This window comes from Volvox carteri (assembly GCF_000143455.1).
Source record: "Volvox carteri f. nagariensis unplaced genomic scaffold VOLCAscaffold_91, whole genome shotgun sequence".
In the NCBI taxonomy this organism is placed as follows: domain Eukaryota; kingdom Viridiplantae; phylum Chlorophyta; class Chlorophyceae; order Chlamydomonadales; family Volvocaceae; genus Volvox; species Volvox carteri.
The window spans coordinates 83,083-139,442 of NW_003307634.1; the positions used below are offsets into that span (position 1 = coordinate 83,083).

Genomic DNA, 56,360 nt, shown 5'->3' on the forward strand with positions numbered 1-56,360 from the left:
CGCAGCCCCCCCCAGCGACTATACAAAAAGGAATTGTAACCGCAAGAAACACCCAGTTTATTACTCTAGGGTATGAGGCCCAAAACGAAAAAAAAAACACTGCAGGCTGCACTTGCAGAGAGAGAGAGCAGGAGCATTGCCAACATGCTCAGCGCTGCAAAGCTTGTCCATGTGCGTTTGGTGATACTGACGCTTTTTGTCGTACAGCCGTAGCTCGTTTCCACTTGCCGCTTCACCGGAGTGGTGGCAAGGGCTCCTGGTGCGTTACGACCACGGGAGTGGCCGCAGTTGCTACGGCTCCAATCGTAGCTGCTACGGTACTGGTAGCTGCTGATGTAAAGCTGGTAACCTTAGCGATGATTGCTGATGCTGCCCGCGCCAGGGCTGACCTGGGTGCGCTGGCAGACTGAGGTGCTGCATGTGTTGTGCTGTGCTGACCTGCATCCATTCCCAACAGGTGCTCTGACACCTGGGTCAAGGCAGCCATAGGGGTGCTGGAGTGATTGCAGGGACTCGCAGATGAGCACTGTACAGTTGCGCTGGATGATTGCACGGGTTGCTGACCATTGTTGCTGATGCATTCCCCCCCCCCAGCTCTGTTGACATATCGCTGGGCAGAGAGCTGGACCTGGTATATAAAGCTGTTGAACGCAGGCTAGCTGTGACCCCTCGTGCGGTCGGCCACGGAGCAGGTATCATGGGGATGCTGATTACATAGTCTGGACTGTCGATGACGTTGGGAAACAGGTGGAGCTGAGCTGTCAGATATTGGGTGATGGCGTCCGCAACAGGTAGCATTTGCTCATTGCCCACCAAGAAGTCGCACAGGGGCGTGTTGTCAACCACCAATGTCTGAATGAGGTTGAGCTTAAATGTGTGTATTGTGCCGGGAAGCATTTTCAGTTGAGCTCCACTAGTGTCAATTTCCCCCAGAAGCTTGGCATCCACACTGGCGGACGTGTCTAGATGTGTGCGTGTGGGCACAACTGCCAAACCCAGCCGCTGCATGGTGCGCTGCGTTATGAGGTTTACGTCCGCACAGTGGTCATGGAGGCTCCGGAACTCGGGGTATTCATGACCACTGAGCTGTAGTGCACTTTGTGGGAAATAAAACATGAGCTGCTTGTGTGCAAAGTAGTCGGCTGCTGGACGGTTGCTGAGAAGCAGTTGCTGCAGCTCGATGCTGTTTATCTGCTGTATGCTTCTGGGTGGTGCTCCAGTGACCCCTGAGACGCAGTATGGCGCTCCAGGAGGCATTTCACGCAGCATGGGCTGAGAGGCGCAGCCAGCAGTGCTCAGCAGCCCGGAGACCTGCATGCTGAGTGCTGCTGTTTGAATAGGGCTGGACCATGGGCTGCCGCTGGATGTCGCTGCTGAGAGGCTGGTGCTGGCTGAGGCACCCCAGGCAAGCCCTCCATAGAGGGAGATGTATTCTCACAGGTCGCTTCCTCGACCTCACTGATTGCCGCGACGACCCTCTTCAGCACAGGCCCTTCCACATTCGAACGGAGCACCAACTCACTGGGTTGGTATGCTGCTGTCACTGTTGACCCTTGGAGTGTTGCGGCAGCAGGGTGTGGTTTTGAAGACAGCTTGGGTGGTGGTAGATATTGTTGCTGAGTTTCATGGGCTGGAAGGAGACGGGCGTAGCTTGATGAGTAAGAGTGGCATGCACGGATGCTGCCACCTCACTGATGGTCTCAGGGGCTGCACCAGGAAGTTGGGTGCAGTGGTTGAAGGATGTGTTTGCATTGCACCGGTGTGGCACATACACCTCTGTAAGACGGGATCAGGGTGCAGAGGATGGGGTCCACCGCAGAGCCCCACAACCACGGAGGAGGCAGCGGAAAACCAGGGTATGACTGGTCGGGCTGGGAAGGTTCTACGAAATCGCCCACCCCAGCTTCCCGATGTCGTGACCTCTCTGGGCGGTCTGCCACAAGAGCAGCACACACAGCAGGTCCCGCAAGAGGACCAGAAGGGGCAACGAACCACCAGCAACCGCCACCTGTGACCACAGGTACCGCACGAGGGCCCGATACTTGCTGTACGTCAAGGGCATGGCCGAAACCTCGGTGTAACCCGTGGCGACCTGAGACCGCTGGTCTAGGTCTTGGGTCCGGAGCGGCGGTAAGTACTTAGGTTTAAGCTAGGAATTTATTGGTTTCGCTTATGTTCTTCTTCCGTTCTCCAATGTGCTCGCATGAAGTGCACCTGATCCGTCCACCTTCCTGCCTCTGCACTGATCGCCTTATCTTAGATTTAGTTCTTAGTAACCGATTGCTCTAGTTCCTGATTGGCCTGAATGGCGACCCTTCCGTCTCGCCTCCGTACTTGTCGTATATAGATCCGTGGTTTGGCTTTTCCTGGCATCAATGTGGCTAGCTCGGTGCCTTCTTCCGTTGTTCTTGAGCAGGGCTTGCTCAGCAAGGTGAGGTGTCGCCTTCCAATTCTGGTGTACCGTCCACACTTCCGTGACACGGGCCCGGCTATCCACAGGTCTCTCCTCCTACTGGTGTTCTCGGCTTTCCTGGGGGTCTGCTTCCTCTGGCCGGCATTCCGGTTCAAACTTTCGGGTCTCTTCCCTTGGCGCCTTCTGTGAGTTGCTCTGCTGGCTGCTGCCTGTCCCGTGTGATGTCATATTGGCTGGCTTCTTAATCTCGGGATGCTTCCCGTAGGGTTCCTCCCCTGGCTCTGGGGTTGCCGCAAGCACTGCTACCATCTTCACTGGGCCCCCTGTCGGCGGTTTTCTTCCCTTGGGCTATCCTGTCCAGGTTGGTCGGGTTGCCCATTAGCTGTTGACTCGTTCTAGCGTTCTCTTCAGCAGTTCCCCGGGTTGCAGGTACCCGCTCCCTTGGGGGTAGCCTGCAGTCGTCTCAATCATGTGTTCGCCCAGCTTCACCCTTCTCCTAGCATTCCAGCCATGGACCAGGAAGTTGCTTATCAGCGGGGTCTGGCCGAGGCCAACCAGTGGCTCCTGGGACCCTTAGCTTCTTCTACGGTGTCTCGCCAGGACGGTGCTGCTGCTGAGTTTCTGGGTTGGCTTTTGAGGAGTCATGGCCGTGGGTGAAGCTGGTGGAGTTGTACGACAGACGACATGCTCGTCTACATGACGGTTTGGTGGCTGCCCCGGCATCAGGGCCGGGGTGGTGGTCCCATTGGGCCTGCCGCTGTGAAGTCCCATCTGTCCACCTTGAGTGGTTTCTTCAGTAGTGCAGGCCGGTGTGGTCGTTTCAACATCTCTACTGGTCGAGGCAACCCTTGCAACTGGGTCTGGGTTGAGGACTTCCACACCTCTTACCAGCGGTCTCAGGTCGCCACGGGTTACACCAAGGTTTTGGCTGTGCCCTTGACGTACAGCAAGTATCAGGCCCTCGTGCTGTACCTGTGGTCACAGGTGGCGGTTGCTGGCGGTTTGTTGCCCCTTCTGGTCCTCTTGCGGGACCCGCTGTGTGTGCTGCTCTTGTGGCAGACCGCCCAGAGAGGTCACAACATCGGGAAGCTGGGGGTGGGCGATTTCGTAGAATCTTCCCAGCCCAACCAGCTGTACTCTGGTTTTCCGCTGCCCCCTCATCAGCACAGCACCAACAGCCACTGCATGGTGCTGGCGTGGTGCAGCGGCACGCTCACCATTCTGCTGCACCTGCTCTTTGTAAGCCTGGAACAGCACCTGGAGCACCTTAAGAGGCGGCTCCCAGTCGGGTGGCACCAAATGTGGGTGGAGCACCCAGCAATTTGGCTCATCATGGCCATACCGCCCACAATATGTGCAGGGTGGTCCATCATACATGCACGGACGCCTATTGGAAGCACCTTCGTTGTTGTTTTTACTGCCACCACGGTTCTGCCGCCATTGCTGATCGGCAGCATACTTGGTGAGGGGGGCCTGCTGCTCGGACATGGAGACCATGGCAGCATGACTTGCGCCTAATGTGGTCTGTACTGCTGCGGCGATCATTGCTGCCAGTTCATCAGGTTGATAGGAGCCCGAAGCTGTGGCGCTCTGACCACTTCCCCCTGTGTGGCCATTTAGAATCTGGCAGTCCTTGCTGTCATGGGAGTTGTTGGTGCTGTGTTGCTTGCAGTAGAACTTAGACTGGCCGGAGCCACTGTCACTGTTTTTGCTTGGCTGCTTGTTCAGCCATTTCTCCTTCTCAATAGATTGCTTAGACCCAGAGGCATGATCGCTGCTGGCATGCCGCTCCCGCTCTGCCTGGGCTTGCTGCAGGTTGATCCAGATTGTTTTGGCATCCACCACAATGCTGTTCAGTTTCGAGCATACCACCCTTCACATGGAGTGAGCTCGTACTTGGTTCTGATATGCTCCCGCACTGCTGGATCCAGGCCTTCAACATAGCGCTCAGCAACAACTGCACAGGAATATGAGTCTCGAATGTACGGCTCAAGCTCCCATACCTGCTGCAGGTACAGCTGTGGCGAGCCGGTGTCCTGCCTGGTCTGTAAGTACTCAAGAATCTTAGCTGTCTTACACTGATGAGCAAAAGGTTCATCTAATTTTCCGAGATAATACTTGAGAAGGCTCTCACCGTCCAATGCTGGCTTGACAGCAGTACTGCTGTCACACTAGTGTGCACTGCTGCCGCTACATCCTCTAATAAAGCCAATCTTGCGGAGGGCATGTTCGAAGCCTGTTTGAAGGATAGTGCAGTCCAGCTGCAGATTTTATTCATGAGGCAGGTAGTGGGGACGGCATGGCCATCCCACAGGCTGTTGTACGCGGAGCTGGCTGAACTCCCCTTACGATATTACATGGTGAAGCAGATTCTCCGTTTCTGGAACCGCCTTCAAAAGCAAGTGGGATCCATTGCTCATGCCGTTTTACGGCAGGAGATAACCGATGCCCTGACCAACCCGGAATGGGAGGGTTGGGGAATCTCAATGTTACGACTGTTTTCCTTCTTGGAGTGCAACATTTGGAGCGGAATACTGCAAGAAGTCGTGGGGGTAAAGGAGCGTGTTGACTGGTTGTTGAGTAGACCTCTACCAGAAGGAGCGATAATAACGGCACTAAGAGAGCGTTTGGTGAGTGGCTGGGACCATACGCGTCTGACTGTCTTGCCAGAGGAGTACCCATCAGATGGGAAGCAACCGGGAGTGCAAATGGCAAAGTATAAGCACTGGATGGGGCTGCCCTTTTCGGGAGCTGCAGCTGTCATGTGGCCAACACATGCTAAGGTTTTCATTCCTCGTTTAGCACATCGTAAGCTAATGCAGTTTCGTTTATGTTGCTGGGCTTTGGAGGCAAACAGAGCACGAAGAAGTACCATGTCCTCAGGGGGCAGCGGTTTTGCCACTGTTGTGGTACTAATAGCCGAATTGAGGATGAAAAACACGTGTTATTGGAATGCCCAGCCTATAATGATATTCGTGCTGAAGAGGGATTCGATCATCAACAGAGTATGTTGGAGGCCATGCAATGGGAACCTGCACGTCTGGCGAGGATGTTGGAACGTATTTGGGCTCACCGAAACTCAATTACCCCCTTTGGACGCTAATCTGGGCTGATGTGCGGTGTTTCTCCTTTTCTCCGTGGCTTTTAGGCGTTGTAGTATTGCCCTTGGGCCCTCGGCTCGTATGGGTAGTCTTACAGGTATGGGGTCACGCACCCCCCAACCATGTAACACACACACACACACACACATCCTCTCCCTCTGCACAGGCTGCCTGGGCAGCTGCAGTGTAGCGGAAGATGAACCATGCACGAGCATCCTTAACTAATGTGCATAGTTGCTGCTTATGCCAGATGTCATACATAGTACCTGGTGTGGGAAAGGTGTTGTCAAGCCGAGAGCTTCATCAACAGGCACCTGTCCTTTGTTGAGTCAGAAGTGTGCATGCAGGGCTTGCATTACATGCAACACCCCCGTCTTAAAGGCAGGGAACTCCTAGCGACGGAAACGGAACATGGTGGGTCCGGACCATGAAGAGTCTGTGTTCTCCATTTTGGTAACGCTGTACCAAGGGCTGATAGAGGGTGAGGACTGCACGGACTCTCCTGAGAGTTTGCTTAGGAGTGGAAACTGCTGAGGTACCGAAGTGACTGCTGAAGAAGCTCGGCTGTGTAGCCGAAATGTCGGACCCAGCTGTGAATCAGGCGAGTAGCTGGCAGCATGTTCACTCTCTGCTACTTCAGCTGCATCCACGTGCTCCAGATCACCGCTGCTGCCTGCATTTTCGATGCGTGCTTCTGATATAAGAATGTTGCATGACTCTGATGCAGTACCGGAGTACTCTGGGTTGTCACGCCACTGCACCTCCTCCTCCAGCTCATGCTGTTCAGTGACAGGTTCGAGACCTGGGTGAGGCTGCTCCTGCTGAGCAGGGAGGGACGGCCCCTCCTGCACTCCTTCTTGCTGCCTCGTGTGACCTTTCCTAGGGCGCGCTGGCGCAGTCGAATGCTCGATGGACCCAATGGGCCAAGCTGAGCGATGGGGATTGATGTGACGTAGAGAATCTGCCAGCACTCACAAGATAATGAGACTCTTACAGGGCTCTAGTGAGAGCACGGTAGTCGGCAATGTCCGGGGACACTGTTTCACTGCTGAGTCTGTATGGCCGGAGCCTGTGTGCACGTACAATGGTCCTGGGACACACACCAATGCTCGGAACGATTTGGTGGCTGAGTACGGCAAAGTGAAGTAGTCCTTCAACAGGTGGGGCCCGGCACATGGATGCGCCAACAGAGCCACCGCCAGCTAGTTCAACAGTTGCAAAAGAAACAAAAGGACGCTCAATGGACAGTGAAGCGTATTCGATGTGCCTCGGAAGGCTGGCGAGCGGTGTCAGCTTAGTGCGCGGACGCGAAAGCCTAGCTCAACAGATGGGCAACACCACCTGGATAAGATACAGCGACGGATCGCTTTCAATAATAGCTACACAACAAACTCAGGTAACTGGCGTCAGATCCCTTACAGTAAGAAGTAACTTCTTACGGCCGCCTGCTTCTGGACGACTCGTCGACCTTCTTGGTAGTTTGGCTGTGGGAAATACTACGAAATAAGAGCTTTCCTTAAAAGCTTTCGCCAGGCTTAACCGGCGAAATCCGGCTGAGTTCACCTCAGAGAGCGCGATCGTGGCAGGCGAGGACGGGCTGGGGACTAATCCCTGTCAACCGCGACGGTAACAGCACTAAGAGCGGACCTTGAGAAAAGCCGTATAGATCCTCTGATAATTCTGCTCTGATGGCGAATGTGCGTCACGAGGTAGAGTGGGCTCGCAGGCTTGTTACATAAATCGGGCTTAGCTGCCCACCTGTGATGCTATTATTCTTAATATTTTTGCTCAATACGATCACGAAGAGTTGCTTCGAGAGCCAAACGACAAAAGGTTGGCCTCTTCGCACTCACACTTATGGCGAGGGATCGACTGATCCGCGCCGGGCCTTATCGCACGAGGCCCTATCCTGGATGCGTAGCGTTCATCCGACTAACGACAGATGAATAGCAAATGAACATCCTCAAACCACAACGGAAAGCGCCTTATGCGCTAGTCAAGCAGTTCCCTAAGCCTCAACTGAATTAAGACGCGACTCGTCCAACTACCTTCGGTTGGCTTCACCACCTGCGGATAGCGACTAACTCGGTCGTGGCACATAATTTGTACGCTTCAGGTGTTTGGGCGTGACAGGGGTGCTTCGGGGATATAGGGAGGAGAAGGGGCGCCGGGGGAATGGGGGGCTCTCTCTCTCTCTCCCTCTCTTTCAAGGAGCGGCCGCGCGGCTTGGGCGGCGTGGAATGCTGCTGGCGCGCGGCCGGCGTGCGGCTTGGCTGTGTTCTTCTATAGTGTAAGGCCTCTTGGAAGCGGGTCCCCTTTGTCGCTCTTTCACAGCACGTTCATCCTGGTCAGCTTCGGCAGAGCCATGAGATCCAGGTTAAGGGGGACAGGAGCACGGAAATGCAATTCACCGCTGATGAACCAAAAGCATTAACCAGCTTATACAGGCTTCCTACAGCACGATGCTTTTGAGCAACGTGCAGGGTGATTTAAGCGGCTGTTTAAGCAGGCCTTACAAACCTGCCCATGCCCTCAGTACTGCATATCAAATCATTTAGTAACTTACTACCTTGCGCATGCTACGCATCACGCCCCAAATGAGGCATAATTTGGTCTAAATACGGGCGTGCACACATGTCGCGCTTATACTTGACAGAAGTGGCTAACGAATTAATGAATAAATAAATGCGGGTATTGCGGCACCAGCTAGTGCTGGCTGCCTATGCAACTTAATGGCGCGGTGGGCGCCAGCCTCTGCGAGCCTCAAAAGCTAATAGGGGGCGGCCTCGTTGGAAGGAATAAATATCTTGAGGATGTGAGGATATCCAGGCAAGGACAATCATAACAAGGTGCTGAGTTTGTTGTTTACGTACCTCTGATAATGAACGTACTGACGGGCGCGTAAACATACGCCATACGCACGCGCAGTGTTCTCCAACACCCTTATACGGCGTTCCAGCTGCTTGTCAGGCGCACTACTGCTGGTCAGGCGCCTCTGTGCCACCGAGATAGACAGCTCTTCCTCAACCCTAAAAATCACTGGATTAATATTACAATAAATTGCTATCTATAGCTCAACATGGTGTCAGGTTTCAACAGACGGATGCCTTGGGGAAAAAGAAGGAAGACGTATGCCCAACCGCAAGGAGCTGAAAAGGGCCCTGTAAGCGAAAGCCCTGCAGGCGGGGTGCAGCCAAAGATTTATGGCAAACGCCGATATTTGTTCGCTTTTGTCAAAACTATGACGGTCGTGGCAACAGCCTGCAAAAGCGCTGTAAACGTCGCGCTCCACCCGCCTGTGCCAGCTGGCTGGGTGCCCTTGGTGCACGTTTTGTGCATGGCGGTCGTCTTTGCCATCCCCTGGGGCCTCTCGTACATGGGTGCCAGCTTCAAGCACAGCAACAACGGTCCGATTACGATGCTTTGCGACCTACGCCCGGTCGATGACCAGTTAATGCAATCGATCCCCGTAGTCGGTGGTGCTATTTTCACCTATGACTATATTTATTATAATCCCCTGCCGTCGTCACCAGAAGAGGATTTTCCTACACCGCCGCCACTGCTACCACCGCCACAGCTACCACCTGATCCTCCTCCCAATCCTATGCGTTTCGGCGTCAAGGACCATAAACCGTCGCCATTTCGCGACTGCTCCCCATATGAGGATGTCTTCGACTACTCTGACATGGCGGAAATGCAGCCTCTTAACAACACCGCCTTTGTCTCAATTGTGATTCAGGTGAATGTGTATGTGTGTATGAGTATGCGTCTGTATGTGTATGCGTGTGTGTATATGCGTGTGCGTGTGCGCCTGGGTTGACAAGGTCTTCGCGCCTCTATGCAGCAGCCTCTGTACAGCAGGCGACATGTTAATTCATAATCGATCATCCGTGACGAGCAAACGATCGAGCTGTGTACAATGGTCGGTGCATTACTGTGCAACGTGCGCACCTATAATCCACGGCACCTTCCCGAATAATATTAGGTAACCCGTCCCTAGCTATTATACGAGGGATCAAAACATTTACTGACCTCATTAGCCATCCATGCCCTACCTCGTACGTATGCAGGATGTGGACGTGAAGAAGTTCGTGGCCAGTGCCCTCGTCAACGTGTGGTTTGGGGAGCCTCCAGAACTGTCAAGAAAGGCTCCCCAATTTGAGAATGGAACGCGCAGATTGCTAGATCCCCGCTTGACATTGACAATCACCATCAACAACAGGGAAGTCATCACGATAAAAACGATTGGCAAGGCGTCGTCTGCCCTAGATAATCTACCGGTCTTTGCAGAAAGGCATCTTCGAATGTATCCCTTTGACAGGTAAGGTTCCTCTGTGGGCAAGCTGGGGTTCCTTTCTGAACCGCTGTGAGACCTCGCTACCTGAAAGATGTTGCACTTTTAAATTTCGTTAAAACCCACACATCTGCTGCCTGTCTGCCTGTCTGCCTGTCTGCCTGTCTGCCTGTCTGCCTGTCTGCCTGTCTGCCTGTCTGCCTGTCTGCCTGTCTGCCTGTCTGCCTGTCTGCCTGTCCGTCTGTCTGTCCGTCCGTCTGTCCGTCTGCCTGTCTGTCTGTCTGCCTGTCTGCCTGCCTGCCTGCCTGTCTGTCTGTCTGTCTGTCTGTCTGTCTGTCTGTCTGTCTGTCTGTCTGTCTGTCTGTCTGTCTGTCTGTCTGTCTGTCTGTCTGTCTGTCTGTCTGTCTGTCTGTCTGTCTGTCTGTCTGTCTGTCTGTCTGTCTGTCTGTCTGTCTGTCCGTCTGTCTGTCTGTCTGTCTGTCTGTCTGTCTGTCTGTCTGTCTGTCTGTCTGTCTCTGTATATCTGTCTGTCTATATATCTGTCTGTCTGTCTGTCTGTTGCTGCTGTTGACGGGGTGTTACACTGTGGGTGGCTCGCCCGCAGATAAAGGACGAGCACCGGGGGCCCTGACCGGGGGACGGCTCCACTTCTGTCTTTTCCTCCGCGTACGCCTCACTAACTTGCTCACGCCAGCCGGGGCGCTCTCCCAGCCCCTGGCTAGGCAACACAGCAGCGCCAAAGGCTGCAAACCGTACTAAGCGAGAGCCGCACGAGAGGCTCCACACCCCCTCAGGGCTCCCTAACCAAGCTATCTTCCACCGTTCCGCCTTGCCAGCCTATTCACACGCCCTCAAACCTCAAGAACGCCAAATAAAAACAAAAAAAAACGCCACCGGGTCTTTGTCAAATACTCAAAAACCGAGGCAGGGGAAGACCTACCCCGCCAGGCCAGACATGGCCCGGAAGAGGGATGACCCCCCTTGTTATTGCACGCGGCACATGCCTGCCAGCTGTACAAGCGCGGTTGCTTCATCGCGGTAATCGGGTGTGGGCTACACACACTTGGCTGTGCAGCGTTCAAGACCGGGGGCATTCAGCCTAAGCACAAAGACGCGTGGCAGTCGCTTACCGGTGAACCTGTAAGATATGCAATACGCGATGCAACCGCTAGCGTATGGCGTACGGCTCAGCATGAGGCCCCCGGGACTGTAAATAATGGAAACTCCAAAAGCTAAAGAAAATGTCATACTTCCTGCACTAGTAGTAGAAGTATTTACCAATTTTATACTATGCTCGACGCAGCCGGAGTAATTACCAGGAAAGCTCGTCGGGGTAGGGCCCTACATGTGCCGTCGTTCGTTGGCTCACTGCAGTCTGGGACCTGCCTGCCCCAGCTAACGCCTACGCTATCTGTTCTGTCGTTCCCTAAAAGTGCGTAGTTATAAGCAGTCGATCCTAGTATGTAAATGTTGGCACCGGCCCTACATCCCTCGTGGCGAGCATTCATATGCAGCGAATCCGCCTCACCACATGCTGTACCGTGGTACGACTGATCGCGCTTATTTGTCCCTTGTAGGAACTAGTCCGACTTGCGACATATAACACTATTATTATAATTATATTTATATTTATATTTATATTTATATTTATATATTATTATTATTATTATTATTATTATTATTATTATTATTATTATTATTATTGTGGCTAATGCGATACCGTTAGCCCGGTAATGTCCTGTCCCATATATTGCAACCCGCACCGTGCGTGCGCTAACGGTCACACGACACCAAAGTGATGTTACAACCACGCCGTGCTTCCTTGCCGCTTCTATCCCTTAGTACCTTCGGGCAAGTAGTTTTAATTCAAAAACATCGTGAGGAAATTCCAAATCCAAACAACTGTTGCATGTAACAGGTCCACATATGCCGTCGTACTTCATTTTGTACCAATCACAGGTACAGGCTCTACATCCGTGCGAGCATGTCCTTGGCGATAGACGACAACAGCACTTTCCGGCTTCCCTATGTAATCGCTGTCACCCAGAAGGGCTCTGGTATGAATTACTATGTTCGCGAGCCACGTCGACGCTACCAAGCCTCCAGGGTGGGCAACCCCGCACTGTCCGAGGTCTTATTCACAATTTGGGGCGTGCGTACGAAAACGTCACGCTTCGTTTCCATTTTTATTGTGTTGCTTATGTGGCTCCTGAGCTTCATCGTTCTAACACGGGCTGTTTACACGGTGTCTAAGCGGCATGAGGTCAGCATGGATGACGCGGGCCTTGCTGCAACAGTCCTGTTTGCATTGCCCCAAGTGCGAATCATGCAGCCGGGTATCCCACCTGAAGTTGGCTTGGTTATTGACATGGCAGGTTTCATCTGGAACATGGTCATGGTCTCGGTAGCTTGTATAATGTACCTCTGGGTCATGTACGCCAAAGCGGTGCAGAGGGAGCAGAGCAACGCAGCGGGGTCGCAAACGAGTGATTCACAAATCACCATTGTTGTAGGTGATCAAGACACTCCCGCATGCGCACCAGCTGCAGCAGCTGCAGCCGCAGATGTTTCGCAACCGGCCCCTGGATCCGCTGATTCCGGCGGGCTCGCTACTTCCTCTGTTACCGCTCCACAGCCTGCACCTGAACCTTCATCTGCGTCACCTAAGCCCGCACCTCCCACTTTTAATTCAGGGGATCTAATTGGAATAAGTTATTAATTGCGAGGCCTCATCCCCAATCACTTCCTCCCTGGAGGAACTTATCAGGGCCCAGGGCCTGGGCGCGAGGTGCTTTGGAATAATGTGCTTCTTGGTCATGAAGTATTGATGGACGTTCTCCTGGGCGGACAGGCTGGAGGAGGAGTACTGCAGGTTTCGTTGCTTCATGCAGCGCTCCGCTGGTTGAGGTAGACACTGCTAAAAAAAGGCTTGAGACGAAGAAACATTTCCAGGCACTTCCGCCAGGTAGATTATTATGAACACGGCACCATATCGGGACGGTTGCCTTATGTGGCCAATTTGCTTGCGCCATGCTTGCACATGTCACGGCTTGTTGTTATGTACGGCAGGTTGTGGCTCGATCGGTTTGTTACGGCTGCTTGGCAGCTGAGTCGCAGCTGAGAGGGGATTGTTCGAGACTGTACTGAGAAGAACCAGCTGGAAAACGTAAATCAGCATACTGTGTTGCCTTCACTTATTCAAAAAGCTCACTTGCGAAATCGGCAGTGGTTAGGTCCCTGGGGGTCCTTTATGTAGATCCCCTGAAACCGCTGGTGCCGTACATGACACACCTGCGAGGAGCTGTTTCCAGTAGACGATAAATAGACGGACATATTGTCCAAAATCGATTGTGACCGTTATGTTCTAACCGTGATCGTGCAAAGTTTTTTCCACTTCAACGGGTCATGGGGTTCAGGGCGGGAGGTAATAAAATTCACCAATTGGGTCAGGACCAGAGTCCAGGGAGGCCGCCAATCAGCCACTCGTAACGCAACAGAGGATGATCATCGGTGCCATCCCAGACCAAAATCGTGTATGCATTGGTCGCATCCGACGACCTTGCCAGCCTGGCCAAATTACATGGCTTGGATTTTAGTTTAGGGCCACAATGTGTGTTTAAGCAAAACTGTCTGCCAGCCGTGCATTACTCCAGCACCTGGCAGTGATAGGAACCACATATACGGCATAATGTTGCCGCTCATAAGGCCGCGAGCAAACTTATACGGCGGATGCGCCTGCTGGAACATACGTAGCGAGCATGTTTTACAAATTTGTAAAAAAAACCGATGTCAGGGTTATAGTACGAGCCAAAGACGTGTCACAGGGTAATAAGGAAGCGTTCTTGACCCTCGCCCGAATCCGAATGAATTTCTGTCAGGAAGTGATTCCAAGCAAGAAGCCATAACAGGGATCGCTCACGCAATCAGCGCTATAACTTGATACACGGTGCGGTCATGTCCACTGTAATGATGTGTCCACAAGGGGTAGCGGGCCACCGATGCCACCTCCATACACATAAACATGGTTTCAGCATGAACATGGCATGTTTGGCACAGTGTGCCTTCACGTCACTAAGCAGCGTCTGCTCTTATTACTTGCTGTGACACCTGCTGCAGCTAAGAACCGGATGAGCACCTGACGAGTAACAATCAACCAAAACCTAAGTGTAACAGCAGAGGCCCAGCAATGGCTCCCGGGGGCACTTTGCGGCGAACAAACCGACAAACCAACCAGTCTCCTCCCCAAGTTGAGTCTGCAACGCAAAACGAGCGCAGCAGCGGATGGCCATTCGATCTATCATACGGGATACTGGAAGGAAAAAAGAAAAGAAAGAAACATTGCAAACAACCTTTAAGGACAACAGTGTTATTTTAACGAGCAGGGGAGCCTTCCCAGGTCGAAGTTCCAAAGGGCTGCAATACAGGGGGGTGCAGGGGGCCCCCCGCTTCAAGACCAAGACCAAGTCATCCACGCCGCGATGCTACGCGCACGGCTGCAACACCAGGGTGCCAGTGTGCCAGCAGAAACTATGCTAGACAGATGGGACAGACATACGGATAAACAGGCGGGACAGGAAAGCCGCAGAGGCGGCATCACATGGCTCGATATTGTGCAACCGTAGTAAAACAGCACCTTTGCATGCACAGAGAAGCCACACATCAGTGCTTTGCGAGGCTCTTTTCACGTTGCTGCCGATTGACGGAAGCACACACACGTACATACATACATACATACACACGCATACACACAATGGCGCCGATGCGATACGTTACCCCACCGTTATACCCGCGCACCACCCCGCCAGATAGAATACTACTGCTCACTCGTGCCTCACTGCTCGGAAGCCGCACACTCCGACCACCCCACAGACGCACATTTACACAATATACACACATTTACACAGTATACATACACAAACAGGTATATGGATGCTCACACACTTACAGAGACACATACACACGCGTCTATACACGAACACACACGCGCTGAAAATACGACAGCAAGTTGCGACTTGATGTCCTAGGTTCGATCCCTCGGTACACCAGCTTGGGTGGTCCTCTATGGATCTAGAAAACGTGAAATGTCTAATCGCTTAGACGTTGACACAATCGGTAATCCCTACCTTCGATTGGTGGCGGCTGAAGGCAGAATCAACCGTCTTGGACTTGCAGACCGGGTATGGCTTAGTAACCCAGTGTGGTGTTATGCTGTGGTGGATGGCGCTGTTTGGTGTTCAATCCTAGTTGTGACCATCCACACGTGTGTGCAAATGGCCCAGAAGCCTCCCACTCCGCATCAACAACAACAACATGCAACATTCACACACATACACACACATAAGTAAGTAGTATCCTGGGTATCACGGGATCTAGCCTCCGCCGATCGGTTCTTTTCCTGCGATAAGACGTGATACAATAAAGTACGCGTGCCATTGCGACACACATGAACACCACGGGTATGTATGTATGCGCGTGCACATATCCGCACATATGCGAAAAGTTTGCAATCTGTTGCTGTGGGGCCCCCCATTATCAAATTACGATAATTGCGATACTTCAAGGCTGTCGACCAGTTCAGCCAGCTAAGCAATAGGCTCGAAGCAATACAACGACGCCAATCATCGTCCACACCCTCCGGAGGGTTGCTAGTCATCACGGCAGCTGCCATATGTAGCTCTCCTCAATGCCGCCATCCCCTATCCTGCCGCGGCCGTTAATACGACACAGATAGAAGCGCAATATATTAATATTGATCCAGTTTTATAATACCACATATATGCAACAAACGAGCAAATCAACATACCCCCCCCCATAATAGGATCGGCAGCTCTTACATAAAAACATCCTATAAAAACAAGACAGACCAGACCGGGAGCCCCAAAATCACAATCACATGACGGCTGTCCGGGTCCAGGGTCCGGGTCCAGGGCATTTGTGTGAAGTGTGCATATAAAGAAATATATTCGTTCACTTCATAAGTGTTAATCCTCAGGAGCATGGACACATAGGTAAAACCTCCTCGCAATCCTTAGCAACTATATGCATATATGCATATAGCACTTGAACCACGCAGAGAATAAAAGTGAGGCACCCTGCAGATGCCCGGTCCATACCTGACAGACAGGACATACAGAGTACCACACACACTCCGTGTGCTTCCCTTCTCCCCCCCCCCCAACACACACACCCCAGACGCAATCACCCTCCTCCTCTCCCGAATTGTTTGTCCTTTCCTCTTCAACCCTCCTCCTCCTCCGCCCCCTCCTCCCGAGACACGGACACGAGCAGCTGCAAGTGCAGTGCAGTAATACGCTGCCTGCCGCCCAGCCCAGGGAGGAGGGTGATGGATGAACCAGCACATGCGCAGCTCCCCATTCTCCAAACCCCCCACTTGCGCACCACCAGCACCCTCCGGGGTATGCAGAGGGGGGGGAGAGAGAGAAGAGAGAGAGAGAAAGAGAAGAGAGCAGGCAATCAAGCAAACGTGAGCCTACATACACACATGAAATGACGCGCTACAACTCCTGCTGCTGCCGCGAAGCTGCACCTCCTTGTCCCGAGTCCCTCGCTTTCCCCGCCCTTAAACCCTTTCCTCCCCCTCCTCCTCCTCCTCCTCGTCCGCGCCTCCTCGTCCCTGCCAGCGCAGACGCCACCGCCTGCGGTCGCGTTGGTTGCGGACGTAAGGCCGCGGACAGGCCGCGGCCTCTGTTGCACTGCAGCCGTCGTCTCCATCATCATCGTCATCGTCATTGTCATCCCCGTTGTCTAATGCTGCTGCTACTACTACTGCTAGTACTGCTACTGCTACTGCTGCAAAGCCTCCTCGGGACTAGTCTCGCAAGCCGCCAGCTCCTTCCGAAGGCTGTGTCGTACCAGGAAGCCCCGTACGGCAGCCGCCACCGAGTTGGCCGCATGGTACTGCCAAGGCACACCACCGGAGTCAGTGAGGTTCAGTGAGGCGGGCGAGCGGGATAAAGTGGAGTGGAGTGGAGTGGAGTGGAGCGGAGTGGAGTGGAGCGGAGTGGAGTGGAGGGAAGAGAAGAGAAGAGGACTATAGCATGCAGGGTAGGGTTGGAGTGTGAGGTAAGTCTGTTGCTTAAGATGGAAAGCAACAGACTTGGTACAGAGAAAGGGAAATGCGGTGGAGTGAAGAGTATGTGGCGTGAGCGAGCTGAGCGTGCGAGCACTGTGTCGTCCTCAAGGGGGCCCTCCCAACAGGAGTAACAACACACACTCGGCTGCGCTACAATACGCTGATGAAATGAACCCCCTCTGCGCCAAGACCCCACCCCCCCCCCACCCAACCGCGGGTAACACACAAGGCCACTGCGAATTACGAGACCGCTGCGGCCTCCGGCACATGTTCAGTATCGTAAGCAAGCTGACCAGGAACGAAGTTGATGCGCCGTTGATCCGCTAGATTTGGTTGGATGCTGGTGGTGAGTTGCCGACCCCAACGAATACACTCTGAAGTCGGATGGGGTGAATGGATTAGGGTGCCCCTCTAGCAGGGGAGAGCAGGGACTGCCCCGGGAAAGGGGGCCGCTGGCGAAGTTAACCACCCTGTAACAACATACATACATACATACATACATACATACATGCATACAAAAACACAGGCACACACACACGCACACCCCATCATCGCGGTGCCTCTTCTCACATGCGCTGAGGTGTACTTTGCGTGCGGCTGGGCTTTCGGCAGCCGCTTGCTGAGCTTCCTGTGCAGCTTGTCCTCCTCGGGCGGTGGCAGCGGTGTGGCGCACACACTGCCCGCCAGCGCGTGCAGCGTCTCCATAAACGACACCTGCAGGCGGTGTGTGAGGGGTGAGGTGGGGGCAGAGGTGGAGGCGCGTATGGGGGCAGGGGGGAGATAAGAGGTAGAGGCAGGGAGATCAGGAGCAACAGCTTGGGAGCCTCCAACGCTCTTCAAACCCTTTCAAGACCTCAACACACGAGGACGCCTATACACGTAGAGATATACACGTACAGGAGCCTGAGCAGGTCCGAGAGAGAAAGAGAGAGAAAGAGAGAGGTGAGAGTGAGGGATATGGACAAGTCGTTGTGGGAAACGACCAAGCAAGGAATCCAGGTGATGAAGGGGAATGCGAGGCAGAGGCCAGCATGCCAGTCGGTTTTTCCTCGTTGCCCTCACACACCTTGTTGCCCTCGTATAGAGGGACCCGAAGCCTCAGCAGCACGCGCTGCACCTCCTGCCGCGGGTGGTCGCTCCCGAGGGCCCCCAGCGGCGGGTGGCTGACCGCCAAGACACCTGCCAACCGAGAGGCGTGAAGCAAGCCGCCGACACCACCACTGCCGCCGCCGCCGCCACCGCCGCCGCCACCGCCAGGGCCAGCAGCCTCCGCCACGGAGGCGCACCAGGCCTTAGTAAAGCTCTCTATGGCAGTCCTAGGCACCGGGCGAGCTGCTTCCGCTTCGTCACCGCCGTCATCCGATTCCAGAAGGTTCTCCCTAAGAACCGCAATCACCAGCTGCAACAGAATGAAGGTACACAGCACCACGAACACGGGGAAGTAGACGACGGCGGCGAAGGGACTGAGGGGGCATTGGTTGTCCGTGGCGTCGGAGGGCAGGGCGGCCAGCAGCGGATCCGAGGGGTCCAGGTACGTGCCGGCGGACAGGAAGATGGTGGTGGCAGGGTCGGCTGGGGTGGAGTTGGCAGGGGCGGGGGTGGCGGAAACGGCGGACGAAGGCTGGGAGGTGGGTTGAGAGGAGGTGACGTTCCAGTCTTGCAGCACCAGCACGCAGTCGTCCGTGTTCATGCAGTCCTGCATGATGGCGTCCCAGCCCTCACCGGTGATCATCCTGGACGCGATGGAGGGAGAGGAGAAACAACACCAGAGGGAAGGTGACAACAGAAGGGGGGACAAGATGGGGTTTCAGCGCAGGGGGGGCATAATGGTGCCAAAATTTGGAAATCCGGGAAAGGAAGGGGGATTAATAAAATATTTTTTCCTTGCAGGGGCCCGTTAGGTGATGCAACGAGTCAAGAGAGGCGATGGGAACCCAACTGAGAGCGGGTCTAGCCCGGGAAAGTCATCATCGTGGGTAAAGCCGGGCGTTCCTGAACAGGCAACATCTCACCCTCCTCTGTTTCTTCGCAGGCCGACTTGACAGCGCCATTCGGCATTCGCCGCCTCTTCCTCATTATTTGACCGTCCATGAAGCCCTCACCTCCCCGGCTCTTACGGACGCCCCTCCTCCCCCCCCCACCGGCACTTGTGACGGAACTTTTCTTATTTTAATACTATAGATACTTGCAAATCTTATCTCATCAATCTCCAGGCCCAAAAGTATTTAGCAGTAAAAAACTCTTATTTGTAAGTCACTGTAACTTGTAACTTGTGATCTAACTAATCCCACCGTGCACCCCTCGGACCCCTCCCCCTCCCCCCCCCCATCATGGTGAACCCACCGGAACAGCAGCAGCATGGCGTTGGGCAGCGTGTCAAAGTTGGCGTGGTCGTTCATGCTGTCACCGCGCTTGATGCCGGCAAACAGGTTGACGCCGATGATGGCGAATATGAAGAAGAACAGCAGCATCACACCACCCACATTGGCCAGTGCCGGCAGAGAGGTAATGAGGGTGTGTAGCAGCTTTCGCATGCCAGTGGCCTGAACAGGCAATGCAAGGAAAAAAAGCACCAGGCATTGAGCGGAGGAGGCGAAAAGGAACACAAAGGGGGAAAACTTTTACGACGGAACGATTACGAGGCCGTGAGATATCTTTCGCATGCAGTGGCCTGAACAGGCAATGCATGGGGCATCGGCCGGCCGGCTATAGGAGGTCATCACTACGTGGACGAGGGCGGCAGTGAAGCTACAGGCAGGCAGGCAGGCAGGAAGTATAGAGTTCGGTCAACGGAAGTGGGAGAGAAACTGCTGTGTAAAGAGACGAAGCGCAACAGCTTCCACAATACGCCTGTTGCCTGACCAGTTACCTGACCTGTTGCCTGACGAAAAGCGGGATATTGGTTTCGAAATGCTTTCGGCCTGAAGCCTACCTATTTACTAGGCTTGCACACATATTGTGAGCAGCGAAGACTCGAAAATTAAAACTACAACGGATATTTATAAGAGCCCTTGGCGTGCCAAAGACAAAGCGTGTATGTCCGCTACCCTCTCTCGCCAACTACTAGGAGCGAGCTCAAAGAGCGTGCAGAGTGTGCGAGGACGGCACGGTCTCCGCACCTGCCGCACCAGTCGGACGACCCTGACCACTCTCAGCACCCGCATCACTGGCATGAAGCTCAGGTCACGAGTCCCGCTGAAGTCCAGCGCCACGGACACCGCCGACACCGCCGCCACGAAGCAGTCGAAGCAGTTCCAGCCGTCGCGAAAGTACGGCCGGGGGCCGAACGCCGCCACCTTGAGAACCGCCTCCACCACAAAGATGCACGTGAACACGAGGTTGCTGTACGACATAACGGCCTGTTGTACGGCGCAAGGCGAAGGAGCGAAACGGGCGAGGTACGTACGCATATGTGTACATGTGAGGGTAGCGCAACTCTAGAACGTGTAATAAACACACATATGCGTGTATAGGATCTCACAGCATACGTGGAACTCACAATTCTCATTTCCAAGTTGAGTCCAAAGCCCAAAGTCCGCATTCATTCCTTCGTGCCAAACCAACCAACGGGCTCTGTCATGCTCGCGACAACCCGAGCTGCCTGAGTTGCTTCCAGAGTCCCCCCTTCGATAGCCCCCCCGCCCTCCCACACTAAAGCAGGGCAAAGCACCGCCCACAGCGCCCCCCACGGTACGAATACACCCCGCCAAGACCCGCCTCAACCCCACCGGGGCCCCTCTCCGAACATGTGCTGCTCTCAACTGAACACACGAAAACGAACAAAAACCAAGTCCTTACCACTCCCCGAAGCTCCCTGCCCCTTTTTTTCCCTCCCCAGCCTTCCTTTTCCCCCCCATTCCATTCCCGAACTCCCCTATATCTATCCTAATTTCCCCTATCTTCCCCCATCCCGCCGAACTCCCACCAGCTCCACCACCCAACCACCCATCCCCCATCCCTACCTGCCATGTTGCAGACATGTCCGTGTGAACCAGCGCAATGAACACCACGTTCGACAATATGACCAACAGCATCGACAACTCAAAGCGCCGACCCGCCACGGCAGAGTACACCGCCCCACGGAGGCGACCCGCCGGCCGCGGCGGCACGTACGGCACCTTGGAACGTAGCAGCAGCCGCTGAACCTGAACCCAGGACTGTTGCTGGGGAGTCAGGAAGGCCCCGCCCGCGGCGTCCTGCTCCGCTTGTAGCTCGGCAAACTGCGAGAGAGAGATTGAGTCAGTTACAAAAGGTTTGGGCGGTAGGTTGGTTGGTTGGTTGCGGTGGTTATTGTGTTGATGGTGGTTATGTGGTTTAGGGTTTGGTGCAAAGGCCCTAGAAGTTACAGGGGAAATACGGGCATTACGGACCGCTCCCTCGGCGAGTGGGGAAAGGCAAATCTGCAAAATCCAGGTAACTACCCACGAGCTCCAGGAAGGGGGCCGGGATGGCAAATCGAGAAGACAAATGACAAGTGCGGGGGCCGGTATGCGAGGGAAGAGAAGGAAAGAACGACGGAGATGGTTACAGAGAGCGGAAAAAACCGACTTCAAAATCGCACGGCAAAAATTCATAGCCCAACTACTGCAACAAACTGAGTAATTCAGCCGGCAATATATTTTAATCGATCAGCAGAAGGTCAAAAACCTTAGGGTTGTCTTCTTTAGTTCTTCCCCTTCGTAGCCCCGAAGGGGAACACCCCTTCGTCTCCGTCCTCTTTAGGGGAAGAAGGGGAACACCCCTTCGTCTTCGTCCCCTTTAGGGGAAGAAGGGGAAGAACCAAAGTCTTCCCCTAAAGTTCCCCTTTAGGGGAAGAAGAGCACTAAAGGGGAACAAAGACGTCCCCTAAAGGGTTGTCTTCTTTAGGGGAAGAACCAAAGTCCCTACTTGTTCATCATTATCATTATTTTAATGATGACTTGGGAACACAACCCTTTGGTTCCCTTTGGGGATGCTCCCCGAAGGGGAAGTCATCCCCTAAAGGGGAACTAAAAGGGGAAGAAGGGGACTAAGGGGTACATTCAAGGCGTTCCCCCAGTCCCAGACGCAAAGAGGTTAACGACCTACCTACGCAACCATGACTGACTGTCAAATTTTCCACGTCGCGCGTTTTGCAATCCAGCTACCCAGCTACCCGGCCAGCTACCCACCTTGTCCAACGTCACGCCAATGAAGAGATTGAGCACGAAGAAGCTGCACACCAGGAGGAAGGCCACGAAAAACAGAATGATCCACGGGTTGTGGTTCCACACCGGTTGCTTGTCCACAGCCACCGAGTCCACCGCGGTGAAGGTGATGTCCACCCACAGGGAGAGTGTGGCGGTCTGGAACAACGTCAACATGGCCACGCCCACATTGTCGAAGTTGGCCTTGGGGTTGACCCACCTGCGTCGTTGCACGGCCGGGGTGAAGATGTTGAGGAGGTGCACAATAAGCACAAAGGAGGAGCACACGCCTCGTGCGAGGTGATTCCGAGTATTGATGCCGGGCAGGGGGCCTAGGGCCGCAGCGCGCGGCGGGTGCGGAGCAAAGGAATGCGGGAGGATTGTGGCAGGGGGGTGGTGCGGGGGAATGGCGTCAAAGCTGTGAGAGGAAATGTACGCAAGGGCTGCAGTAATTGTGTAAATGTGGCTGAATTGTGTAGCTACAGCCTAAAAGGTAAATGGGATGGCGGATGAAAGCTCGAAAGCTCTAAGCTGGCTTCTGCCATTGGATGTGGCGTTATGCGGACAGCCAACAGCCCCTGCAAACACATACACACATATACGTACATACACACACAACATTAAATCAAACGTCCAAACAAACCATCCATTCATTGTTCTGCTCTCGCTGGTTGAGGCCCCGCGCTCTGGACACAAATTAGTCACAAATTAAAAAAGCAAAACATAAACAGAACCATCGCCCCACACTACCACTACCACCACCGCCACCACCACCACCACCATTACCACCACCACCACCATTACCACCACCACCACCATTACGACCACCACCACCATTACCACCATTACCACCACCATTACCACCACCACCACCATTACCACCACCATTACCACCACCATTACCACCACCACCACCATTACCACCATTACCACCACCATTACCACTACCACTGTCACTGTCCCTGCCATCACGCCTCTCCACTTACTGCGTCGCGATCGAGTACTCTGGCATCGATACGTTGAGTGCGCTGTAATACGCCGACTGGGATATGGCCTGGTTGCCAGCTTCACACCACGCGCGAGTCAGCTGCTGACCGTACGGCAGTACGTAGTACGGATCAATCCGCTCCCCACTGGCCGCATCCACGCAGTTGTACAGCTTGCCCTTGAACAGGTTGACCGCCAGAATGGCGAAGATGAGGTAGAAAAACACGCACACCAGCGCCACGTTCAACATGGCCGGCAGCACCGCGAACAGCGTGTTCACCACCACTCGAAGCCCAGGGAAGCGCTGTACTGCCCGCAGTGGCCTCAGCGCGCGCAGCGCCCGCAGCACGCGCAGCATCTTGACGTTGTCCTTTACCCCGTCACGGCCCACAAGCTCCACCACAATCAACGCCCAGCCCAGCATCACAATCACCAAATCCAACACATTCCAGCCGTTGCGGATATAAGCATGCCTGCCGGTAAATGCAAAGCCAAACGTCACAATCTTGAGCACGGCTTCCAGTGTGAATGCACCTGTGAAGATGTAATCCAGGACGCGCAGCGCCAGCGCAAGTCGAGATTCCGGATTTAGGGAGGGCGCATCCAGCACCAGACACACGCACGATGCCAGGATGAGCAGCAGAATGACCGCCTCGAACCAGCTGTTGTGGGCTATAGCAGCCGCACCGCGCCGCAGGCGGCTTTCCGAGGGAAGCACCAGTAGCGACCGCCCCTCCAGCCTATCCAGCCAAGCCGGCGGGCCTCCACCTTCGCCGGCCGGCTGCGCGCTGCTAAGAGCGCTGGCATTGCTTGCAGCACGGCTGAGTTGGTTAACCGGTGTCGTACGAAAGGACGAGAACCCGTATAGCACGTTTCGGAAGACATTTGCCGCAGCCCGAAAGGACCGCTGAGAGCTCTGGATAAAGCCCAGTTGGTACTGCCGGACTTGCTGCTGCTGTTGCTGGTGGTGGTTTTGGTGTGTTGACGGCAAGCGACACAGCTGGCTGCTCGACTGATGGTTCGACTGTAGCCGCTGTAGCTGCGGCAGCGCGGATTTGGAGGACAAAGCAAAGAGTGATACGGGTGGTTGGCCCGCAGGCGTCGTCAGCTCCTGCTGCTGTTGGTGGTCTTGTCGCGCAGGCTGCAGCCGCAGCCGCTGTTGCTGTTGCTGCTGCTGATGATGCCTCGGCGATGATGGCGGCGACGACAGCTGTGGAAAGTTCAGTAGTGACGGTTCCACGCGCGCCATGCGGCCACCAACCCCAGGAGCATGCGATAGCGGCGTTACAACATTCTGGCTACTGCCGCTGTTGCTGCCGCTAGGGCTCCAAGTCGTCGTCTTTCCCATTGCCTCAGGTGGGGTTGCACCCACCGCCGCCTTGGAAGCGAAAGACGCGGAGATGGGCGCCTGCAGCGGCGGCAGGGACGTGCAGTCCTTCCCCCACGAATTGCGAGCAGGTGAGGAGGGAAGGGACAGGGGGAAGGGAGGCGGCGTCGACGCGGCCGCACCGCGACATCGGCCCAGCAGCTGCTCTCGTCCTCCTCCTGCACACCCTTGACGGATACCGGCGCCGCTGCGGCCCCTGTCGACTTCGGGCATCGGCGCCGCGCCCGGCGCCTCCACCGCCTCCGCCACAGGCCCTCCCCGTGGCGGGGTTCCCAACCTGCAGGGTGATGGACCCACCGTCGTGGCAGCCGCAACAGCAATAGCAGCAAGCGGCGGGCTGCGAGCTCGGCGCCCGCTTGCACCTGCACCCGGACTTGTGGCATCAGCACCGGCAGTGGAGACAGCCGGGGCCGCAGCGCTCGAGAACACTCGACGGAGCATCCTTGGCGGGGGACTGCGGCTCCCACCACCGGCGCCGCCACTCGTCGCAGCAGAGGTCGCTTGCGTGGCGGCCGCCGCCGCCGCCGCTGCCGCCGCAGCTGCCGTATCCGCAATGGCCACGGGCGGTAGCGGCATCCGGAACCCGGACGACTGCGTGGAGGCTATGGAGCAGGCCCCAGGTGAACCCCCCGCAGAGCACCGGGCAGATACGGTTAATGCCGTGCCGCCGCCGCTGCCGCTGTATGCTCTGCCGTGCATGCTATCCTCGCCGGCGGCGGCACCGCCGCCGCCGCTGCTGCTAGGGACCCGGCGGCACGACAGCCAGCTCCTCTGTCGAAGCTGCTCTTCACGCTGATGCCTCGTATTCTCGCGGTAGGAAGCTGATCCCATTCGCGTCACACCTGCCAACGGCGGCGCCGCCGCTGACCCGGCGGCCGTTTCTTGCGACGGCTCCGGCGATTTCCCTTCCTCCAACTCCTCCCATCGACCCGATACCTCTCGAACGCTCCGCCGCGGCGTTGTGGATGCTAGCCGCGGCGATTGCGCCTCGACGACGACACCATCTTGAGGCAAACCTGCAACACCGACGGCTTGGCCATCCCCACGAGAGACGCCATTTGTGCCGCCGGCCCCGGCTCCGCCACCACCACTGCCACCACAAACACTGTTCCCGAAACCGCCGCCGCCGCTTTTCTCGGCACCACAAGCTCTGTTGCCGGCGCCGCCGCCGCTGCTCCTGCTGCCGCCTCCAGCAGCGCGCGTGAGTGCGGCATCTTCCTGCGCGACATCCTCCCAGTCCAACAGCTGCACTTGGTGCATTGGCGGCGACGGCGACGGCGGCGGATGAGGCGGTGGCGGCGGCGACGACGACGACGATACCGCTGTGGTTGCCGAGGGGCGTGACGATGATGACCGGCCCTTGCCGAATTTGCTATTGTTGCTGTTGCCGCTGGTGGCCGCGGCCACTGCTGCTACTGCCGCCACCGCCTCCACGACCTTGGAATTCAGGTTGTCAAGCAGGATGGCGATGAAGAGGTTGAAGACCAGGTAGTTCCCAACAAGGATGACAAAGACGAAATAGAGTGAGGCCCAGGGCGACACGGTGCGCATGGCATCAATCATGATATCGTTCCTGATTGCCTCCGACAAGGCCACGGACGGGCGGGGAGGGGGGGAAGAAGTGAACGGGTGGTGCCGCTGGACATACGCCGGAGATGAATGTAGGGCGTGTAGGGCGTGTAGGGCGTGTAGGGCGTGTAGGGCATGCGGGAAAGGAAAGAACATGATGGTGTCCAATAAAACAGTACGACGAAGTCACAAGTTTCGCACAAATCAAATGCCGTAGCCGCCCATTATTACGCCGGGGCGGTGGGGGCCATGGACGGTCAACAGCCTTAAGTGGCATTATGGATATTGAAATGCCAGGAAGGCCTTCCATGACACACGCGGGATGTGAATAAAGACTGGGATTCCAAACCCAAAGGAATCGTATCCGGCTCCCGGCCCCCAAAACAAGTCGTCAATATCATCATGGTCATCATCACGACACGCGGGAGAGCGGGTGCTCACCAGTTCTCCCCAGTCAGGACCTGAAACACCGTGTACATGGCCCAAAACACGTTGTCAAAGTTGGCCCTGGGCACCTGCGACTTGCCCACCATGGCCAGGTACTCGCACCCGCCCAAGACCGCCCCACCAGACACCGGGCTTCCGGACGTGGTGTTGCTGCCGTTGTTGCCGTTGCTGCCGTTATTGCCGTTGCTGGCATCAGCTGCCTCTGCCGCCGCGGCCTCCGCGTTATCACAGAAGCGCTCGCAGTAGGCCAGGCCGTTGTAGAACGACCCCGGCGCCTCCACCCAGGAGCCCTGCTGGTCTTCCGCGCAGGGCAGGTAGCAGTGGAAGTGGTTGGGGCACTGGCCCCACACACGGTGACCCGGCGGACACACGGGGCGGGAGCCTGACACGTAGTCACAAAACATGAACCTGCGAGGGGGAGGAAGGATCGGGGAAGAGAACGGGGGCGCAGGCCAGAAGCTATCAGGAATGCGCATTTATACAAACGCATACGCGCATGCACATGCGCATGCACACGTACACGCATATGCACACGCGCATTCCGAGGCGTCCATCGCTCTGTCGCTGCACCTTCACCCTTCCACCCAACCGGCCCCCTGCTGCTCCCACCATTACACCGACACACGCACGCGATGGCACTCAGCCGTGTGTGCATCCAGCTAGGCACTGAAAATACAGGAGAGACACAGACAGATTGTGGAGGCCCCGGAGCGGAGTTTGCGATCATCACATGACCCGAGCTCCAGCTCACCAAGTAAACAGGGGAAAGCGGCTGCCCCAGTTCACATGACTTGCCCCTCATTCCTCGAGGTATAACAAAGTTCCCTCTTATTGAAGACAAACCGCAACTGTGCACGCATGCACACAAGGCAAATACACACGCGCACACACACACACACCGGGGGAGGAGAGCGAGGCTAGCGGACCTGCGGCTCTCGGCCGCTGAGGAGGGCATAGAAGCCCCCCTCGCGCCCCTCTCCCGTCCGCGGGAGAGAGCTTAGGCGGTCTTTCCGTTGGGGCTGGGCAGCAGCCCCTGGCCAGTGTCAGGCCGGGTCAGATATTTGAAACCTACACACACACACCCTGCACAACGCACACTGCACAACGCACACGCACACACACGCACATACATACACATACAGAGGAAAACTCGTGACCCCCAAACACCCGCCCGGCAGCTGAAGCTTACCTGTACCCAAACAACTGCATGCCCACCAGCGCTGCCACAAACAAAAACAAAAACATGACACAGACGAGCATGATGGACGCCTGCACCGATTTAAACATGCCCGTCAGCAGCGCGTTCAGCTCCCGCCAGTTTCTAGCCAGCCGGAAAATGCGCAGCAGCCGGAAAGCCCTCAGCACCGACAGCGGCCCCAGGCCAGCCACGCCAGGGAGCAGATCGAGAACCATCTCCGCCAGAGACAAGGCCACCACCAGAAAGTCAAAGATGTTCATGCCGCTGCGAAAGAACCTGCGTGGGTGCGTGCGTGTGGTGAACGAGGACGACGGCCATGGAGACGTGGGATCCTCCGAGGATAGCGCGGGAAAAGATAAACTTTCCTTACCCCTAAAATCTTACCCCTAAAGTCTTACCCCTAAAATCTTACCCATACATCTATGGCTACCAAGGACCAAACTAACCATATCCACTGAGCCCAATCGTTGGCGCTACAGATAGCTCGCACCTCGCAAAACCAAACGCCGAGAGCCGTATCGCCACATCCACTGCAAAGTAGCAAGTGAGGCCGTAGTTGATGTAGTTGGTGGCCTGCTCCACCTTGTACGGCATGCCGTACCAGTTGACGCACATGACGGCTGTGTTGACCAGGATGAGCGCCGCGGTGGTGAGCTCCATGCCCCTGCTGACGGCCACACGCCAGGTCAGGCGCCGCAGCCGACCCAGGTCCGGCGGGGGGGAACTGCCGGCCAGTACGGCATCTTCGTCGTTGGCCAGCAGGGCTCTTCGACGAACCTGAACGGGAGGAATGCTGCGGATCTTGGTGTACAATGTGCCTTTCCTTCATATCTAATCTATATGTAAAAGATGTAAACTTTTTATTTGGCTCCTAGCTGGGGTCGAACACCTTTTTGTTCTGCTCGGGGTAGTGTGCTCGCACCCGGCCCTACCCTTTCATTAAGCCTATCTTTCATTGCTTGCAGGTTTTTCAGTTTGTAGCGGAGACTTTTAATGGAAATGTTTGTATATCAACACAACTAACTGTTTCTAAGGATCTGCTGTCGTTCGCACATCCTCTGTTCTCTTCACGGGCCGCCCGCAGCGGCTTCCCTTCATCTTCAATGACTGCGACCCGCACACGGCGACCAACATCAAAGCAAACACAACGCACACAACAAAATGCGCTTTCCTCAACGCCCAACTGCCAACCTTGAGTGCTGCCACCAGGCGCGACGTCGTGCTGATGCCTTCACCGTAAGCGCCATTCGCCAGTCCCACTGCCGCCAGGACGGCCTCGAACCTCCGACTGGTACTCGACCTGCGGTACGCCTCTCCCTGCTGCTGCTGCTGCTGCTGCCGCAGCCCTTTTCCCCGCTCACCCTCCTCCTCCTGCTGCTGCTCTCCTTCCTCCTCCTCCTGCCGCTTCAGCCGCTTTCGGTCCTCCTCCTTGTCTTGTTGCCTGTCCTCAACCTCCTTCTCATCAGTCGCTTGCTGCCCCTCCGCGGAGAAGTTGACCGCCAGCACCGCCAGAGCCAGGTTGACCTGGAGGGGTCACCCCCGGGGGGTGGGGGATGGGTCCGGCGTGTAAGTGTACATTCATTTTGGACCTACAGCCTTACGGCCCCCTGGCCCTCGGGCCCCCATGACAGGGCTCCAGGTAGGTAGGTAGGCCTCCCCCGGGGTTACGACTTTTGGAGGGTCACGCAGTAACTCCAGATGGCGTAATACACATATATAATGAGGTATATTTAATGACAGACATCAGCAGGAATTAGCCGTAGGTAGGTCGTGTCATGTAATGTCATGTCAAAGGTAATTCCGGAAGGCATGAAAAACACTAATCCCACCCCTCCACCTCATCCCGAAAGAAGAGACACACAAATCCCATTCCACACGCGCCTTTATGGCATCGCCATCCCTTCCTCCCTTCCCCTACGAACTCCGCGCACTCCATTAGATTAAAAAAAACAAGAGTTCTCATGTCTGGGAATGTACAGTTTATTTCGTTCGTTGCCGTACCATGAAAAAATTTCGTTCGTTGCCGTACCATGAAAAAGGCGCCAAAGATGATAAGGCCCACGTAGAATATCCAGACCCAGTAGTTGACGGCATCCATCACCAGATACATCACATCGCTCCAACCCGATAACGTGATGTGCTGGAAGATAGTGAGCCACGACCACAAAATGTTGTCGTAACTCACAAAGCCGTTGTACGGGTTGCCGTACCACGTGCAGTACATGCCGCTGTCGCAAGCGCGACCGGCGTACGGCTTGCCAGCATTCGCCGCTGGCACTAAGTCATCGTTCCCCAGGTGCCAAACCACCTCTGTATGTGCTCGGGCAGCAACATCGACATGCGTGTGGATGGGCGGGCGGGCGGGTGGGTAGATGGCGATGAAGTCAGCGGCATATAGACACATATAGAGAGATAAGAGAGGCTGTTACGCTGGTGGTTGTCTTCTTCCATCATCCAGGTTGATGAACATCCTGGATAAATCACATCACACGAATACATTCACACCCTCACACGCTCTTAAGACCCTAGATTCACAATCCTGCTGCGGCAATCGCTACCCCTAAGCGGGGTTACTCTCAGTCGCCAGCGAGTAAAGTACAGTACACTACTTTCATACAGTCATTGCTGGTCGCCGTTCTGCAATGCTAATGGTACAGGCAAACGTGTCAGTGGGCGGTCACACACACACACCGCCAGTGGCCTCCACCCCCTTGAGAGGTCGCGGCTGTTTAAAAGCACAGCCTCTTTTTCCCCACCGTGCCCCATGCATCGCACACCCCTACACCCAAACCCTACTCTCATCCCCCCCAGCCCCTGACTAACCAACCCACAAACCAAGGAACTCACAAAGCAACGAACTCACAAAGCAACCAACCCACTCACTCACCCGAGCTGAGCGGCCCACTGCACATGTCCTCCGTCTGGTCGTCAGGTACGAGATAGCTCACGTTGGCCACCACCACACCACCATAGCCACCACCTCCATGGCCACCTCCACCCGCAATTCCCGCCAATGAAACGTTGTAGGCGCCACTGAAATCCGGAAGGCCACACCTGACATACATACACACATACATACATGCATACATAGGCGACCAGGAGTGGAGTTGACGCCGCCGTTCACCTCTGGGGACAGATCCCACTGGATGCCGGCGGTGCTGATGGGTGCTGAACCCGAAAAAGTCACTGACTTCGCAGAAGTCGGCATGGATGATACATACATACTTACGTACATGCATAGTGCCATACATACATACATACATTCTCGTACCTGTTCCTAAGGACGCCCTCGAAAAGCTGCACTGCAATGAGGCTGAACATGAAGAAAGTGAAGGCGCACAGCAGGAAGACGTCGAACAACATGGGCAGCGAGCCAAGCATCGTGTTGACGAGAACCTGCGATGCGAGCCCCGGCCCAGGAAGGCGGTGGACAGAGGGGTACTGTAAAGGTCAGCAGGCGCGTGCACATACGTGCATCTCATCTAAGTTCAACACGCATATGCACATACATACATACGTATGTACATGCAAGCGCAGAAGCAGGCGCACGAGCAAAAGGGCACACAGATGCTTCTTCCTTTCTTTCTTCGCCTTCACCCTGTCCTCATCAACAGCAGTTACCAGCATCCTTTTGAGTCCTGGAAAATGCCCTTTTGGCCAACAACACGGCAAGTCCTCCACCCACCCAGACGAATATATATATATGGAGTTTCAAAGCTCCAACCAACTTTTAAACCCGGCTCGAGATCCCCATGACCCGAACGAGGTGCCGCAGGCAGGGGCCAAGGCAAGGCAGGAGGCAAGGCAGGGGGCAAGGCAAGGCATCGAACTAGCTGGGAGGACTTCCAGCCTGCTGGGACACCAGTGAGCCACAGACCGCGGCCACCCCGGGATGTAGTGGCCCCAGCTGAAACGTGCGCGCCCCGGACGGGGTGAAGTCCCGTCCCATCCCGACCCGCCCTTAGAACGGGTGCGCCGTCCCGTCCTTCGAAGGAAGAAGAAAATCCCACAATCCACAATCCACGGGAACCAGATCGGAAGTGGCGGCTGCAGAGAGCGGAAGGTCTGGTTGCTGACGAATAGGAGCTCCTGCCCCTCCATGATCGTCGTTACGTTCGCACATTTATTAAAACGACGGCGATTTCTCTAGTATGTATAGTCTTCTTCGTTCAGCTCATCCGCCGTCATCATCGTCATCGCAGTGCTGGTACTAAATAATCATCGGTGCTTTTCAAGCCTCCGCATTCTGTTGTGCACCCCCCGCAACACAAGCTTTCTGACCCCCCACCGGGCGACCCAGAGGCCAAACAGGACAATGAGCGCATCTGATGTGGGTCACAGCAGCTCGTAACAGATCCTAGCTCCTCCCTGGCTGACATTTAGCCTCTACATGAGAATAAAATGTGCCACTACTAAAATGACATCATGAAAGTCCCAGTTCAAGAGAGCCCTCTCCCCTCCCGTCTGGTTATTTGTTGTCCTGGCGGCATTTGGGACACTGGATGTGGCCAGCGAGCGCGTGGGACTATTAATTCTCAGAATCCAGCCAGCGTGCGAAACCCCGCCGGCCACCAGGGGAAGAAATCCTAGGAGGGCGCCATGGAGGACAGACACCGCCATGTCCTTCCGCCAAGTTGGCACATAGGCGCACCTTCATGCCCTTCACCCGGTTGATGGTACGCAGGGGTCGCATTGCGCGAAACGCCCGGATCGCGGTCAGGTTGCTGGGCGACAGCAGGCTCACATAGCCCATGATGACCACCAGGAAGTCCAACAAGTTCCAGCCTACTCGGGCGCATCAAGGAAAATTCGAAGCATTATTGGAATATTAGAGCAGCGGGTCAAAGGATGTGAAAGGATTGCGCCACCGTTGCGGTTGTCAGGTAGCACACCAGCCTCACCGTCACGAAGGTAGGACCCTTTTCCGAAGACGAAGCCCAAAGCGATGACCTTCAGCAACATCTCAACTGTAAAAACGCCTATGTAAACGTAATCAAAAATTGCCAGGGTTTCACCAAGGCGTGTAGACCCGAAATCCTGCCTTGGGCTGCTGAGGGCAAGAGTAACGCAGTTGCATAAAATGATGAACAAGATGAAATTCTCGAAAGCCTGGCTACTAATAACGACTGTGCAGCATTTCCGCACGGTTGAGAAGCAAATACAGCTCCTTGCTGGGTAAGATACCGCAAGTTCCTGCATGCAAACACGATTGTTTTATCACTGTGTTTTATGATGTATGGGCGTGGACTTAAGATTTGCGAGGCCTACGTCATGCTGCGCCGCGGAGCCAACTCCACTGCTATTTGCAGAGACCACCGCACGGCTCGGAGCCATCGACTGGTCGGCTGGTCCATCAAGCACAATGCACAGACGCCCCTCAGCGAAGGTCATACGCGGTTTCCCATGATGACTGCTGTCACAGGAAGTCAAAGGCGGGCCCTTAAGGTCCGTTCCTTATGTTGCACTTTTGTAATATTGACGAGTATTACATAATACAGGTCTTGAGCTTGTAAGGTTTGGTCCCTCGGTGTCGTACGTCGAAACTCCAACAGTCCAACTGCATAGCCCTCTTGCATTGCTCCCTTTAGCCCAGACGCGGCCGCCCAATCGCGATAAAATTGTGCGTCGGTACAATTATCGTCATTCATGTAAGCGCCAAGCCCATCGCACGACACCTGCTCGCAAGGTTGGGAGTGCGAGCTGCGTGCGTACGTGGAGCCGTGAGTCGTGGGGAGGAGCGCGAAAGGGGCCACAGATTTCGTTCCACCAGATAAAAGAGTTCAGAAACACCATAGATAAAAGAGAGCCGAAGGCCCAACGCATATATAGTAAGTGGCAGTTGTTCTGGTTGAACGCTTATTATGCGAGATGTCCGAGCGACATATGAAAGTGACCCTGCTGAGGCATTGTTGAAGTGGAGGTATAAAAGCTAAAAGGAGCCAGATGATGAGATTCACGATGGATGGGTGGAAGATTCCCAATGGGATTTGTTCACTGATATCCCAGAAGCCTGGGCCCTTAGAGTTCTTAATATTCATCGAGTCCTTATTGGCCGGTACATACAGTGCTATGGGCGGCGGCGGGGATGATCAGTAATGCTGCATGTATGCCGGATACAGATAAACACAGGTCAGGCACTACTGGTAAAGCACACATTGATGCCCCCGGATGTTCCGTGACCAAGACCTGTCAGAGTCGAAAATTTCTGTGGAAGGTGAAAGTGGCCCTAGTCGATGGACGGTGGTGACCTGGGATAAAGTGATCTTGCGAGCTGACCAGGAACGGAGTTGAGCCGCCGTTGATCCGGCAGATTCCGTTGGATGCCGGTGGTGGGTGCGGAACCTGAGTGACCCACTGAGAAGTTGGCTAGGGTAACTAGATGAGGGTGCCCCGAAATACCGGGGAAGGCAGGGTTTCGCCGGGTAGCGGCCACATGATGAAGATATGACCCCCCTGTCCCATAGATGTATCATACACAGCAGGGCGCAACCCTCATAGAGGCGGTCGTCCGCAAAGGACCGCATGTCTCCCGCTGGCAGCCATATTACAGCTGCCGGGCTATTCATTCAAACCGTCGATGCATCGGTCCTAATCGACACTGTCTGTCGCGTATGGTATGGCTCTTTGTTATGGCCCGCAGTAATTGGTCATGCCAATCACATTGCTGGTTGACTACAATAGAAAAATTCGAGACCCATATAATCAGTTGCTAAATAGTTGTGTGCCTCGATCTCCCATTTCTTTTGACCGTTTACCTAGGACAGACCAGCCGAGTATGCAATATTTGATGATATGTCAGAAGCCATTATGCAGGACGTAAGAGAAAAAACACGGATTCCTTGTGTTACTGACAATCATGCCATTTTTTTAATTTAGGTTTTAGATTGCAGAGTCTTGATCCGTATTGTGAGACATATTTGTAATGTGGCAGATAGTCTGTCGGAAGGCCGCGCGGCGGTTGTTTTCCCAGCAGTCCCAGCCGTGGATGCCGCTCATCCTTTAGGCAGCAGGCAACCCGCCAAACGGGCTTCCAAGTGCTTCATGGCTTTTCAGGGATTCTTAGGAGCACATGCACCAGATCCGTGTTTTTCCTCATGTATCATGCTGATCAAGCATTTGATTCAGTTCATGCTAAATGTTTCAAGCTTTGTAACAAAGCTTTACCGTTGACGCCTATGCTTGCTTGCTTGCGATGGACTCGACTCTTGAACGGCATCGATAAATAGACCATTTTTATTGGCTTATGACTGCCAGCTTCACCTTGCTAGCTTACACGGCTTACATTTTGCCTCATCAGGATCGGACTCTAACACATCGAACATGTACGCCCCAAGCAGGGGGTTGGTACGACCACTTAAACCCTTGTCCAGGTGACACATGCCGTCCTCGGCGGGAAACTCGAATGTCGAGTCAGGGCAGGTTGGCACCTGCTACCGACCAACTCAGCACCCCGTCCATAAGGAAAGAGGAAAACACCTCGCCCCTGCTATGCATGAGCACGTAATCATATATAGATCCCATGGTGAGGGTGAGCTCAGAACCCCCCCTTCATTCACCTGCCCCCTTCTGTGGCCCCTACTCATAAACTACCCCCCCTCGAGCAAGCGAGCTTTGTCGGGTCGTACACCGCTGCCCTGCCAGCTTGGCCATGCAGCGGCATTAGACGAGGATTAATTTGTATACCGAATTATATGCAGTCCATGCAGTATGAGGCGCGCGACAAGGACACCTTTAACACGGCCAGGTAAGCCACCGCAAAAACAAAACGGGAGCCAGCGGCCGGGCTTCTGGTCTGGGTTGCGGTTATAATGGAGAGAGGGTGCGCATACGGCCATGGAAGTCACGTTATCATTATTATTATGCAACTACTAGTTTATGTAACTACTTAATTATGTAACTACTTGACTGCAGCCGTTGCCTCGTTAACCGGGGGCCTGCTGCGTTATTACATGAGCGTGTCGAATGCGTGTCGCGGAATGCGTGTTGCCTCTCCCAACCACCCTGCCGTAGGGTTTGGGTGACCTGCTTCTTCATACACGCCAAGATTGTGCGTCATCGTAGAACCGGGTAGCATTAAACAATACGTATAACTTACCAAGCTCCATTCTTAATTGGCACAGCAGTACTTCCGATGCTGCGAGTTAAACGCCCCCTTATAGCGCATGAATACAGGTATTGATTTCCGCATTCATATTACCATGGTCGACAATGGAAAAGCAACGCGGTCTCCTTACGTCACTTCGCCACTCATATATAGCCCCCAACACTTTGCAATACTGCAAGCGCCTGGCCGGCTTCTGCCCCCTCAAAAGCCCCGCTCGGAAGCGTCGAGCAACCCGAGTCAAATACGCTTGGAGAAGAGCGAAGCAGCAGGGTCGGCAGCCTAACGTGAACCGGAGCACCGAACACCACCTCTGTGGTCGTACTACACCACTTCTCCTTCACCTCCTCCCTTGGATATATAACTATGTCATCCTGATTTACTCCTGCACCGCAATTGTGGAACGGAATATGAACCAGCCAAGCCGCCAAACCACTCAAAAATATATGGTGTGAATATGTACCCTTTTCAGATATGGATGCCCAAAAAGTAGGGGCAGATGTAATACCGCATCTGTACACCACACGAACGCAAGCGGGATATGCTTTTCTCTAGTTTATTACCAAAAGGTGTGACATCGCACGCACGACCACAGCAGTGACCGACGTGCGCGCCCTTTCGGTACTATTTTTTACAGTGCCAACGGTACAGTCCGGTCCGCCAATGCACTGAGGCGACCTTTTAATATGACGCGTTTACGAATGATATCACTATTAAAGCCCAAAGCTGTGCGAACATGAGGACGCGGTTGCCAACGCGCTTGTGCGCCGTTGGAAACCTGCGCCGTATGAAAAGTCTAACAAGCCCAGCATATAAGGATCGCCGAATCATCTCGCGGCCGACAAAGCTGTACACCTACCGCACCAAGCCGTTCGGTCCAGGTGGCGCGTCGAAACAGCCAACGTGCACCTTGCCCACCAAACCAACCCTGTCGAGTCCTTATTGCCCGGTACGGTGTTATATGTATAACTCTGGGCGGCGGCGGGGATGCCGAGTGATGCTGGCGTGTATGCCGGATACAGATACACAGCAGGGCGCAACCCTCATAGAAGCGGTCGTCCGGAACAGAACCGCATGGCTCCCACTGGCAGCCATATTACAGCTGCCGGGCTATTCATTCAAACCGTCCGTACGCCTAAATCCGCCACCAAACTCCACAAGGAAGCTGGGCGCCTTGCTTACTCTGTTGCCGATAGCCTATCTCGCAAGCTACCTAGAAATGAAAGCGTCTGGACTCCGCGAGCCCTACGACCTACGACTCACAGCACTTCCGTAAACGGGCGCTGCAAGCCCTCATATATCTATTCAGATATGAATACCACGCGCATGTGTTGCTAAGGATTGAGGAAACCCCGAAGAGAGCCAAAAAAAGACTTTCGACTGGAAGAAATCACCACGCATCAAGCCGCACCTGCACACCCTCCAGGCGTACCCATCCTGCCATTAAACCAGCAATCCTGAGAAGATGTGCAGTGCCACCATCCTCTCTTGCTGCTGTATGATCGGGTTATGATTGAAATGGAAGAGATGTTGTTATGGCCCCCAAACACTCCAACCTGCCAAATCGAGTTCCCGCCGTCCCCAATCACTCACCGTGCCTTAACCTCCCTCCCTCTTCACTACGCGATATATGCAAAGCAAAACAAAGCAAGCTTCTACAGGCTTTACCGCCACCACCAACTACCATTGCAGCCTTCAATTAAGGTTGCCTATTGCTGGCACCGGTATGCCACGCCAGCCACACGCCACTAGCAAGGTCGACAAACGCAGGACGAGCCCCATTCAGGACGACCCTGAACAAGCCCACCAGCCAGGATGAATGCGCCAACCGCTCTCAGGTAGCGCATTACCGCGCCTGGCCGGCGGGCACACGCACTCCTCCGACACACTCGAATAATAATAGCATTAGGCACACATCCCGCAGTAGAAAAGATTCCAAGACGACACGCACGCCACGCGGCGTGTGCGCCAAAGAAAGGGAAAGGGAATACTACATATAAGCAACTACATACACAATTAGCAGGCGAGCAGGCTGTTGTGCAAGCACGTGGAGAAACGCGATACCGACTAGCATGTAAGTAGCACGCGAACAGCCCGAAGCGCATCCCGCAGGGATACGCCGATACGCTTTTGAATTCCGATACGAAAAGGATGGCCCCTAGCCCAACCACACTATTGCCCACGTGACTATTGCGGCGCCCACACCGACTTACTATTCAATGGCTCGCGGACCAAACGGCCCATAACCCATAACGCATCCAGACACCCAAGAATGTACAACCTCGCAGACCCTGGCGCGTTTGGCGGCTTGCCGCGTCAAGGACCAGGAATTCTGGGATCCTTGACAGTGGCATGACATGACATGCTAGGCAAGGCGAGGCGAATTCAACGAGTGTCTGGTGTGGTACCACGAACATCAGGGCCACACGCACTTCACACGTCCTCGGCGGCAGCGGGCGCCTCCGGGGACTCTTCCTTCTCAAGGCCCATTGCGCCTGACCGGTCCACGGCTACCGCCCCGCCGTCTGAAGACGCCGAAGACGATGTCGGGGCCGTCATCATCATGCTACCTGTATAGCCTCCCTCACCGGCTCCCGCAGACACAGGTGGTGTGGTAGGCGCGGGCGGCTGGGAACTGGACCCACCATCCGAGAGGGAGCCGCCGTCGGCGGCAGCAGCTGACGCAGTAACAGAACCGCCGGAGCCAGCAGTGCTCACAGCATCCTCGCCGCATGTGGGTACAGCTGACTGTTCCCCGGACGCAGCTGATGTAACGACATCCAGGCGCGATCCAGCCGAGGCAGCGGCTGCAGCCAAGACATCATCATCCGGCAGGAGCCTCCCTTTGGCGTGAGTCTGGAAGCGGGTTCCCGCCGACAGCAGCTTCTCCACGCGCGCTACAATGTGCTTGCCGTAGGTGAAGCGCTTGAGTGCGTGCAGCTGCGCCCGTACCCTGGCCAGCATGGCCTCACGCTGTACGTCGGTGCAGACCTCCAGCACCTTTTGCACCACGTAGTTGCCAAACTGGTCTTTTATCATGGCCTGCACGGGGTCCTGCGGCCGACCACCCAGCCAGGTCGGGAGAATGAGTGGAGCGCACGTGGGGGGAGGGGCCAACGAGGCTCAGCTGAGACCGCCAAGAGGGCGAGAAATAAATACAGTGGGACGTGGAATTGTAAGATACTAAAAGCGAGGACATCAACATCCTCACTCGGCGCCACAATAATGGCTATTGACCGTCCATGGGCCCCTCTTCGGGCTTATATTGAGGGGCCCTGCCATTTGTGACCGGAACTTGTAACTTGTGCTAACATAAGAAACATAAACAGAACTATCAATCGTGCTAGGGTTGCAATAGTGGAAGAGGAAGATGATTTGTGCAAAAACGTGTAGGCACAAGAGACAGCGGATACCGTGATGTGGTCACCGACTGCTAAAGTCTGAGATAGGCAAGCCCGCAGAAGCACCAGTTGCTAAATTTTAGCCAGCCATCGCCCACCTCAACTTCCACATCTCCATCAACGCCGCCCGCCGCGGCCTGCTGCATCTGCAGGGTCTGCGGCGCACCAAGCATGCGATTGATGATCAGGTCGCGGTCCGCGGTGCTCCCGTGGATTAGGCACTTCTCAATCACGTTGCTCGCGAACTTGTGCATCGACAACTGCACCACGGTAGCCGACAGGCTGCCGATAATGGAAGACTTCTCCTCTGGTGTACCCCTCTCCAGCACATGCTGGATTACGTAATTTCCGTATTGATCCTGTGTTAGCTGTACGGCGGCGCCAAGAATATCGGCCATGACTGCCGCGCGACGACGCTGGTCACGCACGTGTTCCAGGATACGCTGAATGATACGGCAACCAAACGGATGCGTTGACAGGGGCACCACACACATGAGGAAATTGTCCAGAAGCCCTGCGATGCGATGTGTGGGTACACACTCAATACACTTTTGAATAACGTGATTGCCGTTTTGGTCGCGTACACAGCGCATGACGTGGCCGTCCAGCTCCGAAACGAGGTCCACTTGCTGATCCTCTGTAAAAACCTCCAGAGCCTTCTGCACGACGCGGCAGCCGTACATCTGCAAACTCAGCTGCAGCACGTGGCCGTGAAGGGCCTTGGAAATGCAGGCCCGATGCTGCGGAGTGCCTGCAGAGTTGCCACAGAGTTGGACAAGGACAAGTCAAGTAATGACGTCATCATCAGTCGTTGCCAAGGACAAGGACAAGGACAAGGACAAGGCAGGTAATGGCGTCATCATCACTCCTGAGAATCGGCATCGCCTGCTGTCCGTTGACCAACCAACGCATGTCTCCATGTGTCGTAAAATTTCCACCCTTCCTCTTCCTACCATGCTCCAGGAACTTCTGAACAACGTAGTTACCGAAGACATCCGTCATGAGGTGCAGGATACGTGGTACCACCTCGCCGAAAGCTGCATCGACGTCCTCGTTATTCACACACTCCAGCTTCTGCAACAGGAAAGGAGCAAAGAACGTGGGTTGGGTTAGGCGCCGCCCACAGATTATCATCTCACAGCCGTGTTCCACACGGCCGAATGCCAACAAGCCATAAGTGCAAAGGACCTAAAAGCATTGATGGGATGCTGTAATTTTGTCCTCTTCCCTGCCCAAGTGCCCCGGAAGACATTGCCAGGACATAAACCTGCCAACACTACCAGCCCCCCTCCACGTGCCTGCTGAATAAAGCGGCTGCCGTGCTGATCCAAGCTGAACTCGTAAACGTGGCCCAAGATCTCCCGTAGTTCATACTTCCGACCCGTTTTGTTGGTCTTGAACTCATCGAGCAGCGTGTCACCACTGCTGCGGGGGCCACGGCCGCTGCCGCCACCAGCACCACTGCTTGCTCCACCGCCGCCAGATTGTGCTGTCGCCTCCGTAGCTTCAATGGCCGCCGAAAGGTCACCACGTCGCTGGCTATTGCGGCGCTGCGGCCCCTCCGGGCGCAAGGACTCGCGACCAAAGGGCTGGCCCGAGCTTCCAACGCTGTTCACGCTTGCCAAGCCGCCGCTACCCACCGACTGAAGGTTCTCATATTGCGATGCCGATCCAGAGCGGAGGCGGCTGCTCGAGTGTGGGGAGCCGTACAATCCGGAGTGTCCTTGTGAAGGCGAGTGCGACCCAGACGAGCCATGTGCGCCACCGGTGCCACTCGCACGGCTCCCGAGATCGCGACCAGAGTTCTGGCCCCGTAGACGCCGTTCCGAGCCGGCTCCAGAGGCCAGAGAATTCCCGCTTGCACCAGAGTGTGGCTCGCCACCGTTATTGCGCTTGCTGTCCTTTGGTGGCGGTGGCGGCGGCGGTTGCCCCGGTGGTGGTGGTGGTGGTGGCGGAGGCGGCATGCCGCCGCGCAACAGTGCTGCGGTGGCGACTGCGTCAGAGTCCTTTGCAACACCGCTGCCTGCTATGGCTGCCGCTGCAGCCTGTGCCTCGAGCACCTTCTGATAGTACACACCATAATCGCCACTGGCCATCCCCGAGGGAAACGGCTGTGTGAGGCCCGCGCCAAACTGCTGTTGCTGCGACCTGAGCCCTGAAAGAGCTGAAACGTCAGTCATGCCGGGGCCCGAGGCCACGCCGCCGGTGCCGGTGCCGAAAAGTGAGGCTGTAGCAGCAGGTGCTAGACCCGGAAGAACGGCGGCCGAGTAGGCAGTAGGCAGCATGGCGGCTGGCACGCCGCCGGGCATCATCGCATAGCCAGCACCGGTGGCAGGGATCCCAGGGAATCCGGCCATGGCCGCAGCCTGCATAGCCTGCGGGTGAAGAACATGACGAGTGGACGGGATTACAAAACCACCGATGCCACCTATTCCATTGCGGGTTCCATACGGATTTACGCATACGGGTTCACGCAGCCCCAAGGATTAGGGTTCACAAGCACACAGGTAAGGCAGCATTCCATTCTGCACACCGAAGTGATGCACGCACCATTGCGTCAGAAACTGGCCGGCTAAATCGGTGGTCATACAGGTAACGCAGGTTGCACAGTTTGGCGTCTCGGCCTACACGCACTGTGCCTCCTTTCCTGGCTAAAAAAGCCATCGTATGGACCAATGCACACTTCCACCATCCTGCGCATTTCTTGACCCATTGGCCAGGGTCCCTGCTATTGCCTTCCAATTTGATACCTTCAAACCCTTCAAGAACCAGACCTACGCCGCGTACACGGAATAAAACACGGTGTGCTAATACCAACCGTCTTCCCGTGTCTCTGGCCCGCAAGACTTGCTATGCTACACAGTGCTACATCCAGCATCCAGCCATGCCTAAAAAATGAGCACGCACCTGGATGCTCTGCATGCCAGCCGCCTGCTGAGCCTGCTGTGCGTAGTACATGGGGTACATCGCGGCAGCCGCCATGTACATAGCCTGGCAGAGACGCGAGTGGGAGATGGCAGGTGAGGATACATTCATTCCAGAACAACTCCTGCGCACGGAAGGGCTAACATACCGCAACTATCCGCGCCACAAGGAACGGCGTTAATAGGAAGAATACACACTAGGGAGATCGCATAAGCATGGGAGGTGGCCTGCTGTCCCTTGCAAGCCGCAAATATCATTTCCGATTGCAGGCCAATATCAGGCCTGTCCGCAACTCGCAAGGCGTAAGTGAATGTCATTCCTTCATCGAGACGAACGGACCGCTACCTCACACCACATTTGCAAATACCGACCTCGCCAACTTTACCTCACCTGCATCTGCTGCTGCTGTGCGCCAGCGCTACCTAGCAGGACTGCGTACAGCACAGACAATTACAAAACGAGAAAGCAGATTTAGGAAACCATCCAATTTGGAGCACGACGAGCAGGGGCGACGAGCAGGGGCGCACAACGAACTTGCATAATTGCTGGAACGTGTGCCAAACACTCGGGATCAATTGCTTAGGTATGCAGAAAATGCGAGGCGGGAAAACCCCATCGCTTACCGTCCGGGGACACCAAGGGCTGACTGCCCTCGCCTCCCAAGGCTGCTGCAAATGCGCTAGCGGCTGCAGGCGGCAAGTTCTGAAACGCCTCCACAGCAGCCTGCACCTGCACCGCAGATGCAAGCTGCTGCACCTGCGCCGCAGATGCAAGCTGCTGCGCTGCGGCCGCAGCAGCCGCCGCAGCGGTGGCGGCGTTATCGGGATCGGCAGCGGCGGCCGCAGCCGCTGCAGCCGCCGCAGCGGCAGCCGCCGCAGCTGTGGAGTCAGCGCTTGCCAGGCTTGTGACGAGTTGCTGCTGCGAGTCGGCGTCGATGAGAGTGGTGCTACCAATGCGCAGCTTCGAGGGTGTCCGGAGAGTTGTCCGCTGATCGCCAATGACGGAGGCGAGACGCCCCGTGGCCCCGGGAGCGGGAGAAACCTTTAGGTCCTAATCCAAAAGGAGGGGAGCCAGAAGAAGCTGTTAAGGCTCATGGTAAATCAGGCCACGTTCATGGGAGCCAAAGCTAAGGAAGCAGCCATCTGCCACGTGCGATAACACAACGATACGCTTTCCTGAACCTATCGATATGGGTCGAAGGCATCTAGCTGATACTGCCTTCAAGCGTATTCGCCACACCACAGCTTCCAAATAAAAGCAAGCTCTTGAACCAAACAGCATCAGTGGTGCTTCTCCGGCTCTATGCTCAGTTCCGCACATAAATTGCAGAAGTACAAAACTGTACTTATTACCCCGCCTAGTTTGGATAGAGAAATCCCATTACCACAGGTCGACAGAAGCAGACCTTCATAATAAGAATGGGTCGGCATGTGACAATTGCACGTACTGCTCATAGACCCATGGACCGCTGGTACCCACCTTGCCCAGCGCCGGGCCACCCAAGCTATTGCTGCTCATCGAGCGACCGACCAAGTCCATAGATGGAGGGCGCGGCGAATCGGGATTAAAGGCCCCGAAAAGCTGGCTGGCGCCACCATGCTGGCTACCCATGGGCGTGTGGGGGGTGCTGCCAACGTACAAGGAGTCATGCAGCGCCTGCTCATCCGCGCTGCGAACCTGCGTTCCAATTAGATGACGGGTCAAAGCTAACTGGATGGAAGCTGGCTATTCGGGATCAACTTGCTTGAGATAGGGTTTGGATAGCTTGGATAGCCTTGCCTCCGACAGCGGTGTTTACTGGATCCTCACCGAGTATAAAGAGTTGCCGCTGGCCTGTGCCTTCAACTCAGCCGTAAGCAGAGGGCTAAGGCCTGGAGCAGGTTTTGGCGACCCAAAGCCGTTCAAGAGAGAGTCCAGCTGCTGGGCAGCACTGCTAGCTGCCGCAGAGGACCCAATGTTTGCCCACGCAGCCGCCAACGTGTCGGGCCCCTGGGACGGAGAGATAGTCGTGGTCGCACCCAAGCTAGAGCTGACCTGCGGCCCAAGGTCCTACACAAATATACAAAAGCAGAAATTGGTAAGGCAGTGCGTTCAGTAGCAAGCGGCTTTCAAATTCGTCACCCTACCTGGCCGAACAGGTGGTTGCCCCGGATAGGGATAGGTTGGGTTCCGTCCTGCTGGAAGAGTTTAACAATACATTTTAGCTCGCACTTGGCTCGGGCATGTTGAAAGCAAAATGCGCCAGGCCCTCCGACATACCTTCAGGTTCAGTTGGCTCCCAAACAACATATTAATCGTAGCCTGTGTCTGAGCCTCACTGCTGTCCGAAGGCTTTGCCTACATAAGCGCCCAGTAGCATTTTCAGCAATACAACAGGGTGACAAAGATGCGGCGGAGACATGCTCGAGTGCAAACCCAAACCAAAAATTACCGTTCCAAGCGTACAAATATTTACCTGTGTTTCCTCAAGAACATCAACTGCCAAGCTTTTTGCGTGGTCACCCCAAGGCGCGCAAACGTTCCGAGTGGTAAGGGGTGGTGGAAGTCGTGGATTGTTCCTCACGTTGGTGTAATAGTATGAAACATACTCCGGTTGACATCTCAAACTGCGGCTCAGGGTGGGTAGTGGCATTGGAAGCCCGCATGAGGCTCTATCCCGACGCAAAAGCTCCCCGCTTACATTTCCTCGGAATCGACTGGTAAGCTCAGCTCTTCAGCCTCTCCTAATGTTAGCTGCGCAACTTGGGGTTGAGCAGCGCGCTGCTGCCCACCACTCACGCCCACGCCACGCAACGGCTCGCCGGTAATAATATTAATACCAGTCGTGGCCGGCCCTAGCGGTGAGCCTGGCAATACTTCAGCTTGAGGGGGCGCACTGCCAGGCCGTTTGGGCCCGCAAAGCATGATATCGAGATGCTTGTTCAACAGTATCCTCCTAATCTCCTCTGCCTGAGCTCCTGCTGCCTCGCTCATGGTCACAGCTTAACAAGAAGAGCGTTGGATGGTCAGCAACGTAGTGCGCAACGTTCCCTAAACTCGGTCCTAGACTTTCTGAAGCTAGTACTGCTGAACGCAGTCATGATAATGACGAGAAGGATCTTGTGTTCATCTTTGGCTTCTCGCAACAGCGATAAACCGAGAATCTTTTTGCTATCGAATAGTCAAGCAGTACAGCGCAGAACTAGCCAGTTCGCACAGCGATAAGCGATGCGAAAGGAAGGCCCTGATAGTGCAGTTAAACTGTGTATTACAAAGATGCCAAACCATTTATCGTAATGGCTCCGTTGCCAGCGCTACCGAAAGTCCCATGGGCCGTACGCCAGATGCGCAACATTCTGTGACATGGTTTTAGCGGAGCTATCAATCTCATCAAGCAGCTACAGATCGCGTGCCAGGAACCCCAGAAACCTGATGAACGGTCCCGGCATCTTATGCAATGGTTAAGAGCATCTGTTCTTCATCACTTTGATACAGCAGTGTCGGCGTGAACTGAGCATGCCACGCAGGATTTGCAGATAGGAAGGAAGCTGTAAAGCCGGTTGGCAAATGTACAGCTGTTAAGAAATAAAAACCAGTGTCCAAAACTCGTTCACTACCTATCTATGAGCGATACCGGTAAGTGCGATTAAGGCCCAAATCCGACTGGTGAACAATTTGAAGGTCAAAAGCAACGCATCACAGCTGGTCACAACCAAACCACGTCCTGGTAAAAAAAATATATGGCACCACACGAACAATATGTAGTCTATTGACGGTAAGCACTACGTGGCGACGGATCTCTCCTGACAGGTCAACGGTGGTAGATGCGTTCTAGGTGAAGCAAAGAGCTCACTGTTGTTTACTTCCTTTAGCCTTTTTGCGCTTTCCCCCGCCATCAACCGGAGCATACAACAGCGCAGCTTCCCTCGCCGCCTTGCTACCCAGCGCTATCCCAGCGCCGGGACCTCCGCCTGCTGCTTTTCCACCAGCCATTACTGATGCTTTTCGCTCCTCGTCATCGCTGTCAACGTCCTCGCCCTCGAAGTCCTGTCCTCCCCCCGCGACGCTCCGCTTCATTCCCAAGGTCTGCGGCCTCAGCACACAGACGGTACAAAGCGACAGGCGTGGCACAGCAGATTCGCGCAAAGGGGAACAAGGCATGCTGACATTCTGAAGTCTCGGAAGTGACGGGTCCGCGGAAAACAAGGAAAAAACCCTAAGTTATGACCGATACCCGAAAAAACCCAATGCAAAACCCGGAGCATCGAACCCTTTGTTTACCAATGCGCGGGCACAAAGCCCTGGTCCGTTCAGGACTCTTAACAGACAGCCATGTGTTGGTGGACTGTCCAGGCTAATACTCGAGATCTAGCACAGGGGAATGGTGTGGAATCGCCGGTGTCGTACACTTTTTATGGAAAAGAAATCCAGCCAGGAAGTAGTAATGGCGAGCAGCCATCGCGAATATCAGTGCGGAAATGACGGAAGGGCATCCGCGTGCTATCCTGATATCACTTTCGCGGCCCGTCATGTGTTGACAGAGCCATGGGTTCCGTTGCTCAGCCTCGGCTGCCCAATTCCCCATGCTTTCCCCTGTCCCCTCGCAGCCTTCCTTTCCATCCCGAAGTTGACATTGCGTGTGACCCACTTTACGTGCGACCCACATGGGGCACGAAAGCATTCGGGGGAACCCGGCCTTCTACCCACCCCTCCTCCCGCGCTCCTCGCTGCCGACAGAGGCGCGCCCCGGCTGGCTGGCAATCCACGTGGCGCGGCGGCGCCTCGGGCCCCCTCCTCCCGCTCCTCCTCCTCGGCTAACCGGCGCACAGCAAGGCCCCGCTCCAGCCTCTTCCGTAGTTTGAAATCCAGCGCGGAGGCCGTCTCCACTGCCTGCAGGGCACACGGCGTCAAAATGTAGGTGGAGAGTCAAAGGAGAGAGGCACAAACGGACACCAGCTGCAGCGGGGGTGGGATGCAGATGAATCATTACTGGCTGAAGCAGAGGCGCCAAAATCACTCCCAGCCCAGCCATTGAGGTTGCGGGGGTTGCCCATAGCTCCTCTTCTTTTGATGGTCTTACAAGCTAGGGCTCGTAAGTAAGGCCCAGAAGACCCGGGTGGGTCGTGTGTATCCACCCTCGACGATGTATCCGCACACTAATATACGCGGTGATATTCCCCTCATGTACTTGGGTTAAGATCAACCAAGGACGTGGGTACTTGGCAAATTACTTGAATATTTGCAGTAGGAATCGAAGCCTCCTGCATTTCCCTGGCATCATCCCCAAATCGGACGATGGAGACCAGGGCATGCGCCACTCCCGTCACCATGCAGCAATGGTAGTGTGTTTCCGGCGCACTGGTGAACGGTCGTAAAACAGGATGCGAAAGCAGAGTTTTAATTATTTGGTAAACCCTGACGCACTTTTAAAAAGCAGTCTAGAATTGCACTGGGATGATACTGAGTTGGCTGTCATATTAAGATCGGCAGTTGTGTTCGGCAGACATCGCAAGAATCTCTCAGACTCCAGCAAGTTTTCGCATTCGCGGAGATCATCATCTCACCGCACAGTAGCACCGCAGCAAAGAAGAGGTCCGAGCGGAAGAGGTCAGAACAGAGAGGGAAAGTGGAGACAGGCCCGCTACCTTTCTAATACACACCTTTCCCGCGATGCTGGATTGGGAGCACGGCATGCGGGTTCGAAAGCGTGCCGTGCGTAGCCGCTATGGGTCATTAAAGCGGAACCTTGTGCCGAAGCCGTCTACAGCTCCGGAACTAGATCCAAAACTATAACTTGAATATCCTGTAAGAGATAATATTCAAGGACTGTGCGTGGTGTGGTCCCCGGCTCCGGAACCAACATTCAAAAAGTGCATTCGGTGCGCACGCCGGAGTCAGTATTCAAGGGTGAGGTCACATCCAGCTCCGGAACCAGCACAAAAACCAGAGCGCAGAATCACCCACGACAATGAGAGCGCCCCACCGTCCACAGCGGCCCGGCCCCTCCCATACACCATACACGGTACCTTATGATGCGGCAGGTACTTGGCTCCGAGACCTAAGCTACGATGGGCAGGTAACAGCATTTGGAAGTTGGGAACCAAGATCAATTAGTCAAAAGTTGGAAAAGCAGCACAAAGGCGCCAAGCGAGTGCTGACAGACGATGTGCGTTTTCAAACCTGCTGTCCACGCGATCATATTGCGGCAGCGGCAGCAGCAGGGTGTTGTGTTGTGTTGTGAACTGTTATGGGGGAGAGGAAATCCGGAGGGGGAGGAAAGGGCGCGACCCCACAACACAAGCCTTTGCCCGCCCTTGCTCCCCTAGTCCTAGTCATTGGCAACGTTGCCGTGTTGCGGGTCTTAACATATATGTGTCACGTTGAACAAGCAAGAGAGAGAGAGAGAAAGAAAGAAAGAAAGAAAGAAAGAAAGAAAGAAAGAAAGGAGAAAGAGACTTTGCGGATGAGGATTAGGCATGAACGGAGTAATGACTGGCTAGGGCCTAGGGCCTAGAGCTACTTAGAGGCCAACCAACCAGGGGGGCGAGGGCTGCTCTCCCGGGAACTAGGACGGACTTGTTTTGTGGAGGGCCCCATGTTCCTGGCCTCTGATGTGTTAAAAGGACATATGCGCGCTTGTGACCGCCCAGCATGTGACCGCCCGCCACCGTGGTGCTTTAAAAGCTCCGGAAGCTTCCGCGGAAGCATTTAATGCACAGAATGGTTCGTAAGACTCATGAGATGAAGTGCTCCCTAGCGCACTAGCACACCCCCTCCGCGGGCACCCACAAGTGCACACATCGTACAATCGCACATCCCCCTCCTCCCCGCTTGTGCGTGAAGTAGTGCAATGACCGAGGGCATGCTGGGTGCTGATTAATATGCTTGGTGTGGGCCTCCCTCAAACCCAAGCCGCCTGCGGACCTTGCGCCAGCGGATCCTATGCGCGTTGGACTTACAACTGTGGTCGTTTGGTCGGTATTTGGGATGATGCTGAGGGGCCCCCTTCCTGGAGGGCTTCCTCAGAAGTCATTCCCAACCAGCCCGACGCTACGCGTAGCGCTTCCCCGGATGGTACAATGTCCACCTCCGCGTCGGCCGCCGAACCAATTGCATTTTTTTCCATGGGCTCCGGTACGCTGTAATGGCGGCAGCTAGTATAACATATGGAGTGCTGTCTAATATAACATCCGTCGCCGTGTCTAAAAAAGGACAAGAATGCCCCCCAAGACCGTTAACTGTTAAAAGGGGACCTTTTTAAAGATAAGCTTATAATTTTCAGTGAAAGAATTCAAGAATATGGCAAACAAAATAGTTACAGTCAAGCTCGTTTGTGAGAGTTGCAAAATTACCCGACAAGCTAGGGATCAAACCGAGTTCCGTTAGGTAGCTTGTTGGGATTGCAAATGCCTAGCATCGACATGCTGCCATTGTGTTGGTAAAAAAATGTGCAATGTATAACAATGCTATTTGTTTGTAATTGTGCTGACTGGGCTGTCGAAGACCTTTGAGGACAGTTGCTGCAAATACCTACCCACTTTCCAGTCCCGGCCAACCCTGTCTAGCATCCTATAGTAGCAAGCTCATGCTTACGATGTGCTACAGTAGTCATGATGAGGCTTGGTATGCAATGACCTGCTGCGCGGCTTTCCACAGCGTTCCGTAGAGCGTGCTGAACAATTACAAAAGTATGATCAAGCATGTTACAGTTAGCTCCATAGGTTAAGATCGACCTTTCAGCCTGGACGGACGGAGGGCAAAGCTCAAATGTCGATGCCAACAGCAGTGTCCAGCCTGATCCCGCTGCTGCGTATTAACCCTAGCACCCAGACACCAAGCCAAGCATCTCAGGTGCGAAACGCGATGACCTACCCGGGCAGGCCACCACCCCGCTGCAACCTCTCCACTTCGTGCCGAGCAATCCAGGACTCTTAACTCACCTCCGCAAGCTACAGCTGGTTTGTGTCTTTTGGTGATTAAAAGTTCTCCAGAGCTTCTTCCGCCGACCCCGTTACCTTCATCCACCCTACCTTCTATCCCGCCTGCCCCGCATGCGTGCGGACCTTCGCCACTGCTCCGCGGCACAGGAGGCGAGCTTGCTCGAGGAGGTCGCCGTACAGTACAGCAACACGTACGAATTCGTCTCCGCCAATACACCAAGCAGCAGAGCCTTCGGGGAGCTCTTTGACGCGCTGGTGAGGGTCCTACGTATCTTCCACCGTACGGACAATCCGCCGGGGGGTGGGGATGGGCTTCCTCCCTTCCAAACCCCCTTTCCTTCCGTCCCCAAACCCACCTCCTGAAGCACCAAAACTTTAACCACGCCATCATGTAGTAAAGTTTTCCGTTAGTGTATTGACAGCCGTACAGCGTACTGTACGCCCCGTATGGTATGGAAGGCAGAACATGGCGCACCTCGCGCCCATGTATAGAAGCGCTGCCTGACGTACTGCCGGCCTTCAAGGTGGTGGGATGTGTCGGCCAGTGCCGAGGTTCTTCCTCCATCAAAGCCGTGTCGACCCCTAGGATCAGGGAGAATAAGCACGGGGTCGGTTTCGGAGCCGCCGTTGTGGGGCGACCCTGTGTTCAAGCTCCCGTTAGACATTTTGCGAAGTGCGTCAGAAACGTAAGAAACGGTTTTATATTTCGCACGGCATACCATGCATGTGGTCGTATAGATCGTATGTGCCCGTATATAAAGGCCTGATGGGGACCCTGGGTATTAGGATAAAGACCCTGCATGAGGTTGCGGCCTCAGCCCGCGGCAGTGCAACAAACTGGCAGTGTGCGATTTCCCGCCCCTGCTGCCCCACTGTGTATGCGTATGTGCCCGTGTGTTTATACATACATACATACATACATACATACATACATACATACATACATACATACATACATACATACAGCCAGATTAGGGTGCCCCTCTAGCAGGGGAGTATTAGGGAACTGCCTCCTCAAGGGAAAGGGGGCCGCTGGTGAAGCTGTACCACCACCCTGTAACGACATACAGCCATACATCCATATGCTCGCCGTTTCGGTCTGGCAGGTCCGTTACCGCCTTGTTCAGTCGTCGTGGCGCTGCTCTCTGCGACCTGACCACCTGCTTCGCGTGCTTCAGTGCACCCGGCTGCTGTCCCGAGATGCGGTGCTCAGGCAGCGGCTGCTGGAGGTGGGGGCCATCAAGGTGAGGGATGGTGGGGGCCTGGTGACCTGGTGGCCTGGTGGGTAAGCCAAGTCGTACGAGGACGTGCGTGCGTGCATGTGTATAGATGCCGGTGCGTGTGCTGGAAATTCGACGGCAATTACCTTCCCGCCACCATCACCACCGGTGTAGTGTTATATTGAAATGGACGGGAGGGCGCCAGGGAGGGAGGGGGGCACCTGGGCGGCATATCGAGGAAGGAGGGGGGAAGGGGGGAGGGGGGAGGGGGGAGGCGCCCATGTGGTATGGAAAAGGGGAAGGGGAAGTGGGGGTTATGTGTTTTAGAGCGCTAGCTGTAAAGGGCAGAGAGGGAGGGAGGGGGCCGGCGGCTGTGTGAACGGTTCCGCCGTTTCCGTTGAGACATGATACGTGCGACGAGTGGGGGGAACAAATACACAGGCAGATAGACAGACAAACAGACAGACACGTACACATCATCGCCGTTTCCTTCTTGCGCCTCAGATCATTGAAAGCCACACATACATACACACGCACTCTGTCAATCATTCGCGCACATAACCGTCCCCAGACACGGCGTGCCACGGCTCGGCTCGGCTCGGCTTCGTAAATGACGGTACCCCACCCACAACGAATCCCCTCCCTCCCCCCCATCAGGTGCTGTGTCTTCTCTTCCGGGAGCAAGCCGCGGCACACTTCAGCGGCACAATCACCTCCTTCCAGATTGAGGTGTTGACCGAGTGCGCCTCCATCATCAAGAGGCTGGCGGGTGGGTGGTGCTGGGCCGGGTGGGTTGGGGGGAGGTGGGGGGAGCCTACAGCGGGTTGGGGGGAGGTGGGGGGAGCCTCTAGGGGAAGTTCTGTGTTGGGGTGGATGTCGTGTTGGGGTTTGTCACTGTTAAGAGTCGTTAGGTTGCTGGGGTGCACCTGGCTGAGCACCTGTCTGTCTGTCTGTCTGTCTGTCTGTCTGGCGGGGCTCTTCCCATGTGCCCCACCCACCACGTGACTTCGCATGGAGCCGTGTTTCCTTTCTCCGCTTCCTCTCTCCTCCATTTCCAGATATCTACTTCCACACACACATACACACACACACACACGCACGCACGCACACGCACACACACACTCTCGCATCCTCACATGCGCACATGCACACCAACATTTGTGGATCACACTCCTCCTCCTTCTTCTTCTCCTTCTCCTTCTTCTTCTCCTTCTTGTCCTTAGTTTCATGTTCAGATAGGATATAATAGTTTTCACGAGGGTTATTAGTTTCGGGTCCTGTCCTGACCCCGGGACCTCCGGGACTACAGCCCCCCACCTTCGAGCTATACAGGTCCCGGGCCCTGTCTGTTCATCTGTCTGTATGTCTGTGTGTATATTTAGTGTAGGCAGAATGCCGGAATGAACTATGGAGCTTATTGTTGCACTCGCACTTATGTATATAAGTAAATCCGCGTGTAAATCCGCGTGTAAATCCATATTTAAATCCGTATGTAAATCCGTATGTGTGTGTATGTGTTTTGTGCTCCCAAGGGGACGAGTGGGGCCTGGCAGCCCTCACCTCGGAGGAGGCCCACCTGACCCTGCTGCAGCTGCTGAGCTCTACGGACCCCGCCGTACTGCAGCTGGTGCTGGTGGTGTTGATAGGGTTCGCGGCGCACCGGTCGCACTACGTGCACGTGACTGCCCCGGCGGCGCTGGAGACCTTGCTGCGGATAGTCACCGAGTACGACTTGACGTACAAGAGGCTGGCCGGTGGGTGGGTGGGAGGTTTGTGGGTTGGCTCACCCACTCACTTCGCCCTGTCGCGTCCCTTTTCATGTCTCTTTTTCATGTCCCTTTTCACGTGCTTCCTTCCCTACCTTCCCATACACACAGAGAAGGACGGTGATGTGTCTCTGCAGTTTGTCTTCCTTTCTATACAGCCCTCTTTCCTCTCACCCTCTTTCCTCTCACCCTCTTTCCTCTCACCCTCTTTCCCTCTGTCATCTCTCCCTCTTTCCTCTCTCCCTCTTTCCTCTGTCCTCTATCTTTTCCTCTTTTCCGTACAGCCGACTTGCTTGCGCTGCTAGCTCGTCGCGAGGCGGTGGTGTGGGAGTTGCTGGCCCTCAGCGGTCTGGGTCGCTTGGTCGGTCAGCTGGTGCCGGGGGGGGATGGACAGCTCACTCAGAGCCTGCTGAGGGTGCTGTGCTACGTGGCGGCGGATGGGGGGGCGGTGGTGGAGATGTACCACGTGAGTGGGCCGCGTGTATGTGTGTATGTGTGTGTTTGTGTTTGTGTGTGTGTTGGGGGGTGTTTTGTGGGGGCCGAGTGGGAGGGGTTGCGGGGAGGGGAGGGGAGGGGTATCCTCGCCCGGCCGTGGGAAGAGGAAGAGGAAGAGGAAGAGGAAGAAGAAGCAGGCAGAAAGGGCGGGGATATCATGTGCAGGAAGCACACATGCACATGCACATGCACATGCGCACAACAAGGCTCAGCTGCGGAGGTGCAGGGAAAGCGGAGAAAGACGGTTTTGTACGGACGCGTCTGAAGGCGACCCAACCCCTTTCTCTTCCCCCGTCCGTTTCCCCCCCTCCTTTCCCCCCCCCCCCCGCCGCCACAGGTGGGCTCTATCCCCGTGTTGATGTCCTTGGTGGGCGCTGCCGTACGTGAGTTGGCCTCCAACCCGACACACAACTGCCTGCCTGCGGGTCGGGTTACGGAGCTGCAGCTGGCGGCCACCTGCCTCACCAGGCTGTCGGAGCATGACGAGTGCGCGGCGCAGATACGGGCGTGTAACGGGGTGACGTTGCTGGGGAAGCTGCTGATGGTGCAACCCGCGCTGGGGGAAGGTGGGTGGGAGTGAAGGCTGTTGTATACCAGGCGGTCGGGTGAGCCCTCTGTCTCCCTCGAAATCAGTTGATAATGTCTTTATTAATATTTGATTCCCTTCGCCTTCCAACTGTTGGAACTGACATACGTACATACATACAGATCCCCGCGCCAACGACAAGACATCCAGGGAGGTGTTGTCCCTCAAGGCGTATGTGTTTCGGGCGCTGAGGTACCTGTTCAGTGTGGAGAGGAACAGAAAGGTAGGGGCTACGTAGCGCATGTTTGTATGTAATGTGGGGGAAGGTGGAGGGGCGGGGGAAGGGGAAGGGGAAGGGGAAGGGGAACAAGAAGCGAACCGCGCGCTGGGGGATTAGTTGAACGTCCGGCTTCCGTTGACTGCGGTCCGCAGCTCCCCCCCCCCCCACACACACACACATCCTCCCTATCTGGGGGCGAGAGGAGGATATTGCGCCCGCCCCATCTGGGGGGCTTTCCCGTCGGGGTTTTTCCTGTCGTACATGAAAAAGTCCCCGGCTGTCCGGGAAATGCCCCCCGGCCCGTTAACAATCTCTTTTACTGCCACACTCTTACCCCCCTTCCCCTACCCCTCCTTCCCCCCGCCCCCGGGTGTTCGGGCCCATGCAGATGTTCAAGCGGCTGTTCCCACCGGAGTTGTTCGCCGCCTTCATCGACGCAGGTCACTACAACTCCCAGCTCATGGCTTATGCGCCGCTAGTCACCCAATTCGAGGGTGAGATGGGCGGGGGGGGGAGAGGGGGGGAGGGGAGGGGAGGGGAGGCGAGGGGGAGGGGGAGGGGAATTACGGCGGGAAAGAGGGGTGTGTGTGTATGTGTGTATGTGTGTAAGAGGGCAGGATTCAAGGAGGCGGCGGCTGAAGGGGGTTGTTGAGGGGGAAGAAGGAGTAAGAAGGGCCTAATGTTCCCCGAAGCGAACCCACCCCTCTCCCTCTCCCCCTACCCCTGCTATTTCCCTGTCTATCACTGGTATCAGCATCACTCCTCTGTGGTTCGTCTTCCCCTCCCTTCCCTCTGCCGCTTTGCCCTGCCCTTCTACCTCGAAAAGTGCAAAGCGCACACGACCAGATCCAAACGTTCGAATTCCTAATTAAGCTGTGTCTTTAGAAACACCCCAAGATCCGACCACAGAACGCTAAAATACTAACCAGCCAGCCAGCTCAAAAAACCTCCCTGTTTAGCTCTTGAAACGACCCGTGGGTCGCATGAACCCCTACACCCCACCGCTACCGCTCCATTCCTCCGCCCTTCCGCTTATCATTGGGGCCCCATTTCGCAGTTCGTAATTCCACCCCGCTCGCCACACAATGCTAAAATTTCAAATGGCAGTTGACGGTTTGAAATGTTGCACAAGATGTAATCTACCTCCTCTCCCCCCACCTTTCACCCCACCTTTCACCCCACCTTTCACCCCACCTTTCACCCACTCCACTCCCACCCTTCAGAGCTATCCGAGAAGCAGCGTCTTGGTGTATCAGCGGCGCTGGACGACGTGTCTGTTGCCCGGGAGGGCAGCGGGCTGCGGTCTGTGGGCGGCTACGTCATCTTGGAGATGCTGGGGAAGGGCGCGTTTGGGGCCGTGTACAAGGCGCGGAAGTGAGGGACAGGGGGGGAGGGAGGGAGAGAAGGGGGGGAGAGGGGAGGAAAGGTGAAGAGCCTGCAACTGCTGGGTGGGGGAGGGGGACGTCGGTATTTCGACTTCTCTCTGCGTCCTTTGCATCATCACCACCATCATCACCATCACCATCACCATCACCATCACCATCACCATCATCTATCATATGATCGGCCTCTCTCCCTTTCCCAGTTGACAGTCTTGGGCGTCGGCAGTCTGTATGTTTATTTGTTTTGCAATGTGATGTCGGAGGTGTGTGATTGCCGCCTTTCCCCTCCACCTTCACAACACCTTCACAAGCGCCGCTTTGGTGTTATAAAACCCTCAACCATACTCCCCTCCCCTCCCCCACACCCCACCCTTCCCCCACCCCTCCCCCACACCCCACCCCACCCCTCCCCCACACCCCACCCCACCCCACACCCCACCCCTCCCCCACACCCCACCCCACCCCCACACGCCCCCTCAGGTACCGTGGCGAGACCCTGGTGGCGCTGAAGGAGCTCCCCCTCTCCGACGTGGGGCTGTTCGGGGCCACGGAGAGCGAGGTCTCCGCGGGGGTGGGCAGGATGTGCAAGGAGGTGGAGATACTGTCCAGCTTGTCACACCCCAACATAGTGCAGGTGGGGGCGGGTGTGTACATGTATGCATGTGTATATGTGTGTGTGTATATGTGTATG

General features: G+C 55.3%; 4 protein-coding genes across 4 annotated transcripts in view; 2 read left to right on the plus strand and 2 right to left on the minus strand.

The window, feature by feature from the left end:
* Positions 1-8,755: 8,755 nt before the first annotated feature.
* Positions 8,756-12,527, plus strand: VOLCADRAFT_99610 (uncharacterized protein; the record flags this gene model as incomplete). Its single annotated transcript, XM_002958298.1, has 3 exons — positions 8,756-9,244; positions 9,585-9,835; positions 11,768-12,527. 3 exons carry the CDS (start codon positions 8,756-8,758, stop codon positions 12,525-12,527), a joined length of 1,500 nt encoding a protein of 499 aa, XP_002958344.1.
* A 3,518-nt stretch (positions 12,528-16,045) lies between these two features.
* On the minus strand, positions 16,046-33,477 carry VOLCADRAFT_99611 (uncharacterized protein; the record flags this gene model as incomplete). The annotated part of the gene is made up of 25 exons (XM_002958312.1): positions 16,046-16,217; positions 16,356-16,464; positions 17,444-17,615; positions 17,799-17,804; positions 17,968-18,634; positions 19,245-19,444; positions 20,021-20,260; positions 20,864-21,121; positions 22,052-22,286; positions 23,053-24,461; positions 24,563-24,680; positions 24,738-24,813; positions 24,908-26,021; positions 26,451-26,470; positions 26,686-26,864; positions 27,646-27,930; positions 28,145-28,431; positions 28,846-29,178; positions 29,684-29,964; positions 30,542-30,708; positions 30,926-31,050; positions 32,306-32,439; positions 32,556-32,780; positions 33,191-33,354; positions 33,422-33,477. 25 exons carry the CDS (start codon positions 33,475-33,477, stop codon positions 16,046-16,048), a joined length of 7,032 nt encoding a protein of 2,343 aa, XP_002958358.1.
* A 5,161-nt stretch (positions 33,478-38,638) lies between these two features.
* puf2 (pumilio family protein) lies at positions 38,639-40,568 on the minus strand (the record flags this gene model as incomplete). Its single annotated transcript, XM_002958313.1, has 5 exons — positions 38,639-38,797; positions 38,993-39,030; positions 39,323-39,907; positions 40,110-40,230; positions 40,437-40,568. Coding segments are annotated over 5 exons (1,035 nt in total), but the record flags the coding sequence as incomplete, so codon positions are not given.
* A 9,259-nt stretch (positions 40,569-49,827) lies between these two features.
* Positions 49,828-56,360, plus strand: part of VOLCADRAFT_99613 (uncharacterized protein) — a gene marked incomplete at both ends in the record, with an annotated part of 13,734 nt that continues 7,201 nt past the window's right edge. The window contains 11 exons of the mRNA XM_002958299.1: positions 49,828-49,911; positions 50,148-50,255; positions 51,107-51,244; positions 51,878-51,989; positions 52,753-52,974; positions 53,271-53,452; positions 53,819-54,047; positions 54,190-54,290; positions 54,676-54,781; positions 55,511-55,661; positions 56,150-56,313. Coding sequence (XP_002958345.1) covers positions 49,828-49,911; positions 50,148-50,255; positions 51,107-51,244; positions 51,878-51,989; positions 52,753-52,974; positions 53,271-53,452; positions 53,819-54,047; positions 54,190-54,290; positions 54,676-54,781; positions 55,511-55,661; positions 56,150-56,313 — 1,597 coding nt within the window. The remainder of the gene's footprint in view (positions 49,912-50,147; positions 50,256-51,106; positions 51,245-51,877; positions 51,990-52,752; positions 52,975-53,270; positions 53,453-53,818; positions 54,048-54,189; positions 54,291-54,675; positions 54,782-55,510; positions 55,662-56,149; positions 56,314-56,360) is intronic.